The sequence below is a fragment of the Camellia sinensis genome, chromosome 1 (genome assembly GCF_055761805.1).
Source record: "Camellia sinensis isolate YWXY chromosome 1, ASM5576180v1, whole genome shotgun sequence".
NCBI lineage: Eukaryota > Viridiplantae > Streptophyta > Magnoliopsida > Ericales > Theaceae > Camellia > Camellia sinensis.
In genome coordinates this window covers 26,421,502-26,480,710 of record NC_138961.1, presented here as the reverse complement: position 1 = coordinate 26,480,710, position 59,209 = coordinate 26,421,502, and the positions used below count along the sequence as shown (strand labels likewise).

General features: G+C 34.8%; 3 protein-coding genes across 5 annotated transcripts; all 3 read right to left on the bottom strand.

The window, feature by feature from the left end:
* Positions 1 to 8,928: 8,928 nt before the first annotated feature.
* On the bottom strand, positions 8,929 to 20,193 carry MKP1 (mitogen-activated protein kinase phosphatase 1). 3 transcript variants are annotated; one of them, XR_014333011.1, is made up of 5 exons: positions 20,029 to 20,170; positions 16,876 to 19,690; positions 12,213 to 12,619; positions 10,553 to 10,738; positions 8,929 to 9,203 (listed from the first exon to the last, which is right to left on the bottom strand). XR_014333011.1 is itself a non-coding variant. In XM_082874670.1 (3 exons), exons 2-3 carry the CDS (start codon positions 19,531 to 19,533, stop codon positions 9,117 to 9,119), a joined length of 2,745 nt encoding a protein of 914 aa, XP_082730796.1. In that variant the 5' UTR covers positions 19,534 to 19,690; positions 20,029 to 20,170; the 3' UTR covers positions 8,929 to 9,116. The 3 variants fall into 3 exon arrangements, 1 of the variants encoding a protein (XP_082730796.1); XR_014333002.1 differs by lacking the exon at positions 12,213 to 12,619 and having other exon boundaries at positions 20,029 to 20,193; XM_082874670.1 differs by lacking the exons at positions 10,553 to 10,738; positions 12,213 to 12,619.
* A 6,892-nt stretch (positions 20,194 to 27,085) lies between these two features.
* Positions 27,086 to 43,621, bottom strand: HEXO1 (beta-hexosaminidase 1). Its single transcript, XM_028217017.2, has 15 exons — positions 43,067 to 43,621; positions 42,907 to 42,990; positions 41,681 to 41,716; positions 40,362 to 40,473; positions 40,191 to 40,261; positions 39,921 to 40,051; positions 38,034 to 38,050; positions 37,657 to 37,705; positions 35,771 to 35,871; positions 34,275 to 34,334; positions 32,697 to 32,730; positions 32,147 to 32,245; positions 31,692 to 31,751; positions 31,304 to 31,554; positions 27,086 to 27,480 (listed from the first exon to the last, which is right to left on the bottom strand). The coding sequence occupies exons 1-15, from the start codon at positions 43,451 to 43,453 to the stop codon at positions 27,305 to 27,307; spliced, it is 1,668 nt and encodes a 555-aa protein (XP_028072818.1). The 5' UTR covers positions 43,454 to 43,621; the 3' UTR covers positions 27,086 to 27,304.
* A 2,379-nt stretch (positions 43,622 to 46,000) lies between these two features.
* On the bottom strand, positions 46,001 to 51,091 carry LOC145823975 (uncharacterized). The gene is made up of 5 exons (XM_082923567.1): positions 50,754 to 51,091; positions 49,918 to 50,108; positions 49,343 to 49,639; positions 48,023 to 48,916; positions 46,001 to 46,089 (listed from the first exon to the last, which is right to left on the bottom strand). The coding sequence occupies exons 1-5, from the start codon at positions 51,089 to 51,091 to the stop codon at positions 46,001 to 46,003; spliced, it is 1,809 nt and encodes a 602-aa protein (XP_082779693.1).
* Positions 51,092 to 59,209: the final 8,118 nt, after the last annotated feature.

The following is a 59,209-nucleotide window of genomic DNA, read 5'->3' as shown; positions in this document are numbered from 1 at the left end:
AGTCCTACACCTATGTGATCTTTAGTATAAATTTTGGTAAAACTTTTAAGATATCTAGCATTTTTTATTACATTATGTCCCTTAAAATTTCTAATTTCATAGCAAATGGATCTTTTTATTAATAAATTATCAAATTAATTAATAATTTTTAATAATCTTAAAATTTTATTTGAATTAATAATTCAGATAATTTTATTATTGTATCAATGAACAATTAAAAATTTCACTTTTTTAATTAATTCTGTTAAATAAAAAATTTCGATAAAAATATATTTATGATTTTTCAAATCACAAGAGGTAATTTGTATTTTAAATAAATTTTAAAAGTTGTCCTTAATTAATTAAAGATATTCATCTGCCCGCCTAAGGCCAATTGGTTGATCTTAAGGCCAAGTTTGGCATATCTAAAATAATTCATCTTTTTATCTTTTTTTATCACATCATCTCTCTATTTTTCTGCACATCTTTTTGTAAAAAGACAAAAAATACACTTATTTAGGTCATTCCAAACAACTCCTAATTACTATAGGCCGCGTTTGGATACAACCTGTGGTGATTTTTTTTATTTTATTTTTTTTTGACTATTTTACTCGGAAATGGAGTGGTTGTGGTACGTTCGGCACATCAGTTACTGTGCAGGTTTATTTCGGAAGTTGCTTTGATAAATTAAATTGTTTATTTTTTAAAATACATTAAGTTAAATATATTTGTAAAAAATTAAATTAATTGAACAATTTATCAAATCATATTTATCATTTATTTTTGTAAATATAAATATATTCTATTTAATATTCGATCAATTTTATTTTTTATAAATATATTATACTTGATATATTTTAAAACATGAACGATTCAAACTATTATAACGGACTCCAAAATGGGTCCATATCGGCCCACAATAGTGAGTGATATGCCCGAGGCACAACAGCTATCCCATTTCCAATTATTTTCTCTATTTTATTTACATATATTTTTCGTAAAATATTTAAAAGTCAATTTTCGAACATGCCTAATTCTACTAGACATGATTTCTCTCAATTTAGGTTTGAGGGGTTTATTAGATTTATTAGGAGTCTTATTTTAATAATTTAAAATTTATTTTAAAAAATTATTTATGTATATAATTTATGAAAAAATTTTACATCAATGTGATAATTATAGTTTTTTCATTTTATTGATTTTATTTTCAAAAAAAAGACAATAATTATGTTTTAAAAAATAAATAATTTATTCATTTGAATATAAATACGATAAAATAAAAATATTATAATTATTAGATCGATCTAATTTTTTACATATATGATATATATGAAAAACCCTATAAATAAATGATTTTAATCATTGAAACGAGAGTCGTAATAAGTTTCATAGGCAACTCACGTTCAAAATTTTAAATTTAAATTTAGAAAAAATTCACATTTTTAATATTATATATGATACCAAGTTGATATGAAGTTTCAATATTATATGTCTCATTAATGGATGCCTAGATACATGTTAGAGTTGGCTTTTTAAAGTTCAATTCTAAATTTAGGTTCATGGAGTTTATCATAGGTGGATAAAAAGAAAATATTACAATAAAATAAAGTGAAACACTATTTATAATTAGAAAAGAATAATTTAATTTTAATTTTAATTTTTTGAGTCATAACTAAAAAAATATATACATATATATTATAATTAAACACAACATAAGACATAACTAAAAAATTTATGCGTCATAATTAAAATAATATTATAATTAAAGAAGAAAATGATATAATTAAAAGTGTATATAACACATTCTTTTTAAAGTGATGTATATTAAAAAATTTCTAAAATAAAACATTATAAAAAAGTTACAACTAACCTTAAAATTTATAACTATGACAAAAAAAAGATGAAATTTGTATGTCTATACATATTTAAGAGTTCCAAATAAATTGAAAAAAATTACAGATACTTTAAAAAATCTCACTTTTTTAGTACAAATAAGTAAAAAAAATCAAGTTAAATATATTTTAAAATACAACCAAACATCATTAATTAGCTATTTTTAACAAATAAGTTAGGAAGTTGCTATTGTAACTCTACTTCGCTTTAGATACACTATTTTCTTTTACCCTTATCATATATATTATTAAAAATAGTGTTTGCTTTCAATTTTTCTCTCTCCTCTATGGCACATCTCTCATGTTTTCATTTTTTATTGAAATGCCACATCAATATATCTTTTTACCAAAATTATTTATAAAATTTAATATTTAAAAGACTTTTATTTAATCTAAATTACTCATAAACAAAACCTAATAGAATTATACATACTTTGCCAATTAATTTTATTATACTTTTTCACCTTTTTTTAAATAAAATATTAAAATTATTTGTTATTTTTATGTCTATCTTATTTATAATATTAATTATATAGAATTTCTTAAATAATTAGTGACATAGGTGGGCCTATAGGGGCTTTTGGCCCACTACTTAGAGCTTAATATATAATTCAAACACTAAAACCCAACATTACTAGAGCCCAACGTTGCACTAAGGACCAATGACATCTAAACACGTGTCAAGAGAAGAACCAGCCACATAAGCAGACAAAGATCTCGTAGAGTTATTACACCACACATTAGCCATTAATGAGGTTCCCTGCAGCATTTAATGCGATAACCCCTTCACGTCGGAACAGAACAGCCTCACCATGAACAAGGCAGGCTAGAACGTAAACTTTCGGCCAACATGACAGGTCGGAGTGTACAATGAAATGATGAACAAAGGATATAAACAGGTTTCTAAGACAAAGAGAAAGTTAAATTATTTATCATCATCCTATCTCTATATTCCGTTGATCTCTCTTCTTTAACTTGCTCGTCAGAGGGTTCGTTGGGAGACTCTCGTTCCCCGTTGGACTCTTATGCAGGTTTCTCAGTGGGCCCAGTGATCGGACGACGGCGTGGGAAGCTTGGATCAGCCCGACCCATTCCTCAGGGACTAGTAGTGTCATCAATTAGAATCACTTTTAATTTTATATCAATTATTTCTAATATCAAGTTATAATTTAATATCATATAAATTTATTATATATATTTATTTAAGTTACATTTTTTATAACATGAAGGGTTAAAATTATCAAATGAATGTTTCTTTTTTTATGTTATAATTTAATATATTATATATATTTATTTAATTTATATTTTTATAGTACGATAGAGCTAAAATTATTAAAATATATACAAATAATTTATTTAAAATTATTATATGTAGTGATTTAAATAAGACTTCTATAAAACAATAGGACTAAGATTGTCAAAATAAATAAAAGAAATACTTTTTACCTTTTAACTTTTTCTTTGACTTTTTTTCTCTCTTTTATGTGACGCATCTTCTTTTTTTTTTCTTTTTTTTTATTAAAATTCCAAATCAATACCCTTATCGACATTCTTTCTAAATTTTAATATTTAAAAACGGTCGTGCTAGGGAGCTCGAAAATGAGCTCCCCGAATCCCCCTAATTTTTTATTTTTTTTATTTCAGAAGCAGAAAATCAGAAGGAATAAGGAGAGGAGAAGGAAGGAGGAAGGAGGAAGGAGGAGGAGGAGGAGAGGAACTGGAGGGGGCCATAATCACAGGGGAGGAGGAGGCGGAGGCGGGGCTGGGCAGAGGCGAGGCTGGGCTGGGCGGCGATCGGGTTGGGTTGGACGACGACGGGGACGACGAGCTGCGACATCCCGGCGACGAGCTCTTCCCTGCGACGGCGACGAGCTGCGACCTGCCTCTCCCTCTCCCTCTCTCTTTCTTTCCCTCTCCCTCTCCCTCTCCCTCTCCCTCTCCCGGTCTCAAAGCTGCATGAAGAAGACGAAGGAAAAATGAGGGAAAAAAAAATGCCCAAAACGACGTCGTTTTGGGCATTAGGGAGATTAGGGGGGAAGAATTTCGAGCTCTCAAACATTATTCATTTAAAAAACTTCCGCTTAATCTAACTACCATGAACAAAACTTAATAGAATTATATATACTAAAAACATTTTACCAATTAATTTTATTCTACTTTTTTTCACTTTTTTTAAAATTAAGTATTAAAAAAATTATTTTTATGAAATTTGTTATATATATAAATTCATGTAAGTTATATATTTATAACAAAATAGAGCTAAATTTATTAAAATACACATAAATAATTTATTTAAAATTAATATATATATATATATATATCGATTTAAGAAACTCTTTTATAGAACAATACAACTACAATTATTAAAATAAATAATTAGAATCATTATTTAAATTTTAAATTATTGTTCCTTTTTTTTTTCAAATTAACGATTATTTTAAATATTTTATATATTGAAAAATATAAATAATGTAACTAAATTTTATTTTAAAAAATATTTTAAAATAAAGGAACACTTTTTCATAAATTCCTTTTCACCTACTTATATTTTATTTAGTTCACATTATTTTCTTATGTTCCAATAAGTCATACAGGTGACATACTTACTAAAATACCCCTAATAATATTCACATTGACAGTGTGAATGTTCCGTGATGTGAATATTCACACCATCAATGTGAATGTTCACATCGTCAATGTGAATATTCACACCATCAATATGAATGTTAACATGTCAACATGAATATTCACATTGTAAAATATGAAGTTCACATCACCAAATTGCTAGTCGTTCAAAAAATATTTATAAGAGTGGAAATGTCCATAAAATATCTTAAATATGATAATTAAGATATGGTAGATAATATCCAAATAATAGGACTTATTAGAAAATAAGAATATCTTATAGACAAATTAGGATACAAACACTTAAAAAAAGATTTTATAATAAATTTCCCTAAAATAAATATATTTAGCCCTTACATCACATTGGTTAACTATTAGTTATATATAACTAGTAATTACCCATGCGATACACGGAATTTTACAAAGTGAACATAATAAAATAAAAAAAAAATTATGCTACTTAGTGGTATTTTCTAATATGAATAAAGTATTTTTATTTAATTTGTGTGTATGAACCTTACTATACATCTTTCAAAAATTTTAATATGAAATTTTTTAGAAAACTATCATAAATTATGTAAATCATCACATAACAAATAGATAATAAGAGTTAGTTAAGACAACCAAAAGTGGAGTAACAAAAGCATACTAAAATTATAATTAATCAAAATGACTAACATGGAAAATTTTAGAAAACTATCATAAATTATGTAAATCATCACATAACAAATAGATAATAAGAGTTAGTTAAGATAACCAAAAGTGGAGTAACAAAAGCATACTAAAATTATAATTAATCAAAATGACAAACATTAAATAAAAGAATGCTATTTTTTCTTTTTCTTTTTTCAATCAATAAGAGATATTATATTAATTATCCCAATCAGTATTGTTATCCAAAAAACAATCTAAGAGGGGAGTGAATTAGGTTTCTATAAATTAAAATTAATAATATCCCAATAAAATTAACTACTAGTACAACAAATTATTAACAAGCACAATGATGAACTTAGCAGTAAATGATCAAGCAAAATAACAATAAAGTATAACTAACATACAGAGTAAATCAAATTATTAGCATATGAATATTAGATAAATATAGCAGTAGTAGGAAAGTAAAGAGATTACAGAAGAGGAGACAAAAAGATTTATAGTGGTTTGGCTTCAACCATGCTTACATACACTCCTCATGCTTCACTTGAGATTTTTCACTATCTTCTAACTTCACAGGGTGCTAGAAACCTTTCATAGATAGAGCAATCCTCTAAGATTTTACACAGACTTTATAAGTCAAGAACACCGAGTGTACTACACTCTTACAAGATTGAAAAGAATGTGTTTTTCCTTTCACAGAAAGTTACAATAATTATCTTTCAAAGATAGATATAAAAATGAAACTCTGATTTTTCTGTAAACCTAACACAGGAAAGATGAGCTTAATGCTATAAGGCTCAGTATATAATTTCTGAGAGAGGATGTAAACAAATATTGAAGAACACTTCTCAGAGAATTTTTCAGAGAATAGATGTGTGTGATTATTAGATCAAAAAATATTTTCTGGTTTTTTTTTTTTGTAACTTGTTTACATTAGAGGCTTTGGTATATATAATGAAACTTATAGCCGTTTATAGCCATTGTATTCATTTGAATTGATAGTCGTTTATAGCCGTTGTATTCGTTTGAATTTATAGTCGTTGTACTCCATCATTATTAATTTGAATATCTTCCACTCCATCATTACAAATTTGAATATCTTCCACTTGAACCTTTTGAACCTTTTGGCCTGCTGCTGTGCTGGACTTTTTCAACCTTTGTTTTGGGCTGTTTGAACTCTTGATTTAATCAAATATTAAATACATTCTAACAACATTTAGGATAAAGGTTTATGTGAGAAATAATTGGACAAAATAAATTTTGATTCTATTTTTCTCTTTCAAATAAATCATCAAAATAAATTTTGATTATGTTTTTCTTTTTCAAATAAATTAAAATATAATTAAATAAATCATCAACATAAATTTTGGATTCTATTTTTCTCTTTCAAATAATTTAAAATATAATTAAATAAATTATCAAAATAAATAAGTCTTTCAAAAAAATCTAACATTTTAAATATGAGATCGCTTGCATTTGCTCAAGCTTTGAATTTGCATAAAAAGATATTTAAAAAAAGAAGAAATTTGTGGTTTAGGTCTCAAAAGAAATGACTTCTTGAAAATTAATTTAATCATAAGTTATTTCAATATGACAATCAAAAACCAAATATAATTGATGATTAAAAAAGAAAAAGAAACAAAAACATAAATAGAATTTACAGAAAAATAAGATAATAATATTCATTTACATAAACTCCATTTCCTACAAAAGCAAAAACTCATGTAAGTACACATTTCAAATGTAAAGCTAATATAATTTATAAAAAAAAAAAATCACTTGTTACTTGAAATTTAATGCAAAATTTTTTAGGCATCGTGAAATTGAGTCGAAAAGGGCTCAATATTAATTGTGATTTTTTTTTTCTTTTCAATCTCATGTTCATGGTTCATTTTTCAAACACTTATTTTTATATTGAAAAGATTAAGCTTAGAGAAAAGATATACTTTGAATTATAGCATATTTAATATTTATATAGATAGTTAATTGATGATTTTTAAAGATAAATAAAGTTCAACTTGAAGATAAACTTTGAAAAGATTAAGTTAAAATATATGAAAATCTACAACAATCAAGTTCAAATAAAAGATAAACTCCAAGAAATAGGAAGTTCTAAAGAAAATAAAAATTTAAGTTCAAATTTAAAGATAAAATAAGATAAACATGAGAAAATATAATAAATTAAATAAAATTTCAACTTGGAAATCTTGATCTTATCTATAGGCTATGAAATTATTTTATTTTTTAAAAGCAAACATGAATAGATAAATGCTAACATTTATATATATATATATATATATAATAGGTGAAAATAAGAGTGGTGAGAATTGTGAGTTCTTTTTTTTTTATTTTTTAAATTTACGCGATACAGTGATTTTTTTTTCTTTTCAATCTCATGTTCATGGTTCATTTTTCAAGCACTTATTTTTATATTGAAAAGATTAAGCTTAGACAAAAGATCAGAACTGCTAGAGACCCCCAGCTGGGGGCACCCCAGCACCCCCAGCTCATTTTCATTGGCCAATTTCCTTTTCTTTTTCTTTTTTTTTCTTTCCTTCCAATCACCCAGTGCCACGTGGCACTGGGAGTCGGTTTTGCTGGGGGTCTACCGCATTTTTCGACAAAAGATATACTTTGAATTATATCATATTTAAAATTTATATGGATAATTAATTGATAATTTTTAAAGATAAATAAAGTTCAACTTAAAGATAAACTTTGAAAAGATTAAGTTGAAAAATATGAAAATCTACAACAATCAAGTTCAAATCAAAGATAAACTCCAAGATATAGGAAGTTCTAAAGAAAATAAAAATTTAAGTTCAAATTTAAAGATAAAATAATATAAACATGAGAAAATAGAATAAATTAAATAAAATTTCAATTTTGAAATCTTGATCTTATCTATAGGCTATGAAATTATTTTATTTTTTAAAAGCAAACGTGAATAGATAAATGCTAACATTTTTATTTTATTTTATATATATGTATATATATAATAAGTGAGAATAAGAGTTGTGAGAGTTGTGAATTTTTTTTTTCATTATTATTTAAGTTTACGTGATACAATGATGTGAAGTTCTATATACATATTTATATCCACAACTATCATGAAAAATATTATTTGATTAAAAAAATTTTTTTTTTAGATAACACAATTGGGTGATGAACTGAAAATACTTAAATAGTGAGAATTGGAGTAAAGAAAGGTGCCACGTATTAATTTTATTTTTCTAAAATTATGAGAGTTTAAAATTCAAATTTTGGAATTTTTTAACCTAACAATTACATTTGGTTAGATATATAGTATGGATTACATTAATACTCCTTCACATAAAATACATTCCCTAAAAAAATTAAAATTTCAAAAATATTAATATAACTACATATAATAAAGATAAAAAATAAAATAGAATAAGAATAGCATTACTTATCAATATTGTTACAACACATGCTCACTTTCACATTTGTTAAAAGTGATCAAAACTTTGGAAGAGTAATGGGGACTCTTTGTTCGCAGCTTAAAAGTTCTAATTTTTAACTTTTAGCTGTGGCTAAACTGATAAATAATGATTATGTAACTTTTTTCAAGTAAATAAGTTATACAAGTTGCTTATGAGCCCACTTCGTCGCAATTTATTACAAGCTCAAAATTAATAATTAAAATTTTAAAATTAAAAAATCATATTTTTTTATAATTTCTTCTTTTTTTTTTTCAAGTTAGTTAAATTACTCTTACCTCATAGTCATAAACATAAACTGCACCAAATAACACAAATTTTCAAAAAATTTAAACCAGACTCATAAGGTGCATCAAATAGGCCATAGAAATGTCACCAAACATGACCTAAAAATGCTAAAGAAAAAACACAAGTTACGTGAAGAAAAGTACTTTCAAACTATTTGCCTGAAATGGGTTCTGAAGTCAGTTTCTAAAGCCATAGCAGAGATATACAAAGAGCAGGTTCAGTCAGTAGGGACAATTGCATTGTGGTTATGAGGGAGGAGGGTGTTCACACACAACTGTACAACCAATGTGAGAATCAAAGCCTCCTGCAAAAAAAATAAGCCAGAAAGATCAAAACTTGACACCCAAAAAAATAAAAAAACTTGTTCATAAAGCAAACAAAAACAGTGATTCAATCATCTTCTCCAAGCTAAATTCCATGTTCTTGTTTTTTCACAAGTCATAGCATAAAATTTCAACCCAAAAAAAATAAAAAATAAATAAAATTAAGATGGGCAAATTACAGTGACCTATTAGGTTTAGAGAAAATGCATCAATACCACAATTTTGGCATAATTACACCGACTTATCCCTTTTAATAAAGCTAAAGGGACCAAAAAGAAATGCAAATAGTATGAAGACACAGACTAAACAAGGTAAGATATATATTTTAGCGTGACATCATTTTTCCGTCCATATTGACTAACGAATTACTAATAAAAAAAAGAAAGCCAAGTGTTACGTGAATTAAAACACTAAAGAAACCCAATGTAATTATGCTAAATTTATGGGCCTATATTTTCTCCAAACCTTATGGGAAGTCCGTGTAATTTACCCAATTAAGAACTATCACCACCACAAACATCAGTAACCCCATTTGCTTAAGATGAGAAAATGATATACATATATATATATATATATATAAAAACAGAGGACAATCAACAACATAAATTCTCAGTAATTTCACCAGTATTTCAAAGTTGGATGCAAAGGTCGTCCTCAATGCCAAGTTCTACTACTCAAGATTAAACTGTAACACCTGCTAAAAGCTACTTATGGTCTCAGGTGAAAAGTCCCCAAAACAAAATCCTTGATTTCTTTGGTAAATCAGAAAAAAGACCTTGATAGCATCTCGTAGAACGAACATGACTCCTAATCCCAGAAATACAAATGGGATTCCAAAAGATATATATAGGAGAAGCAACTTCAATGAGCAGATACTGGATGTAAAGTCAGCAGAAACTTTGGAATCACATTAAACCCTCAATTTGGAAAATTCTGAATATATAATCTAAAATATGCCAAAACAGCATCAAACCAACTGACCCAATATAGACACTACTAGGTTTGGTTGAGTTGAGATTAGCTGTTTCACAGTAAATTGATCGGTTAAGTATTCCAGACAAATTCAGCCAAAATCAGCAGTTTACAGATGCCATGCTTCCTTAGAAGTGGCAAAACAGTATTCACTCACGAACGGATTAGCCAATATATACAAGGACGCAGACATGCACACACTCTTCTTCACAAAGTTTAGAGATTGTTGTTGCAAAACAGGACAAAAATTTGGTGATTAATTATCCTGCAATTCATCATATAGGCAAATATCCGTCCCTATCACAGGATGTAGCAGTGAGTTCCAAAAAAGGCATATGGATAGAAGAAAGTTCATTACCTTCATAGTTTTGTCGGGCAAGGTTCATTGATATGCCAAACAAAATTGCAGGCAAAACTATGCATGCTGAATAAATGGCGCAAGAAATGAGCTACTGAGATTGCAGAATCTCTCCTCAATTCCTCTAGCTTATAAATAACTCAACAATGCAAGGAATTCCACAGGTTCTTCATCTTCCTTAACAATCTGTTTCACATCCATCAGACTTGTATGGTCAGAATCCTATCACTAATAAAAGAATGCACCAATAGATGAATGTGTCACGCTTACATTCAAAAAGAGAATAAAGAAAGAAACAGGGCAGAAGCACATTTACAAGAGCTACATAACTCAAAACCTGCAGTAGCCAATCATAAGCATGCTATTTAATTTAATAAAAATAATGGTCCATCAGAAATAACCATGTTTGCTGGAAAGGAACCAAACGCCAGATGTGAGATAGGATAAAGAAAAAGATTACACTCCCAATAATGTTGCGAAGTAAGGAGTAAGGAGAGACACTTGGGTAGAATGATAGAGAGGAACAGGTATGAAACTACACAAAAATGCATGGCAAATAAGATTTCACAAGGTACTACAAAATTATGGTAACAAATATTTCCTAAAGTATTTTCCTGTGTTCTAGAATGTCCTCACATTTCCCGAGTCATTATAGCCCCTTGTTAAGGGAACCATACTCCTACGGCACCACCAACAGATCACTTACCGTGACCAGTGTTTTTAAAGGCTCAAGGCGCACTAAGGCGCTGAAGGTCTCTCGGGGCCTAGGCGCAAGGCACAAGGCAAGGCGCAGGCTTTATTGAAGTAAGGCGCACAGTCTTCGTAAAAAATAGAAAGATTAATATAGACTAATCATTCATAGTACATTCATTCCTATGATACATTCAATTTATGTAATGTATGTTATGTGATGAATTAATTAATTTAATTAATGTATGTAATGTATGAATCAATTTTCTGTTTTTTTTAATTAATGATGAATTAATTAATTAATGTACATTACATTCCATTACATTACATTCATTCCTATGTTACATTCAATTTTCTATTAATGTATGAATTAATTAATGTATGCAATGTAATGTATGAATTAATTAATGTTATGAATCAATTTCAGTATAATCATAATGAATGTAAAGTATATATTCTTTTATTTATGTATGTATGTATGAATTAATTAATTTATGTAATAATCATAATGAATGCAATAATCATTAATTAATTCTTTTAATTTATTTATGTAATAATCATAAATTCTTCTCTTACATATTACAAATAATTTTTTTTTTCAATAGTATATTACAAATAATTTTTTTTTCCCCTAATTTTTGTAATTTTTTTTTGTAAATTCTTACATTTTTACAAATAATTGAAAAAAAAAGAAAAGAAAAAAGAAAAATGTAATAGTATATTACATTTTTACAAATAATTACTCTTACATTTTTTTTGCAGACTCAACTCAAATAATTGAAAAAAAAAGAAAAGAAAAAAAAAAAAAAAAAGAAGAAGCAAAACAAATCACTGATGAAGGAAAGAGAGGAAGAGTCGAAGGCAAAAAACAGAGCTGAACAAGTCGAAGCAAAAAAAAAAAAAAAATGAAAGTCGAAGTCCAGTGTCGATCGAAGACGAAGAAGAAGGAGAACGGGAGAGAGAGTCGAACCTGCGAAGCCGAAGTCAAAGCCCAGTGTCGCAGACGTAGTCGCAGACGAAGTCCAGCTCCAGCAGCCCAGTCGCAGTCGATTGCGAGGCGAAAAAGGAAGAGACGACTTCGATTAGGGTTATCTGAGTCCTATTTGGCTCATATGCTACATGAGTCGTAATCCTCTGTGATTACGAGCCATTCGAAAGGTTCATCTGAGTCGTTAGATCAGATCTACATCTTAAACACTCAGTTGCGCCTAGGCGAGGGCCTTGCGCCTCTCTCGCCTTGCTCAAGTCGCTGCTAAGGCGCTCGCCTTGCTCAAGTCGCCTCGCCTGGTACCTGTACAGTCGCAGATGATGCGCCTCGACTCGCCCTGCGCCTAGGCGCGCCTTTGATAACACTGACCGTGACTATAGCCGTCACATCTTCAACATAAACAAATAATTGAGAGAGAGAGAGAGAGAGAGAGAGAGAGAGAGAGAGAGATTAAACAGAAAAAATGAGTCAGTGACATTCATGGAAAAGAAGAGCCCATTTTTAAGATTAAAGAGTAGATTTGTGTCTTTCTTGTATGGTTGGGGGTGGTCAATCTATCCTATAACCAATTTTTGACTTTGTAGAAGCCTTCAAATAGGTTTTTGATGTATAGTTGGGATAGAGTTTCTTTGTCTTGCTAGGGATGGCAATTTGACCCCAGCCCGACGGGGACCCGACCCCCCGAACCTAATTAAAACGGGTTTTCCCCGAAAATAATCCCCATAGGGCCGGGGATGGTATTAAAACTTAAATCCCCGTTAATTTTCGGGCCGGGGATGGTGATAAGTTTCCTGGCCCCGCCCCCGCCCCCGCCCCGCCCCGCCCAGCCCAGCCCAGAAATCCCCGAACAGTTCCCCATGTGTATATATTTATGTTTAGGCTTTATTGCTTAAAGATATAATATAATATAGATATTTATTGCTTTACGGATAAATGTATAATATAATATATATATTTATTGCTTTATAGATAAATGTTATCTGAACTGTCTCTCTCTCTCTCTCGTTCTACTCTCTGTGTCTGATCTAAGCCGCGATGGAGAGATCAGCGACGGAGAGCATTTCTGAGCACCACCGTGATGAATACACACACACACACACATATATATATATATATATTTTGATCGGCGAATCCGCGATGAATACATATATATATTCTGATCTGAGGTTGAGGTTGATGTTGATGATGAGATGAAACAGATGCTATGTTGGCTTTTTTTTTTTCTTTTTTTGAGGAGGCCGGGAAATTTTCAGGGTCGGGGAAACCCGATCCCCGTTGGGGGGGGGGGAAGGGGACCGTGATAGGTTTTCCGTCAGGGATCGGGCCCGGGGACAGGAGAATTTTTACCATCGGGGATCGGGAACGGGGAGTGTGATCCCCGGCCCGGCCCCGGCCCGTTGCCATTCCTAGTCTTGCACCCCCCCGTGCCTCATTAATATAATTTTCTTCATTTTACCCCAAAAAAAATTGTTTAGCATCCTTATGAGAAATCATGATAAGCATATATTTCCAGAACATTAAAAATAAATTAATAACATTAGTAATCATTTCAGTTTTCTTCATTTCTTTTACAATAATCATCCCATGGCGTCCTAAAGTGCCACCTGCAGAGAGATACTTCAATTTATTCGTATCCCATGGTGTAATACCATAGGAAGAACATGGAACAGGACAGTGGAAAAGCCAAAAGGGAGACCACCAGTTCATCTGATGGAATGGGAAGTTTTCCCTTTTAGAGAAAGCACTATGAAGTAAATGGAAGAGTCCAGCCAACAAGATTTATCAAATGGTAATGAAGCTTGCCATTTGGTCTGTTTGGCTATGCTGGTATACAGCTTATGCTGGAAATCTCAATCAATCCCACTCTCAATAGAACTTGCCTCTTGAACAGTGAGAAGCTCATGTAGAACTAAGAGAATAATTGGTTTAGTAGTGGAATCAATCAATAGCTTGCTCAAACAGGGATATGGAAAGAAGCCTAAAGTTTGCCAACAGACAGCTATTTGATTCCCATAAAAGTCTGCATCAAATCACTCTCTAACTAATGGATGTAAATGAACAGCATGACCTTCCAGTAAAATGGGATCACTTGACCTATGTACACGCCAACATAAACTTCTGACACATGGTCAGCTTCAGTTCTAGTCAAGATCAGTAGCAGTTCTTTTCCTGGCTCAATTCATCATTCATTTAAGTCTTCTACCCTGCATGCTTCCCTAATAGCGGTAAGGAAACTGGAATGGTTTAAACATCTACAGTCTGTAGCGACACCAATAATAAAACAATCAGATAACTGGATTTTGTCCCCCATAGTATACAAAAACTGCATTATCTTTCACACAACTCCATATGTATACATGGTTATGTAACTAACACATTGAAAGCAACCATCTAAGCTGATTAAGCAAGAGAAAAACAAAATAAATTAAAAGGAAAAGGAGGTTAATTGAGTCCTGCACTCCCAAATGAGTGTCTCAAGAGTGACAGGCCTTATGAGCAGATGTGCCCATGCGAGAGAGTCCTCTGAGTTTCACCTTGCACTCTAATCTAGGTGAATGGTGTTTTCCACAAGTGTGACACAAACATAGAAAAATGCAACACCTTCATTTTCTAGCAACAACCTAAGACTATGGTACTCATATCTTAAATATACATTAAAAAAATCATATTTTAATTATAGGTTTTACTAGCAAGTGTCCCTAGGGTACCAGTAAAAGACAAAAAAAATTGAAGAGCACAAGACATTTTTCATTAAATCAATGCACTTTTTTTTTAATCAATACAGTTTTTAAGATTTGTACATATTTTCAAGAGACTTTGTATACACTTTCCAACATTAAACAATGCTCATGGGGCACTTGCTAGCATTTGCCTTCAATTATAGTTTCAAAATTATTAAGTCATAATTTGAATTTGGTTAGAAGTCTTTTCTAGGGTTGAAATCCAGCTCAATAAAATCTTAACAATTCATTGTGGAATTTGAGTCTTACATAGTCGCCAAATGATAGGGCAATTTCTAGAAGGTTTACAAGTGACATCTAAGTTCTGCCACGTAAATCAAGAACAAAGTTGAGTGAAATGATTTCTCTTGAATAATGAATAGGGAAATCCTCTATAGGTTTGGGTGCAGATCTCAAACAAAGCCTCATTGACTAAGGTCCTCTTCTCCATGATTTCTCCTCCTTCCTATATTTTCTTCTTTTATGAAACTATTTATTATAGCATTGTTCACTCTCCTTTCACACACAACATAATTTTCTTATAAGATTATGTTGAGTTGTGTTCACACACAGCATAATCTTCCCTAATTAATCCTTGTAGATCAATCTTCGAATCTAAACACATAGGAAGTCCCACATCAACACAAATCTTCATAATTTGTAGTAACAAGAACGTCATATGGTCGAAAAAGTTAATTAAAATTTAAAGGGTTTATTCACTTTCTACCCCCCCCCCCCCCCCCCCAAAATTATCGCCAAATTGTCTACTTAGTTCCTGAACTATCGATTGAGTCTACTAAGCCTCTAAAGTATATAAATCAAAGTCTATTTAGTCCCTAAATTATCAATTGAGTATATTAAGTTCCTAAAGTATTTAATTCAAACATATTTAGTCCCGGGAAGAATTACAAAAATAAAATATAAGCCCATAAATATTATAAATTAGTAAAAGAACCTATCTAGTTTAGATTTTATTTCAGAAAAACCTCAAAATTTTATTTTGTTTTTGAAAAGTGAATGTCAATTCTCTCGTTGAATTTCCTTTATAAAGGTAAGGGTATTTATCTATAATATTTTCTTACTTATCTTTTACAATAACTACTTCCTTACCTTTATCTAGTATTATATGCCGGATTTTGTTTATTATTTCTAATTGGTTGTCTTTAAGTTTTTTGCTAAATCCTTTTTATAAATTAATTAATGTATTATTTTATTCTATTATTATTTAAATTATTTAATTCTACTTATTCAGTATATCTAATACTTATATAATTTTATTGGCAAGACTAAAAAACTAGACTCTAATACTAATTTAAACACACAGCGAAATAAAACACCTTTAAAGACAAAATCGACTATAATTTATATATTTTAGGGATTTAGTAGACTCAATCGATAGTTCAGGAACTAAATAGACTATAATTTATATACTATAGGGACTTAGTAGACTCAATCGATAGTACATGACTAAGTAGACAATTTAATGATAGTTTAGGTAGAAAGTGTAATAAACCAAAATATAAAAACAAATGTCAGTCAGTTGACTGTGAACCAATTGTTTTCATCTAATTCAGCTCAATTTTCTGCAAGAAAAGAAAAGTGATAATTTGTGCCATCTTTCCCATACAATAAGTGAGAGCGTTAAACTTTTGTTTATGTTCCAAGCATGGAGAGTCATTTTCATGTTTTGTATAACTTCAACTAATCACAATACAGCTAATCAATCCCAAATACAAGTAACAAGTACGCTGGGTTTAATCCCCAAATATAACTCTCTCTGTAGTTAGCCTTTGATATTATTGCACATGAAGCAACAGTAAGTCAACAATTAAAATGCAGTCCACAATGAGCTTGTAGGTAATCCAGAGAAGTGAGAAAAAGGAAAAGAAAAAAAATCAAATGGAAACTCCAAAGAAGATACATACCTTTATGTCAGTGTCCTCTGGCAGAGCCATTTGTGAAAGAACATCAGAACCAACTTGATTCCAGTCAATCTCTTCTAGATCACCTAACTCTCCACTGCTACCTAGTTGATTCTTGCTTTTACCATGATTGAAAGACTTTCCTACCCAAAAATACAGAATTATATCCTTACATTTGCCTAAACCTGAACTTGGAGTAACAAAAATGTATACAGCTTCGGAGTCCAAATCACCAGCACCAAATGTCACAACCTTTTCCAAGCTGGGCCAGCGACATATATCTGGTCGTGTTGGGTAACGGCATGCTGAACCACTAGCCGGCAATCCAGTCAAGCCAGACAACCTCTTTCCCAAAGGATGAATTCTGCATGGTTCATCAGAAGTTTTCATGAAAGCAGCTTCGTTATCACATGAATCAGCACTAGCTTCTCTACATGAAGATCCTTGTAACTCATATGCTTGACTTGAATCTTTTTCTCCCTTTGGCTCAAAAAGATTTTTTGTTTTATGTGGTTCACATATAGAGTTATTGATCTTTCTACTAATACAATCATGTATACTAGAGAGAAAACTACTTGAGACATCTTTTCCCCTTGAACTGTCAGTACGCATTGGCTGCTCATGTATACGAGAGAGAAAACTTGGGGAGACATCCTTTCCCCCTGAACTGTCAGTCCGCACTGGCAGTGTGAGACACTTTGACAAGCTACCTCTGCGCTCCGCAATAGAAAGTGGAGATCTTTTAGACAATGACAACACTGATTGAGAACGAGGCCCTGAGGTAAAATTAACATCAATAAATTCTGAAGTCTTAGTTATGGAGTGAGGAGAAATTTTGGATGAGGAAGGTGACAAATTAGAAAAACTAGAATGGGTCGAAGATAGTGGATGAGAACATGACACCGTCGAGGGAGACACTGCAGGGGAATCTGAAAAGTACTTCAAACTGATGCCTGAATCAGAAGAGATGGAGTCTGGAGAAAGATAAGGAGAAGAAGAAGAAGATGAAGATGCAGATGAAGATGAGGAAGAAGAAAAAGAAGAAGACGATACTGATGAGGGGGATGTTGACGACGACACATTTGCAGAAGAATTTAATGATTTGGTCACAGAATTATCTACACCTACTATCAACATGGAATCTGGGTAGACCCTGGAAAGAGCCAATTTTGATGCTGAAACAAAGTCCTTCATATTGCCAAAAGCAAACTTACGCCTCAGCACACTCCAAGTGCTTTCTCTTGCAGGAAGATGGGTTTCATGTTCAGTCTCAGATGACGAGAATGGAGGCACAAAGCCTCCCTTGATTGCTTTCTGGAAAATCTCGAAGTCCATGTCATAGGTATCCACTTTTCTATCACCTGGGCCAATTTTAGTTGAAAATTCAACCACATCCACCCCGTTACTAGATTTATCCATCAAAGGTAGGAGATTTGAGAAAGCGTCCCAAAAATATGGTGGCTCCTCCCCTTCCTTAATCATTATTATTGGCCCCTGCACTTTTTCATACCGAACAATTTGGCAAACAGCTCCCCTGGCATCCCTTTCCATGATGGCTTCACATTTCTTACCAATCCAAACATAGATAGCAGAAGGTATATGAATGATAAATGCACCTCTAGAATCCAGAACAGATGGAGACGGATCATTTAACATTTTTGGGACAAGATGCAAAGGATCATATGACGAGTGTGGGGCAATCCTATACAACCTCAACAACGAACTGGGGCTAAGAGGAAAAGCATGCACCCTTTTCTGGCACTGTAACAACTGACAAGCAAAACCCATATTCGGATCAGCAATGCCCCGAGCTGCTTTCACATACCGAAATGCATCATCAAAACTTTGCCCCTCTCTCCACATAAGATAAGCAATCACCAATGAAGTGGACCGAGAGACCCCTTGACAACAATGAACAAAAACTCTTCCAGCTTGCTCCCTGACATCTTCAAAGTAATCAAAAACATCATACAATATGCTAGTAATATCTTCTGAGGGATTATCCTGCAACCACAGAGTTCTGTACACAAAATCGGCTCTAAAATACTCGGGGCAAACAAAACCAACGCAATTAAGAATATGGGTAATCCCATTCTGTTTGAGTATATCCTTATCTTTAGCAACAGCATCCCCGCCTAGATATATGTGTTCTGCCACCTTGGAACACTTTTTATCAAAGAATGCAATCTTTTCCCTCTTAACAAGCCCACCATTCTTGTCTGGGTCTCTTTGAATTGTCGACAAATCAAGTTTCAATCTCTCCCCACTCTTGTTCAAATCTCTACCACCAGGAGTAATAGGAACCGGCCATTCTCCAACATCATCAGACCCTGCCTTTGGCCACTCATCTAAGCTGCGGCGAGAAATTGCCAGGGGTTGTAACGGTGGCAAACATGACCGAGCCTTACAATTCTGTTGGGATCTAGGGGTTAAAGGGACAGGCAACCGCCTACCCTGCACACAGTTATTCCCATTTGGATCTAAACCATCTTTATCATTATCAGTGTTCAAAGGCGGTAGTGTGGACCGGGAAGAGGACCACGATGCTGACCGCCAATAAGTTTTACGGGCATCAGACACCTGGCAGGGCTCCCGAGAGCCCCCCCCACCACCTCCTCCTCCCCCTCCACAACTGGAGGCGGCATCATCCTTACCCAACATACCCACTTCAAATCCCCAAATGTATCACCCACCAAACTAAATCGGAAAACCCTAATTTTTTTTTTCTGTGCTTGGTTTGAAGGGAAAAAAATAAAATAAAAAAATGTGGTTAAACAGAAACAACAAAAGTACCTGATTTCAACTCCATAGATTTCACCTGCAAATCCAATTCAAGAACAAATCAACCAAGTGAAGCAAAAAATAAATATAAAATTCAATATATTAAGAGTAAATCAAAGGGTATGCGTATGAGATTTATGAAACCTAGGATCTCAGAGTAGAGTAAAGCTAGATTGACTAAATTTCAGTAGAGGAGAGGAAATACCATACAGTTTTTTTTTTGGTATTTTTTTAGGGTTTTGTGGGTGATTCGTGAGTGTGAGTGTGAGTGTGACTGTGTGAGTGTGAGCTTGTGTGTGTATATTTGTGACTGTGTACAGAGACAGAGAGACAGAGAGAGAGAGAGAGAGAGAGATGTTAGATTCGAGACTTAACATGAAAAGCTATGCGAACGCAGCCGAGAGAGAGAGAGAGAGAGAGAGAGAGACAGGGAGTGAGAGGAGTGCAGATCCTATAGAGTGAATCCCTAATGTAAGCCCGAGCGCAGAGGGGAACAGTGTATCACACAGTCTTCTTCAAATTTTGTTTTTAACATTTTAGAAAAAATTATACTTTCTACCCTTAGTATTAAATATTCTCATTTTGACCCATTACTATTAAGGTCAAGTTTGACATACCTCAAATAATTCATCTTTTTATCTCTTTATTTTTTTATCTTTTTTTCATCACATCGCCTCTCTACTTTTCTGCACATCTTTTTGTAAAACGACAAAAAGTACACTTATTTAGGTCATCCCAAACAACTCCTAAATGTAGGCTGGGACTTGCCTCCAGTCTAGATGGTGGACTGAGATGGTGGACTGAAGGGTCCAATTCAGCCCATTAGGCCTATTTTTGAATTTTTTTTAATAATTTGAATCGTTCACATTTTAAAATTTATTGAGTACATTATTCCTGTAAAAAATCACGTCGATTAGATAACAGATACTTTATATTCGAATCATTTTTTTTATGAATCGTTAATTTTTTGAGCGTTTATTTTTTTCTAAACAAAAGTGATCCGAATATATAGTATCCGTTATCCAACCTATATGATTTTTTATAAGAATAATATACTCAATAAATCTTAAAATATGTACAGTTTTAATTATGAAAAAGGAATTCAAAAGTGAACCCAATAGACCGAATTAGATCAGACTGTTCCGAACCTAGACTGAAGACCGTCCGGACCATTCAATTTGTTTTTGTAAGATTGAACATTTGGGAATTGGGATTTGTGGAAATGCATCCATCTATTTTGGCAATTGATTTAAAAGTTAAAAGGTTGGTGTTTTAGTTTTTTTTTTTTGTCACATCTGTTCTTTATTGTTTTATATATTTTTTCAAAAAACTGATAAAGAATTGACTTTTAACCAACTTTTTAGAATAAACTGACTTTTAGTAATTTTTTTTTTTAACATTTAAATCTAAGTTTTAAATTTTTTTAATCTATCTAGATTAGATGATTTTTAAAACTTTTAAATAAAATCATCTAGTCTAAGTGAATTTTATAAATAAAAAATAAAAAAATTTTGAATGAAAATAAAATAAAATAAAATAAATCAAACTTATAAACTATAGAGTGATGCACCAATAAATCCTAAATTGTGGACTTATGCACTATTTGGTCCTGAAAGATTTCTTATAGACGGGAAGGTCCTATTATACACAATATTACCAATAAGGGCTTTCGTAATGTGGTATGGGGTTACAAAGTAATGGACAACAATGGTATTTTACAGAGGGGGAAATTACGAAATTGGGTAAAATTCATTTCATTCCTTGTTGGTGTTGAAGTTGGGGAAATGGAAAGATTCTTGTGTGAAAATCCATATTTAAATTATTCTTGAAAGAAAATAAATAAATAAATTAAATTATTAGTTTTTTTAAATTAACCCAATTCTATCGCTAACAAAGACCCTATTAAGAATAAAAATGTTGTGGATGTTCAATAATTATTGTTAAAAAAATAAATAAATAAATAAATAAATAAATAAATAAAATAAATAAATAAAATAAAATATATATATGTGTATACAAACAGACAAACCGTGGGCAAACAACCCACAGTTCCTACCAAACCCACCATCTCTTAGAATTTAGGAAACCATAAAATTTAGGGAAAACTTATTCTTAGAACTTGGAGAAAGATAATGGCAGAGAGAGAGAGAGAAAGTGAGAGAGAGAGAGAGAGAGCGAGCTAGCCTCGGAGGTCTATGTAATGCACATAATAGTCATGCATAGAAGGGTAGGTTTCAGTGTTTGCATGCATGTATTCCTTTTGACGGGTGAGGAAGAAATAGGGAAGAAGAATTCAGCAGAAGGAGAAGAAGACAAGAAGGTTTAGGAAACAAATTCTTCTATCATTTCATCACCCATTTCAATCCTACTACTAGGTAAGAAGACCCTCTCAATCCTCTCATTTTTTTTACATAATTGAAATTTTCAGATTGTATACATATGATACATTGTCTAAACTGTGTTGAGGATAATCTGTTTTGAATCTGCCAGCATGTTACCCAAATTTTTAGATAATTTTATACTCAAAATTTCGAAATGATTTCTTCTACAAAGTTGTTGATAATGATGTCTAGTTTATCTAGAAAATTTTGGTAACAATTTTTGAGCTTTCTACGAATTTATACAAAATTTTAACTAAATCTGAAACTGTGATGAAAATAGTCTATTTTGAATCTGCCAGAATGTCACTTGAATTTTTAGACAATTTTATACTCAAAATTTCGACATGATTTTTTCTACAAAGTTGTTGATAATGATGTCTAGTTCGTCCAGGAATTTTGGTAACAATTTTTGAGCTTTCTACGAATTTATACAAATTTCTAACTAAATCTGAAACTGTGAGACAGATTTTACCATATATTTGAAAATTTATTTAAAATTCTATACTAAGCCAAATCTGATAATTTCTAACTAAAATATGAAATTCGAGAAGTCTAGTTTCATGATAAATTTTTAGATTATGGGTTTGATCTATAAATTTAAGCATGGAATTAATGTAAGGAAATGTGACAAATCTGTGTCATAAACACCCTTGGAATTTGTTTAGAATTATTTATAAGTTATTTTTGGAAAATACTTACTGAAAAGTAACCATAACATATTTATTGAGTATCATGTAGATTGATATGAATTTTAGAGTTGTATAAGTAATGTATTTATAATTTTATTTGCAAGATATATACTCTGAAAGTTTTTCTGGACATGATAAAATCACCACTTTAATATTATGCTAGTCTAATTTTGTAAATCAAAAATTTGTGCATGTGTGTATTTATGGTTTAATTCTTGTATCTAAGTTATTATTTCATACCATGTTTTAAATAAATTGTTTATTTAAATTCTGTACTTTTATTTAGTATTGTGTGACACATGCAATATTTTATGATTAGGAATTTTAATGAGTTGGTATAACATTACTTGTGATTAAAAATTTGGAATTATTTGTGATTAATATCAAAATTAACTGAAATGATTAACGGCATATACAAAGTTAACAATTGACGGTTAATACCAGTTGTTCGGGGTGAGTCTTGGTTTAAAGACTATACGGAATTAAGGGTTGACGGTTAACACCGGTTGTTCAGGGTGAGCCCTGGTTTTGAGAATTCTCACGTAAATTGTGTTGCGAAACTTTAAGATGGCACGGAACTTATTTGAATCCTTTTTCGGTATTCGGTTTTGGAATAAGGGTGGATGTGCAGGTGGCACACAGGGAGGTTACTTACCCCTGGCAGACCGTTTCCTTGGGGCAGACCACGGATGCCACTACTTGGGTATATAACTCCGGACGTGGGCATTCCTGGTAGTTACGGTTAGTAACACTTAAATATCTGACTAAGGGAGGGTTTCAAATTAACCATTGCCATGCTTAGTGGTTGGTAAGTTAAATCTCTTTGGTGAGATTTCGAGTATCACCTAATTTATAAAAAAATTACTGAAATTATTCTAATGGTTGTAAATTCTGTGTATAATTATATTGTTATTTCATGTTTAGAATATTATTATTTTTCTCTTAAAAAGAATGGTAGGTTGGTTACGTTTTCTTACTGTGTTGCAAAACTCATGGCATATATTTTGTTGCCTTGGCGTTTCATGCCAGATTATGTCGAAGAAGGAACTGAGGCTGAAATTGGAGCTGCTACCAATATCGAACCTTGGCTGACTTAGAGTCAAGATTTTATCAAAATAAAATCCTGTTATCCCTTGTATTAGGATTTAACTATGTTGTGACGTTGTGTGTGAACTTGTAGTTTTATTTTGTCGTTGGACTTTGACTATGTAAGAACTTAAAAGTTCCTAATTAGTAGTTAAAACTTTATCTAGCAAGTTATCGTTATTTAAATCTTATGACGTTTCAAAAAAAAATATGGGGCGTCACATCTGGGGATCAACGTTTACTCTGTGAACGTCGGATTTTCCGTAATGGCAGTTTTAGTGTAATGTTTATACCCAAAAAATGAAGGGTGGAAACCCTAGATGTGTAAAGTCCTAAAACGTTAGTTCAATCATCGATTCGGTGGTTGTTTATACGATTTGCTAAGTATAAAGTGTGAATCAAACGGTGCTTGGTGAACGGCATTTGCAATACCCTGTTTTAGTGCGAAAACATTGCGGCAAGGTGTGTAGAAGTGAGGCATCATGACATGATCAAAAATCTATCAGGTATATATTTTGTTATGTTGTTTGATTTTCCAGATTCCAATGTTGTGTGCTATCGTGTTCCGATGTGCGTATGATGACTGTTCTGTTTGTGCGTAATGGTTGGTCACGATGGTGTATTGTTACTGTGATTCTAGGAATGAGGTGATGTTTGGGTAGTTTATTGGGTAATGTTGTTTGAGGTGGACAGAATGCGTACACTGAATGGGTAGAAAGAGTAGTTGTCATCTTATGGGTGTGGGAGTATGTGATTTGGTTGTTGATGTTTTCTCCTATTTTGATTACTTTATTATTGTGGCTAATGTTATGTTAATGTTGAGTGCTGGGGGGTGTGGGTAATGTTACACCCGTAGACGTTATGATACCAACACACAAAATGAATAAGCCACAAAATAGGAAAACAATATCACACCAAGGGTATTAATATAACCTAACAACCAACTAATAAACCTTACCAAAAAAAATAAGACTAATTGGTGCATTAAAAAAAACAAAGGATTAAATGGTACAGCTTTCTCTAACATAGGATTTATGGGTAAATTTTCCTAAACTATAGACCCAAAATAATTAATGAATCATGTGAAATCTAAAGTGGTGTCGTCATTTTATATATATCTAACACATGATGCAATAATGTTTTTAACGGGAAGATATTAGTAATTAGTTATGTTTATAAAAATAAACTTAAAATTCATTGCAGAATAATTTAAGGCTAAATTACATTGACACCTCTTGAGGTTCGGTCCAATTACTATCCATCCCTTGACGTTTTGGAAATTACATTTTTACCCTTGTGGTTAATAGTCTCATTTCACAAACTCCTTACTTATATAAAAGGTAACAACTCCTGATAAAAAAAATAGAGGAAAATTCATTAAAAAAAAAGTAAACAAAAAAGGGAAAAAAAGAAAAAGTAAAAAAAAAGAGTACATGAGTTCAATATTTTCATTCCGTCTAGATAATTACAATGACAGGGAGTTAGTGCAATTTCCCAAATGCCAGAAGGTGAAATGTATTAAACCCATATCTCAGGGGGTGTAAGTGTAATTTACCCATAATTTATTTAGCTTTGCAAGGCTGATCCCGGTTGCACCTAGGAATAGGGAGGGGCACTCCAAGCGATCACTAATAATAGGGAAACAAAGCCGAAACGGTTCAAGTTTGATTTTAAAAAATTTAAAATTTGTTTAAAAATTGTTAAATTTTTAAACCAATTTCAAATGAATGTTTGTCAAGAAGAGGTTGAATGGTTTGATATTGTTACATAAATTGAGATTTATCAAAGGAGAATTATATTCTAGTAGGACAAAAAAAAAATTACATAAACATGAAGGGATGCAAGTCACATATGTACCCCTACAACATTTCACTTGTACCTCATTACAGAATCACTTGCACCTCACAAGTTTTTGTAATTTTTTTTTTTCTCATTTCCACAGTGTTGGAATTTCCCCTTTATCGAATCTAGTAGAACAAGTAATTGACTGTTTAAGCACAATTTGAAAACTTTAACAAAATCAAAATGACCCCACTACGTAGCTCAAAAACACGGAGCTCGAATGGCTCAAAACAAAGCCAAAGATCCACAGCCGAACATCAAGCTTCGGCCTCTCCGTCTATGGCGGTGGGTTGGGTTATGGTTCAACCAAAGATCAAGTTTTAGCTTCTCTCTTTCTCTCGCCTATATGTTTCTCTCTTGCCTCTCTCTTCCTCCTTTTCTCTTTCTCTCGTCTCTCTGTTTCTTTCTCATCTCCCTCTTTCTTTCAAACCAGTTCAAGGAAGAAGGAAAAAAGAAAAAAAAACTGTAGAGAGTGCCAAAACAACGTCATTTTGGCACTTGGAGCATTCAAGCCGCTCAACTTTCGAGCTTCCACGTATTTCTCAAATCAAGAATGAATTAAAGATTAATTTATTTACTTAATAAAAATGAACTCAAACGAATTTTTAATGAGTCAAACATAAATTAAACTCGAGTTTTTAGTTTCTTCATCACCACTACTCATAGGTATTCTTTTTAACTAGGAAGTTAGTAAATGACACAAAATAAGATATTTATAAGAGGAACATAGGAGGAGACGTGTGGATTAGTTTAATCACATATTTATAATCATAAAGTTTTTAAGTCGTTATGAAGACTCCTATACCAATAAGATTCTCAGTCAGCAAACCTTGGAAGTCAATAGCATTGATATTGAAGTCATTCAAGCTTAGAACATATTCAAATAAAAAAAAAAAGTTCAGTCTATGACTATTTCAACAAATGCTTCCTTTTAGAAGTTGGGCAAGAACTGAATTTAGGAATTAGGAATTAGCATCATCTATATAAAAGTACACATTCAAAACAACCTTCCAAGCTTTGTCACACAATTTTGGATTTAAAAAGTGCCATAAAATTACTAATTGAATGAATAAACATGTCACAACCAGTAAATAAATACTAATAAGACATGAAAACCAATCTATATTACTCATTTAAAAATTTAGATATAAAATTGCACCAGCATAGTGTGCACCCACTGACAATCAAATACAAGAAAACAACAAACCTTCTTTTGAAAGAAGTTTTCTAGAATTTTTTTTTTTTTTTGTAAAGAAAATGCTTTTCGCTGAAACAAAGGGAGCAAAAAAGAAGCAGGCCCCCATGGGGAATACTGTGAAGGATGCATTTATTTTACAAGCAACGTATAAAAAGAAGCAATTTCCCTCAAGACACAAATCCAAGAAAGAAAAGTTACTGAAGAATAGGAACTGTTATAGGAAAAAGAACATGGGGTGGCTAAAAAGCATATCAATTGAAACAAAAGTAACAGTTATACTCCATGTCACAACAACAACGACAATGTCGTCTCCAAATTACAGAAAGCAGATCAGATGCAACTCCCAATCCCAAAGATATCAAAACCATGACAACAGGGATGTTGGAGTGAAGCAACAAAGAAATTAACCTGCTGGAAAAGCTGTACTTTCTACAGAATAAAAAGTCTAACAGGAATTATTGCGCATAGCATGACCCCGGGCCACTTGGAGGACTTCGAGCATACTTATTTGTAGCTGGAGCAGCTGGAACCCCGCGCCTCGTCAAGAGACATCTGAAGTATTGGAACCTAGGTAATACAGTAATGGTAATATTTCCTGCAGGTAAGTCCTCTCTCTTGCTCCACAAACGCTCTACAGGAGGAAAACGAAGTCAAGTGTATTTAGCAAGAAAAAGGGAAAAGAAAAGGCCTCAAAAAAGAAGAAAAAGAAAAATAGTAAGAACCAAAAATTTAGAAATAAATTTACATATCCACTATTATCTAAACCAAACATGCTAGAATATTGTATCACGACATGAAAAATACTAACACAAGATCAAAACACAAATAGGACTTGTGAATCCCCTAAAAGGGTGATGGTAGCACTCCTAATTGGTAAACTTCAATCAAGGCAACTCAACAAGCTTTTACTGTCACTACTTAGACTGCTTGGATCTTAGATTTGTGAAGATATTTTTGGAGGAAAAAGAAATGAGAAGTGTTAGAATTTACCACTCACCTACTACCTCCACTATCTTTCTCCACACCTACCACCTCCACTATCACACACTCCACTACCATCCACCTCCACTATCACACACTCCACTACCATCTTCTCCTCTATATATAGGAATTGTAATATACAGAATATTATCAATCTTGTAACACATCAACATATATCAATCAATAATACATATATTTTTACATGGTATCAGAGCAATAGTTAAAGATCTTGGTGTTCTTCGCCTTCCGGCGGGCGGCAACCTTGCCTTGACCGCCCGCCGGATCTCAACCAATTCAAACCTCCCAGAATGCTTTGCTGCTTCTTGCTTTTGACTGCTTTAGAGATTCTCTCCAGTGAGATGGAGCCTGTGATTCAACCTTCCTTCACGAACATCCTTTGGAGCTCACTATATTCAGCCAAAAAAAAAATCATTTGAATCTCCATATGAATCAGAGGAAAGGCCTCTGTAATGGGTGTTTGCTACCCATCACAGGTAAGAGCTATGGTTGTGTTAGTTGCCCTTTCTTCATCCACATATCATGTGCCCAATTGCCTCAAGGTCTGAATCAGAGGTGGGCTTTGATCCGGTGAAGACACCTTTGATCTTGTCCATCCACGAGGAGTTGTCGAGATGTGCGGTGGAGAAGATCCAGCGGTGCTGTGACGGTGTGCGGTGCTTTGACGCACATGAACACACCCAGAAATACACCAGCTGCATGTGCTCTCTCTCTCTCTCTCTTCACTTTTGGAAGACGAACAAGACGACGCGAAAGCACGTTACGATCGTTCTATGTTATACCACGACGCCGCAGATGCTGTGGCGGAGTTTTCAGCACCTGGAGTTGCTGAAATTGAAGGGGAAGCCGAGAGAGGCGATGTTTAATCTGATTCCGGAGGATTGGGGAGGGTATGTGACTCCCTGGGTGGAAGAGATTTCGAGGTCGTTTAGTTGCTTGAAGGCTCTTCACTTTCGCCGGATGATTGTGATGGACTCGGATCTTGAGCTCCTTGCTCATTCTCGTGGTCGAGCTTTACAATCGCTCAAGCTTGACAGATGCTCTGGATTTTCCACTGATGGTCTTCTTCGACATGAAGAAATTGTCGCTCTCTTGTCTCGGTGAAAATTAGTGAGTGTGAATTACTGGATCTTATTGGTTTCTTTAGTGCTGCAGCTGCATTAGAAGAGTTTTGTGGGCGATCTTTTGGCTCTTTCTCTCTCCTCCTTTGTTGTGTGAGACTGATGATGGGTAGCACAGCAGAGATGCTCCACTACGATGGTGGTGTCTATTTTTTTTAAAAAAAACATAATCATCTCATCCCACTCAAACCCATCAGGAAAGCGGCCCAGCTGTTGCACACTTCCACAAACAAATATAATATATTATATAAATATTATGTTAAAAATTATATAATATAATATATTATATTTTGATAGCCAAAACCGGCCCACGGTATTAAAAAAACCCCCTTACACTCCAAACCCGCGGGAAAATCAAACTTGAATCTTCCTTTACAATGCACTACACCCTCTCTCTCCACTTTATCACATGGGCTTGTCCCCTCTCTCTCCTCCGTTTGATTTCAAAATTAATTATTTTTATTTATTTTCTCTACATCATTTTTAATCTTTTTCAAATACCCAACTTTCTTTATTTTCTATCTATATATCTATCTCTTTTTATTATACTATATTACCCAAACACAACACTCTCTCGTTTTGATTTCCCATATATTCTTATTATTTCTTTCTTTTTTATTTTTATTTTTTCTTTCACTTTATTAAAAAAAAAAAAAAAAAAAAAAAAAAAAAAAAAAAAGAAGACGAACTGCCCTTAGCACGCTTATCTCTGCTCGCGCATCCTTATACATGCGTTGGAGCAGAGCCAGCTGGGAATTTAAATGCTGCACCTCATTTGTCCTACTCTGCAGCCGGTTCGACAAATTTGTGACCGCCGTCATGGTTTCCACGCATTTTTTGGGTTGCTAAGTGTTTCGGAAGGGTTGGTGACAGAATGGCAACAAAGTGTTCCACAGTTTCTCTCTCCGCAGAGGCAGAGTTTTTTTCAGCGAAGGGTTGGTTTCAGAGGTTTCAGAATGGTATGCCTCAGCCTCAGCCTTCGTCTTGGATAAATAGCCGAGGCAGCCACGCGTATCGCGCGCCTCTTGCCGCCCGACAAACTGGCACGCCTTTTCATGGCACATCTTTTGACAAAGTGGACACGCCTTTTGATGGCACGCCTTTTGATGAATTGGGCACACCTTTTGATGGCACGCCTTTTGACAAAATTGGGCACACCTTTTGAGGGTGCCACTTTTACAAGGGTCCGACAAGACTCTGTAAACTGTCCCGACATTGATTCCGGTTAGCTCCTTTATGGGTCCGACAAGACTCTGTAAACTGTCCCGACATAGATTCCGGTTAGTTTCTACAAGGGTCCGACAAGACTCTGTAAACTGTCCCGACATTGATTCCGGTTAGTTTCTACAAGGGTCCAGCAAGACTCCGTAAACTGTCACAACATTGTCTTCTACAACGGTCCGACATGACCCCATAAACTGTCTTCTACAACGGTCCGACATGACCCCATAAACTGTCTTCTACATCGGTCTGACACCACCATACAGTGTCCTCTACCACGTTATGGCACCACCTTTCAGTGTCTTCATCAACGGTCTGACACGACCATACAGTGTCTCCTATCTTTTTTTTATTTTTATGTATTTTCTTGTTTTGTTCCTCTCTTCAAACTCAAGTTGGTTAGTTTCTATCCTCCTTGAGTTTGCGGGGGGCTGTTAGAATTTACCACTCACCTACTACCTCCACTATCTTTCTCCACACCTACCACCTCCACTATCACACACTCCACTACCATCCACCTCCACTATCACACACTCCACTACCATCTTCTCCTCTATATATAGGAATTGTAATATACAGAATATTATCAATCTTGTAACACATCAACATATATCAATCAATAATACATATATTTTTACAAGAAGGGAGCGTGAATGAACTAGAAGCTGATTTTTTCACCTTTTCCTTTCCCCACACAAAGCCATCCTAGGCCCTATTTGGCACTGCAGTACATGTAGTTCGAAAGCCCTTTTCCCGTGGAAGTCCTCTAGGGGGCATGTCTGGCTGCATTTTTCAAGCACTTACGCGTAGAGTTTTGTTCACCTAAAAGCACTTTCCAGTAAAGTAATAACTACAGTGTTTTAACAAAAAAGAGGATGTAAAAGTGCTTCTCAATTGCAGCAACCATACAGTACCAAACCACTCTTTACACCACCTCTTCTCTACAATGCCCTTAAATCAAAAGCACTTCATTGAAAGCCACCACACCACCAAATGGGGCCTAAGAAGCACCTTAAAACCACAACATTTGCTCTACCAGATGCTAGTTCATAACTAGGCAATTGAATTCCAACTACGACGATTAGGTCTTTGGTGGAGTATTAATTGGCATACCTGCAGCTGCTGCAGCCCTAGGCCATATTGTTTGTTGAACATTTGAAGCATCAGCTGTCTCAGCCCACATGCAAACTTCTCCCCCAATAACAAGTTGTTGGCCAGATACATCATTTATTCCTTCCAGTGGCTCAGCAGTATAGACACCCTCCCACGGGACATCTAAGTGGTCAAGATACCAAAAATCTTGATTGCTGAAAATGCATCTAAAACCTTTTGCAACAGCCTTTGGACAAACACCGCCACCCAACCTACAGATAGATAACATTGTTTACAAGTTGGACCATGTTTTTTTATATGCACTTCATGAGTTATAAGTTGGACCATAACACCTCTGGATTGATATACAATTGTAAAACTGCACGCATAAATCCAATCTGACACTCACCAATTATGAACTACAGTCTGCTGGTTGAGTTTTGATGCAAATGCATCAAATGTTTCTTGCCTGCGATAAGAAAAATCCTTACTGTCACATCTTCCCATCTGTATTTCAGAACATTATCATAATAAAAGTTACATACAAGAGAAATATGTCACAAGAAATCACCTCTTTAATCATCAATCCTTTGATGAACTTATTAATACTTGTAGCGGTAATGAAGAGTTTCTGATAAATGCATATAATATAGAATACAGAAAACCTTTTGATTCGTGATTTCATGATGAGTTACCCTAATATTATTTTATTGGCCTGCAAAATATTCCTAAATCCTAATAAAATCGTTATGGGAACAACTGAGAAGGAACTCTCCTGAAAACTCATCTTGCAGAAATTGTCAAGGCATGATCTACTTCAGATATCCTAGTCACAAATTTTTGTAGTATAAACTCATGACATACCAATTGACAGGGTTCCAGTTCTTGGATATGGCTATTTCTTGAACTCTGAGTACGAAATATTGATATGCATCTTTAGCCGTCATGTTGTGATCTTGAAGCCTGCATATGGAACCATATGTAGCAAACATGAATCTTAGAAATCTTTATACCAATCTCAGGCTTGGAGAGGTCATAATTTATAAACACGAGGCTCAGTTAGAAGAACATAAACCACATCATGTTCTCTCTCTCTCAAAATATTCTGTTTCCTAGCCCATTATGTTCAATAAGTACAAATTCACTATAGGAATTGGAAGTCACTGACAACCATAAGGACAATTGTGACACAATCTTGGGTAGAACTCAACCCCAAGAGCTAGCTTATGAATTGAGGTTGCCCTTAACATCCCCTTTGTACTTAAGTGATGTGGGACTTTGCTCCATACCCTCCCTCACACCTAGGTCGTAAGGCTTGGGACACGCACCCTATCCATCCCTACAGTACATCCAGCTCTGATACCACATGGGACTTCGCGTCACAAAAATAAACTTTAAAAGGTGAGGAACATACCATTGCTGCACATGTGGAGTAGAGGTCCAACAATCTGCAACATTTCAATGTAACAAAAAGATTAGAAGTCATAGAAGCATAAAACTCATTGTCCAAGACTAAAACCATCTCTCTGATAAAAAGTTAAATGTGCATAACACACGCGCACACAAACACAGCAGACACACACACACAGAGGCAGAGAGAGATTATGTGAAACGAAATTGTAACAGGGGAGACAACTTCATGGAAGTTAGTAAAAAAAGAACATGAAAACACAATGCCTTTGGCGTTACATGTGTTTCTTTAGCCTAAAACACAATAGTAATGAATTTAATAGAGATCATAAATGACCTTTGATTTACATTTGTGCAACTTTAAAGATAGAAGCAAACTTCTCTTTGTTTTTGAACACCACTTCTTTTCAATAATAAAGAGAATTATTAAACACAACTCAGTGTTTTCATGGGGATTCTTATCATTATGTCTCCTTATCATTAAAATAGCTTCAAAATCATTGAAACCACGTAAATATAATGGTTGTGGGAGTGAATATTAGCTATAGCATCTGCCTATAGAATTGAACTAGTTATGAAATTTACTAGTTGAGGTCTCCTATTCTTGTAAGTTGAAGACAACAGAAACAACAGTTCCAATACATAAAATTTCATGGCCATGAAACAATCAATAACAAATTTGATAATCAGTTTTAGAAATAAAACAAACAATCAATAAAATTTCATGGCCATGAAGTACATCATAATTCAATGAATTTAAAATCACATTAATTTTATGAAAAAAGATGAATCATTACATTACAACAAAAATAACTAAAATTTTAGTTTATGGCTTTCTCTCTTTCACAATTTTTGGATGTAAATCCACGAAGCACTTATTCTTTGCTTTAATTGCTACCCTTTAAAATGTCAGTTTGAACAAGAAAAAACATTTATGTATCATGTAATTGTCCCAAAAATCTGAATGAATTTAGAATTATCCCACTTGCAAATTAAACAATTAGATGGGTTTTTTTTGTAATAACCTAACAACTAAATAATGGGTGTGTTTTGTGGGGATTATACAAGCAATTTATAGCTTATTTTAATTTAGGAGTTTGTGTCAGACTATTTGGTACATCTTCTGATTATAACTTATTAAGCAGAAATAGCTTAAATAAGCTGAAAAAATTGACTTTCTAGAAGCTTGGTGAGGGATGTTTTTAGTTTCTACCTTCTAATTATCAGCTTTTAGCTTAAAATAATCTCCACCAAACACCCCCAATATATATATATATATATATATATTACTTTATGAGTTAAATTTGGTCATTTCTTTTAAAATATAGAATTTGCTATCGAAAGTCAAAATATTCAAAATATGTTCCATTCATCACCCACACCAATCTAAATTAACTCATTTACAAATTCAAAGATTTTGAATGTTAATTCAAATTGGAAAAATTCATGCAATAAGGCAATTTGCAATACCACATGGGCTCTCACTCAAATTCTGTTTCATTGAGTAGGTGAAATTTTAGTCCAACAAGAAAAGACCAACAAAGGAAGGGATTTCCCCAATAAGAAACCACTTACTACTAACCTGTGTGAACCTCATCACCACCCAAGTGGAAGAGCTCAAATGGAAAGATTTTCCTCATATCTGCAGAATAAAAAAACTAAAAAATGAGAATCACCAAAATTTCTCCAGAAGGAGAGAAAATCTTGCATACCTCCTAAAAGGGTAAACCACAGAACATAATCTGTTTGGTATCATTTTCATTTCCAATGTTTTCATTTTTCGTATTTTCGGAAACAAAAATAATGAAAAGTTTGAGAATATCCATTATTTTCCAGAACTTTTTCTTTTTTTGTGTGTAAAAATAGTTTTGGAAAATTCAGAAAACATCTTTAAATTGTTTCCTAAAAAATGGGATGCTTTCGGAAAACTTCTCCGAAACAAGTTTTCGGTTCAATTTTCGTTAAATATGTTTTCAAGAAATGACACATAGTGTTCAAAATGATACCAAACACATCTTGCAACTTAGTCTTAAGGTAAAACAGATAATATATTGGAAGATAATGATTCCATTGACTACAAAATATAGATTTCAAGCAACTGTTGGAATTTGGAGGTTAATGCAACCAGCAAAAAAGAAAATTAATCATGCTAAGAATGACACTACGAGAGTTGGTCAAGGTGGATGAATAAGATGTGCTCACCAAGAAACCGGTAATTGAGCAGCATGACCTTGGACAACTATTTCAGGTTGGTCAGTAATTGTGCATTCGTTGTACAACAATTATTTATATATGGTACAGCCTTAATTTTATTTTATTTTCTTTTTTGGTGATGATGACAAAATGGAGAGCTCATCTTTCCCTCCATGCATTAGGCATGCTTTGTACTGCATTTTCAAAATTTAAAAAAAAAATTTACTTGCACTGCAAGCATCATGAGAAACACATCCACATGAATATCATACGGCAATCCACCTGATATATGAACAATGTGGTGCCCAGCTAGATAAAGAAACTGGCGATGTGTGATGCAATCAAAATTACTAGTTATGTAGTAAATCTTATACAGAAACTTCAAATGAAGCCTGCAAGAAAAATAAATTCAGCAATATTTTTTTGATAAAATGTGTTTTCAGGGAAAACCAAAAATTCGCAAACATAATATTGGTCTATAAACCTTAACAATTATGCTTTTTATAATGGAGAGCCAATAATAGCGCTAATTGCAATCTGCAGAATGCATCTCACACTGAAGTAACCAGCTAGTTTAACTGGTACAGTCTCTTGATAGTTAGACAGGGACATGGGAAAAAAGTCGTCCCTTATCACGGTTAGGTGGGTTCATGGGCAGGGGGGCAGCTACACCTAATTGCACAGCCTGTCATCATTGGACCCAAAGGAAAGAGATGCATCCCATATTGCTCAGGGAAGTTATCAAATACAAAAATGTGCAAAGTAGCAGAATGTTGAATAGGATATACAGATAATATAGTTTAGCATCCATAAAAAAGCAGCAACTGAACACATGCAGAAAGAAACAGCAGCCTTTGCTAAAAAAATGAACAAATGAAACTTTACCTGACAGAATGCCAGAAATAACATCAAAAGTAAAGTTTTTTGCTACATCCAGAGGCTCTCTGCAGGAAGATGAAGGCCAAAGATCAGGATACCCAGCACCCCTGCATTAGAAGCAGATGAGAAGTTTGAAATATGTTAGTTCAAAGGATCTCATTCAGTAGATAAGCTCCTAAATGCTGAAATGGTGTTTAAGCCAGAACAATCTTCACAGCAAACAATGAGCTGGGTTCGCAAGCAGCTCAATTTTCCTAACAGCCATTGTTTTTCAAAGATAACCAGGCTTTTGTTGGGCAATAATGTTTTCTTAAAAAAAATCTGGGTAACAATGCTCAGGGTAAATATTAAAATATGCGGGCATTCAGTATTTTTGAGAATTTGCACCGTGAACCTACAGACTAAAAGGTTCCACTCAACATAAGAAAAATGACGAAGGTTCTATAAATATGCAATCCGCATTGCCACTGTCATCATGTCTGTTTTATGTTTGATTATCCTTTATGCATAATCAAATTTCCTAGGGTCACCCAGGCAGAGCATGAAGAATTCTTGTTATAAGCATGAAGACATGTCTATGCACATGTCTGAATCTGTAGTCGAGCAGAAATCAATACACTAATATCATTCTCATCTATAATACACACATACATAGATTGAGAAAAAGCGCATATAGAGATAGTAGTGTGTGTGTGGTACTAGGCAGTGTTTTAAAAAGCCCTAGGCGCATCGAGGCGCCAAGGTCACCTGGAGCCTAAGCCCCGAGGCGCGAGGCAAGGCGCGCGCCTCACCAAAGCAAGGCGCAAGTTATAGAAGTTAAGCAAAATATTAATAAAGCACAATTTTCAACATAAACAAATATTTAATATGTATATTATTAATTTTTTTAATAAGAAGAAAAAAATAATTAATTTTTTAATATATATATATATATATTATTTTATTTATTTATTATATTTTTTAAATAATGTGTTTTAATTAATTTTTTTATTTTATTATATATATATGTGTTTATTTTTAAATAATTAATGTATTTTATTTTACATATTATCTATAAGTATATTATATTATATATTATATAATAGGTATTGTATAATATTATATATATAAATCAATTATATTTTATATATTATAAGTATATTGTATATTATATATTATATAATAGGTATTATATAATATTATATATATATATATATATGAATTAAGAAGATAAAGGGAGAGACAAAAGAGAGAGAGAGATAGATCGCCATCGCGAGAGAGAGAGAGTGATCGTGAACGAGAGAGAGAGAGAGAGAGAGAGAGAGAGAGATCGCGATCGCGAGAGAGAAGGCGAGAGAGAGAGAGAGCGATCGTGGTGAGACAGAAGCGAGAAGAAGACAACGAAAGAAGGGAAGAGAAGAGGAGAGAAGAGAAGACGAAGACGAAGAAGAAGGCAAGAAGCGAAGAGAGGAGAAGAAGCAGAGAAGAGAAGAAGAGGAGAAGAGAGCAGAACCTATTGGAGTGGAAGAAAGCCGAGGCGCACAAGGCGCTGGCCTTGCGCTTCGTAATAAGGCGCTCGTCTCATCGCCTAGGCAGCGCTTCCCCTGTGTCGCCTCGCCTCACCATGACTGAGACGCAAAGCTGCGCCTTGCCTCGCCTTGAGCTTAGGCGCGCGCCTAAGCGCACTTTTTAAAACACTGGTACTAGGATACATTCCCCTTTGCAAGGATGTGTTGCCACAAAAGCATAGAACAGAAAAGGGACTCAAAGATTTGACCTCACTATATGAAACACAAATCGACATGCAAATGCAAAATTTCTTTTCCAATATTCAAAATTTTCCTGTAAAGAAATTATTCAGTGTACAGATTAACAAGGAACAGAAAGACATCTTGATGTCTAATAGTTTTTACCATGATTCTGCATGACCTGGTACGTCTACCTCTGCCATAACATTGATACCTGCCAAAAAGTTATCAATGTTTCATCAAGAAAAAGGACACACAAATTAAACCCTAAGAGTAAACAAACACTCATTTTTTTTTCCCGGGATAAGTTAATGTTTAAATAAACACTGATACTCAGTAAAGCCTAAACAAGTCAACCTGGGAGGAAGAATTTGATTGTTTTAAACATAAATTGCAAAAGAAACACTCCTAGAGTACAAAGTTTATTAGAAGGATAAGGGGGAAACTGTAGGATTAGTAATCCTAATAAATCCACACACATACGCAGACATTTTAAAAAAATACTTATTGAAAGGTTAACAAACTTCAAAGAAAACATGTACCTCTCATCTTGGCGAAGCTTCATAATTGAAAAGCAAGGAGACATGGAATGAAGCAAAATGTTAGCATATTACATAACCACAAGTGCATGAAAGCTGGAATATGAAATCTTTAGGAGTATAAACGTGGAGTAAATTGCTGGTTTGCATTCTGCACAGTCGGCATGGTTGTAGACTTGTAGTGCATCATGAATTTTTTATGAGCATCTTGGGCAACGTTGAATTGTATATATAGTCTTGTAAGTTATTTAAAAATAACGTGACATGTATAGAGTTGTTCTATGGACAAGATAAAAAAAGATTATTGAATTTTCATATTGATTGTCAATCATGCTGTATATATTTGTATTTTTTCTATAATATGATCTACTCTAGTCAATTTTCTGGAGAAAAATATGGGTTCCTGTAAGTTCTTCTCAACTTGTGGATCATCAATGTTACTTGCTTACTTTGTTCTGGTCTTTGCTTTCTCTATTAATATTGCTGTTTGATTTATTGGAATTCAGTAACTTAGGATTTCACAAAGCTTGACATCTTGCCTTGATAGAATATGTATATACTTGATCTGTGCTTTTTGCAATGCTAGGCAATTTTGCCTATGATCTGGTATTGCTTTAATCTATCTATTTCTCTATCTCTCTCTCCCTCCTTCCTTCCTATGGGTGAGTAGGTTTTGTTATTTACTTATGTTTTTTTTTTTTTGTCTTTTGTGCATGCTTATGTGTGATTGTGCCTTCTTATTTTATGCTATAAGTACGCTCTTTAGTTTTTTTGATTTGGAACTCTGGTAAAAACATCATTCCTTGAGGATAGGAGGTGCAGGTTGTATGGTTGAGGATTGTATGATTTTGTCATTCTTTTGAGAATGTTATAGTTCTAATATTTGAGCTTGCTATTTTGAATCAAATCCTCCCCCTTTAGTTTCTTTAACGTCCTTATTCTTGGACTTAGTGACATGAAAAATAATTGCTATAACCAGAAAATGATCTACATGTTGTTGCTTTCTCCTGACTTACTGGTCTAATTTGTGTTTTGTATCTTTTTCTCTGTTCTTTGTTGTCAACTAAAGCAATATGGCATTTACTGAAGATCATTCTCTAAAGTATTATCTGGATGCATTGTTATGATGTAGACAAAATAGACATGAAAATATTACACCATCTACTCTCTCTCTCTCTATCTCTCTAAAGTATTCAGTGCCATAAATGGCTAAGACTATCCATTTGTGTGGATTTTGCGTAGAACCCACACAAATGGAGTGTTGCAGCACAAACGATACTGAATACTTTTTGTTCTCTCTCTCTCTCTCTGAGTCCCTATACCCACCTTTGTTATGATGAGGCCATGACAAGATCAGCAGAGTAAAAATATTGGTTCTCTATCTTTAGCTTTTAACAGTCCCTTCAATAAGAATAGAGTACAACAGTTATATCATCCTACATTGTGTCATCAGTCAATAAAATGCTAAAATGGAATTATGTTTCACTAGTCCAACTATGTAGTCCTCACTGCCGTAATATAAGATTTCTTACACTCAGCTTATCAGACGAGTTTCGTCCCCGTCAACTCCACCCCTCTCCCCAAATTTATGTGCTTCTAATCCATAGCAAAGCTTTCTTATCAGCTCGTGGAGATGTTCATCAGGATTTGCTTTTTCTACTCAACATGGTATTTCTTTTATATTCCATCGGCTTCTCAAAAGCAGAACTATCTAGTCCCTACCTCTTTAAGAGCACTCACCAAAGGTGTTGCAAGTCTAACATGTAATTAGATGCAAATTGCAATGCATAAATACTTTCTGGCATTCTACAAGTGATCGCACACAGAAAAGGTTTTACAAGCATTTAAAGCCCAGGTATCTGATGGTATAATAAAATACAGAAATCTTACTTGACAATTTCTTGAGCATCTTCAATGGTGTAGCGCTCCCACTTCGTATATGCCCCACTCCATAAATTTGGATATGAAGGTATTTCTAGTGGAAATGACTGTTCATCTATGATGTGCCAATGAAGAACGTTCTACTGAATGCAATTCTCAGTATCAGAATTACATGCAGGTTTTAAGAAGAAGATGTTGGGATAAAATTAGACTAGTATTCACACTAAATTCCAATTTGAAATGCAAGCAGGAGAAGAAATGATGAGCAACATATCTTACCAGCTTAGCATATGACATGGATTCAATTATTTTCTTAATTACATCGATAGGTAAAAAGTGCCTTGAAGTATCTGCAAGATTATGTGCAACAAAATCTTGAGCATTCCAAGAAGGGATTACAACAAAATCTTCCAATTTACATTCCTTGTCAACGAAAGAACTTCATCTTACCAAGCAGAAGTCCACGATATGCAAATCTTGGTCTGTCCCGTATGTACCATGGTGCCTTGTATACTTGTACAGTTTTTGTTACATAATCATAAGCACATAATTGGCTGAATGTCTGGAGAGAGTAAAAATAAAAAATTTACATATAAAAAATGTTAGGGACAAACTTGGCATCACCCCTTAAGCTACCTGGCATAGCACGTTATTGCAAGAGGACAACGGTGCATGGGACACTTGAATTATTTAAATCAGGGAACCCATTGTTAGTGAGAGTAAAAACTAGTGGGTCAATTATCACTAAAGCCAGACAAATACATAACCAAACAAACACACACATGGAAACACACGGACGTATGCAAATCATGCAATCCCTGCTATACGACCTAACCCTACGTGACTTGGGTGACGTCCCACTAACCTTAACAATTAATTAACCTTACATTAGCACAGACCCAGGAATAATTATACACATAATATGTAGATAAATAAAATAAATTACAACATATATGATCCCATTAGCTTACTGTTGAGGAGGTGGAGGCCTTCTGGCCGCCCACGCAACTATCTGTTCGTTAATCAGAGTCTGTAATTCTGCTATATGCCGATTACACTCTGATATACGCTCAAATATATACGGTTGGATATAATAATCTACAGGTGTATTAAGATAATAATTTTTCTGTTGTTGCCAAAACTGCAGAAAAGATAATAACTGTTCTAAAGTATTAACAGAGGGCATACATACTTACAATCATGGAGAGTGCACACAAAAGCTTGATATTATTAATGGAGGAAGTACCACTATTTTACAAGAGGGGGTTGGAAGGATTACAAGAGAGAGAGTAGAAATTGTAAACATAAAATTTCGGTCTGTCTCAACAAGGGTGAGACCATCCCTATTTATAATACAAAGAAGATAAGAGAGAATTAAACAAGTGGGCAGGTGTCTGTTATGGACTGCACCGATGGATACACCTTATACTTATCCTTATCTTTAGCTTTGTCGGAACACTTGAATTATTTAAATCAGGGAACCCATTGTTAGTGAGAGTAAAAACTAGTGGGTCAATTATCACTAAAGCCAGACAAATACATAACCAAACAAACACACACATGGAAACACACGGACGTATGCAAACACTCATATACCAGACAAACACACAACCAAATTCACAAGTCAATTACTAGTTATCCCACAAAACCCATTTGGTATAAGAGACTGGGGAACTTTGCAATCTATTTATGACATACTTGATGTCTATGTCTATAATTTGTACCTATTGCACCATGCCATTTGATGGCCATAAATAAATTATACATACCTCTAACCCACGCAAAGCTCCAAAAACAGAATTTGCCTGCAGTAAACAGAATATAAAGCAATACTTAGAAAAAAACATCTAAAAAGAAAATCATATTTGTACACATCTTTAGATATGTCAATTGAAGTAGATAAATAACCACATGATACAAATTTACAATCAATAGAAAAATATCATATATTGGAACAAATAGGACTTAACTACAAAATTATTCCAGAGATTACTGAATTGAGTTCATAATGCATGTCATGAGTTGAAGTCTTAAGAATGGCCACGTCATATTTTATTCTTAATCACTGAACTGATCAGCTAACTTTAGATAAATAAAGTAAGGAAGTCAATCTGTGGACACTAAGAATTCTTATAGCTCGCTGACGGAGTAGCATTTAGCCACAAGGCACGACAAGCAGCAGTCCTCCATAACAAAAACTGTCAGAAGTTCCATTTCGCAGACTCCCCATCTTAAGGGAATCTGCCAGGAATTAGGTCACAACCCCTAGGCAGGCTTCCCCTTGGATGTATGTATGCATTGCATACACACTTGCAACCTGAAGTCTGATGCCAAACCCAGGTTGGAAGCAGGTTCTAAAGGCCCCCCTATGGGGTTATGGTTCATGATACCAACTTTGGGATGCAGAGTCTGTCAGCTCAGTGGCTAGAATAGGGAACCAGATATCTCTGGCTTCTACAACCCATGGACCTCTTCACCTAACAATTGATAAAAATAAAAGAGTAATGGATTTTTAAAATAAAAAACAGAAAGCAAAAAATATGGAATATTGGGAAAATTTGGAAATCCAAATTCAAGATAATTCATATTTATAATTTTTTTATTATTATTAATTCTGAAAATTCAGTTCGGCTGAAATTCAGCAAAATTTAGATTAAAATAAGAATTTTAAATCTCAGATTTTTAAACTTTGGCCATAAATTCAAAATTTTAGAAAAATTTGGATTTGGACAACTTCACCAAGTTGGATGAAAATCTGTGTTTTTAAAACCATAGCATGCATGGTCACCAAATGCACATTCTTTTACTTCTTCCTCAACTGAAGATCACACTGATGAAAATTCTGGGTAAACTAGTTCTAAAGAAGAAAAGTATTAGCAACACAAGGAACTCATAACAAACAATGAACAAAGACATATCAAATTCATTCTCACTCCATCTACTCTTGTTCAACACATCCCATCAGTTTACAATTCAAGCTCGTATCTCAGTTTACCTCAATCGTAGCGTCCCCAATAATCGAACGGTCATCGCTTTTCGCGACTAACAAAGAATAGCTCTCATCCGTACCAAGTTGAATCTGTTTAACACCCAAAAACAATCTCAAAACCACAAAACCAAAAGGAATGCAATTCAATTTCAAAAACAATAATCACCTCTTCATCATCGGAATGAACAATAATCTTAAGCTTACTGATATCGTACGCCGAGTTTCCCCTCAATTTCAACTTCGAAAACCACGAGCTCTGTTTGAATATGATCGCTCTGTACCTCTCAAACGCTTCGCTGACAATGGCGGAGCCACCGCCTTCGCCGCCGACGGAGAGCGAGAGATCGGGATCAACGGCTAGGGTTTCGTTGCCGGAAGTGAACTCTGAGGGAAGAGGCCATAGGTATACGAGAGAGTCATCGAGTTCGGTGATGGAATTGAGCCCTAGAGTTCGAGCATCGACTGGGGCAGATATAGATATGATAAATACAGTGTATATACAGATGACTGAGGAGAGTGAACAAGGGTTTGGTTTTGTGAAATCGGTTGCCATTTTTTAGGTGGTGTTGATGAACTGAGAGGGAGTGATGAGTTACGTGGTCGTTGTTTGTTTATGTAGTTTGGTGGAGACGATAATTGTGCTGACGAAGGGACAGTAATCTTCTGGGGGCGACCCTAGTGTATGGGAAGTGAAAACAATTCAAACCCCTTTGTTTTCGGTGGTGAAATGGAATAAATTCATAGCGATAGAATTAAATAAAATTATATTTATTTTATAATAGTTATTAATGTAGGAGTTGTTATATTATTTTTATATAAAATAATAAAAAAAATAAAAAAATATTAAATAGTAATATTTTTAAAAAAATACTCAATATATAAAAAATAATAGAATAATAAAAAAATTGTAAATAAAATAAAATAAATAAAATAATGATTTTTACTTAATATAAAATATAAAAAAATAAATATTAATGTTTAAAAAAAATGTCCAAGATATAAAAAATAAAAATAAAAATAAAAATAGTCTGATGGACTAATTTTTAATATCAAGTCTCACGGACCTATAATAGTCCCCTCCCTAAGGGGATTCGTAGTTCGGGGGGAATTACAATTCCCCTATCCATCTCTTAAAACAAACATAATATTAGGGGGTCACATCTCACTATGCCTCCGTTTAAGAAGTAGGTTGGCTTTTTGGCTATTTTAGCCTAGAGCTAAAAAGTTTGGTTTTGGAAGGGCTTTTAGCTTTTTTGAGTATTTTTATTTTTTTATGAGAGAAATAATATAATGATTGTGAGTTAGATATGATGTTTTGTCTTATTGTGTTAAAAAACCTATTTTATTTTTTGTGGCTATTTTAGCTCAAAAAACCTCAAAATCAACTTGCCAAACGGAGGTTATAAATCTCAATCCCCTCCCTATAACCCAAAATAAACCGAGCTCAAGTGTTCTATTGGTAGCGATGATAAGGCTTTTTTCACTGAATTGTATCTAAATAAATATAATTTTTGATTTTTTTTATAAAAAAGTTTAAAAAAATAAAAAGATAAATAAATATATTTTTTTAGTGCACTCTAAACACTTTCTTGGTTTTGATTTATTTTTTGAAATTTGAGTTGTTGTTTTTTAAAGTTTTTTTTTTTAGTAAATTTTTTTAATATTTTAAATAATTTTTTTACCTTTTAAATGCACATAACTTACATGCATCACTTAAAAAATAAAATATTTATAAAAAAAATATTTTAAAATTTTAATAAATAAACAATAATATGAAAACACATTGAATTTTAGTATTTCTCTATATTTTTTTTGTATTTGATGAATTTTTTAAATATATTTCTATAAATATTATATATATTTTGAGAAAACAAGCAACCAACTAATATATTAAGGGTGGGTGTCATGTCATGTTGGGTCGTATTTGTGTCATCTCAAGTTCGTATCATAATTACCTTAATACTCATCTGACCCATTTATTATTTCATGCTATCATGCAGAGTCATTTTCGGTCCGTGTTCAATTCATGTCGTGTTAACGTGTTATATCAAAAAATTTCACTATTAACTAAAAGTATCAAATGTATGGGAAAAAAATGATAATTTATTCACAAGTTAGATTTAATAAAACTAATCTCTATTAAATGGAATTATTTATAAAATATTTGATTTCAACTTAATTGTATTTTCTTAATTTATAAAAATTATGTTTTATTATTATATTTTTTATTAGATTAATTCAAGTAATAGACAAAAAAAAAATATATTAAGTTCAATTAAAATCAATATATATATATATATATTAAACTTAAAATCATATTTTACGTACTTTTTAATAAATTAGATGTAATTATGTAGAGATTAAAAAATGTTATAATACTCTTTAGTAAAAATAATATTAAAATGTACAACTGGGTCTTCATTATATGAGTTATCTGTATCAATTTCATATTGCACAGATTTGACACTAACCCGACCTGTTTAATACTCGTGTTATCGAATCGTATCATATACGTGTTCGTGTTAGAAAATGATTAGTCCTAATCTGTTAATTTTGTGTACGATTTAAATCTTGTTATCGTATTGTATCACAAATTCTCACCCTTAATATTAAATAGAAAAGTTATTTATAGACCGAGCAAAATCATGAGCCCGCTTAATCATTGTTCTACAAACCTTAAACACACTAAAAGCATATAGCCTCGATAATGTTTGCCGAGGGCCAAAAGGATTGGACTCTATGACTTAACACGTCTTAAACTTTGAGAGTAAGTACATATGAAAATGTCATCTTTTGTTCTTTCACCCATTGAATAGCTTGTTCGCATGCCTTGGCCTCTGTTGCAAAAGTTGATGGTAATACATTGTACAGGATTTCTGTGCTATTGGATCATTCCTCTGAATGCGTGTTTAGAAAGAGAATTAGGTTAAAATAGTTTATTGAAAGATAAAACAAAGTAAAATATTTAATAAGATAAAATGTTATATTTAATTTATAATTATTTCACTTTTTCTTTCATAATCACTAATATCGGTGGGCCTACAAAAAGGGTTTGGCCCCCGACTCGGGACCCAGCCCATAGACTAGATATTAAAGCCCATCAATCTTGAGAAATCAATGATGGACCAGGACCAATAACATTCAAACGTTTGTTAAGCAGAGGTCTAGCCACATAGGCAAACAAAGATCCTGTAAAGTTATTGCATCCATATATCTGTCATTAATGAGGCTCTCACAGCATTAAATACGACAACCCCTTCACGTCGGAATATACAGACTCACCATGAACGATGCAAGCTAGAATATAGACTTTCGGCCAACACGACAGTCTGAAGTAAACAAGGAAATGATGAGTAAATGATATAAGGAAGTTTCCAAGACGCATTAAAGGTTAGGTTCTTCGTTCCATTTTTCTCTTTTTACACGGTCAATCTATCCTATTTTAACTCGATCGTCGGAGGGTCCGCTGGGAGATTACCTCTCCCTTTGGACCTTTTTGCAGGAACGTTATGTGGGCTTTAAGACCAGCAAAGCCGTTAGAAGTGTGGATCAGTTCAACCCATCTTCCGTTGGACTTATGGCATCATCAGTTGGCGCCGTCTGTGGGAAATTCCATTCCGGAACAACAGTTATGCTCATTGTCGTCAGAAGGAACCCCGTAATCATCCACCCCCTACGTTAGAGTGGATGGTCACGACTAGATCCATGGTTTTCCAACACAACGCTAGTAACCCCAAAATTGAGCCCTCTAACCCAAATAAACCACCTCCATATTTCGCAGAACTCACCAACGGTATCAACCAACTGACCGAGCAGAACCAAGCCCTGATCAATGTCTTACTCCAGCGTGACCTGTCTATCCCGCCTCCACCACAGACAATAGTTTCCCCGCACCAAGAACAAGCCCACTATCACTATCAATTCCCACCATACATGCCTCGAGGAACATTTCCACCTTTCGCCCCGCGGCCTCAACCGTCGAATCTTGACGGTCGGCACCCTCCCTCATCAGGCTCGCAGCCTCGCCAAGATATGCCACCACCTTTCCATAACCACCCCTTACCACACTATACAGGCGCCCATGAAGGTGCGGCTAGTAGTGTTCAACCCCTGATCCCTGTTTGTGGAGATAATGCTCCTGTCTAAGATGAAGAATTGCAGGCCATGAAACTCCAACTACAAGGGGTCAAGCAGAACATGCTGCACAAGACTTCCTCCACCGTTAACTCTCCTTTTACAGCGTCCATCCAGGATAAAGCTCTCATTCCCAAGTTTAAAATTCCATCGATCGACACCTTCGATGGTACCACCGATCTCGTCGACCATGAAAAAGCATATCAGACACTCATGATCTTACATGCCTTTCCAAAAGAAATCATGTGTCGCATCTTCCCTATCACGTTGAAGGGGTCAGCGCGCCTTTGGTTTAGTCAGCTCCCCCCAGACTCAGTCATTTCATTTCGCCAACTCAGCGAATCTTTCTTAAGCCATTTCATTAGTGCTCAACGACAACGACATCCAGCCACCCAATTGCTAAACATTTGGTAGACTGAAGGGAAGTCGTTATGTAGCTATGTCACCCGCTTCAACATCAACGGATAGAGGTTCCAAGCCAAATTCTCAAGTTCTCTAGCAATTATCTCAATTTGAGCTCAAGCTTCTCTTATCTCTCTCTCACACACGTTTTGGTGTTCAAGCAAGAGGAAATGGAAGTGCAAAGGTGTATAAGAGGTATAGAGGTGGCCTTATATAGGCTTTAATTAAAAATTCATTAATTTGGGCTTAATTAAGCACAATTATTCTAATTTAATTGTTCTGAACTGAATTTTAATTAAACCTACCTTAATGTTTTAAAAATTCCAACTAACACAAAAACCAAGTCAATTTCATGATCGAGTGCCAATAAGGCCTTCAAATTACAGAATAAAACAAAATCAGAGACAAATATTTTTACACAGAACAAATAGAAACACAAATAATGTCGTACACACATGTAAATAAATTCAGAATTTCATCTTAATTCTTCTTAGGCATATTTAATCATGGATTAAAGGCTAATCACAGGTCGGGGTTGTTACAGTCTTCCCCCCTTAAAGAGTTTGGTCCTCCAAACTCGAAGTACCTTCATTTTGGAAGAACGTTGGGTTCAACGGAAACAAATCTGCATATCTCTTCATCATATCTTCTTCTGTTTTCCATGTAGCATAAGTTCCTCCATGATTCTGCCAATCAACCTTCACCAATGGAATATCTTTATTCCTCAATCTCTTGATTCTTCGGTTAACGATTTGAATTGGTCGCTCTTTATATGTATAATCATCATTCAAAAGTACATGTGTCGGCTCAATAACATGGAATGCATCCCTCAAATAGTCCCAAAACATTGAAACATGAAAGGCATTATGCATATTTTCCATGACTGGAGGCAAGGCTACCTGATACGTCACTGGGTTAATTTTCCCAATGATTTCATAAGGCCCAACATATTTTGGTGCTAACTTTCCCTTCACTCCAAACCGTGTCTGACCTTTTATTGGAGTCACTTTGATAAACACATGATCTCCTACTTCATATTCACTATCACGCATTCGGACGTCAGCATAACTCTTTTGACAGCTCTGTGCAGTTTTCAGGCGTTGATGAATCAATTTCACCTTTTTGGTTGTTTCTTGCACAAGTTTCGGCCCTAACAATAGCCTATTACCTACCTCAGCCCAGCAAATTGGATATCGATACTTTTTACCATACAAAGCTTTATAAGGAGCCATACCGATACTCGAATGGTAGCTATTGTTATACATAAATTCGGCCAATGGTAAATAGGTTTCCCAATTGCCTTGAAAGTCTAGGGCACACATCCGTAACAAGTCTTCCAATGTCTGAATGGTCCGTTCATATTGGCCATCTGTCTGTGGGTGATAAGCACTATTTAATCTCAATTCAGTCTCCAAAGCTTGCTGTAGACTCTGCCAAAATCTTAAAGTGAACTTAGGATCTCTATCAGATACGATAAATACTGGTATGCCATGTAATCTCACAATCTCATTAACATATAAGTTAGCCAACTTATCCGCATTATACAACGATTTGACAGGTAAGAAATGTGCAAATTTAGTCAATCGATTAACAATTACCCAGATAGAGTCCATACCTCGGGGAGAGCGAGGTAATCCCACAATGAAGTCCATTGTGACAAGTTTTCATTTCCATTCCGGTATTAGAAGCGGCTATAGCAATCTGGCAGGTCGTTGATGTTCAACTTTAACTTGTTGAAAGTGCAAACATCTAGCTACAAAATCTCCAATACACTTTTTCATTCTCGGCCACCAGAAATTTTGTTTTAAGTCATGATACATCTTTCTGTTTCCCGGATGCATAGCAAATTTTGAATTGTAAGCTTCAATCATGATGCGTTTTCTCAAGTCAAAATAATCTGGCACACAAAGGCGATTCTGAAATTTCAACACATCATTGTCAATCACAAATCCCGGTCTTGGCTTTGAGTTAATCTCGTCAATAATTTTCCTTAAAAATTCATCTTCACGTTGTTTCTCTTTAATTTCTCCAATAATTGCAAGTTGCGCAAAAATGACAGTCAAAATGCCGCCTTGTTCACGTAACACAATTTCAATTTCTTTCTTTTCCAAGTCACACAATAACTCTCTCCGACTGGTGAGCAAACATGACAAATTCCCAATAGATTTTCGGCTCAATGCATCAATAACGGTATTTGTTTTCCCTGGATGATACAAAATTTGCAAATCATAGTCCTTGATCAATTCTAACCATCTCCTCTGTCTCATGTTTAGCTCTTTTTGGGTGAAGAAATATTTTAAGCTTTTATGATCTGTGTATACTTCACAAGTTACTCCATAAGATAATGGCGCCAAATTTTTAAAGCAAATATCACAGCGGTTAATTCAAGGTCATGGGTTGGATAGTTCTTTTCATGAGGGCGAAGTTGTCGAGAAGCATAAGCAATCACTTTTCTATTTTGCATCAACACACACCCCAAACCTTTGTGGGAAACATCACTGTAAATATAAAACCCATCAGTACCATTAGGCAAAGTCAAAATTGGTGCAGTTACTAACCTGGTCTTTGGCTCTTGGAAAACAGTCTCTCTTTGATTAGTCCAATCAAATGGTGTAGCTTTCTGTGTCAATTGAGTGAGTGATAAAACAAGTTTGGAAAAATCTTTTACAAATCTGCGATAATAACTTGCAAGTCCTAGAAAACTTTAAACTTCTGTTACATTCGTTGGTCTAAGCCAGTTCACAATTGCTTCAATTTTCTGTGGGTTAACGGCGATACCATCCTTGTTGATTACATGCCCTAAAAATGTAACACTGTCAAGCCAAAATTCGCATTTGAAATTTTTTGCATATAACTTCTTTTCTCTCAGAATCTGTAAAGCAATTCTCCGGTGATTTTCATGTTCTTCCCTACTTTTAGAATAAATCAATATATCATCGATGAACACAACAATAAACTCATCAAGGAATTGTTTGAACACTCTATTCATTAACTCCATGAATACTACAGGTGCATTAGTTACCCGAAATGACATGACTAAGAATTCATAATATCCGTATCTAGTTCGGAAAGCGGTTTTCTCAATGTCTTCAGCTTTCACCTTTAGTAGGTGATATCCGGATCTAAGGTTTATCTTAGAGAACACATGTGCTCCTTGAAGTTGATCAAACAGGTCATCTATTCGGGATAATGAATACTTGTTCTTGACAATTGCTTTGTTTAATTCACGGTAGTCAATATATAACCTTAAAGGCTCGTCTTTCTTTTTGACAAATAACACTGGAGCACCCCAAGGTGAAGTGCTCGGGCGGATAAACTTCTTGTCTAATAGTTCTTGGAGTTGAGTTTTTAATTGCTTCAGTTCAATAGTAGACATTCTGTATGGGGTTTTAGAAATTGGTTGTGTCCCAGGTACTACATCAATGGTGAACTCAATTTCCCCATCAATTAATTCCCCAGCTAGGTCAGTAGGAAACACATCAGGAAATTCACGGACTATAGGTATCGTTTCCACATTAGCACTATCTGAAGACTCAGTCAACATACAACACAAGTAGCCCCGACAACCTCTTCTTAACAATTTCCTAGCTTTCATAAATGAAATCAAGTATGGCGAAGGAACTACCCCATTTCCAGTAAAAACAAAATCAGGCATACCAGGTATCTAAACACAACAGATTTATTCACACAATCAGTGGTGGTGCAGTATTTAGTCAACCAATCCATACCCAGAATACAATCAAAATGATCAATGCTCAGAGGCAACAAATCAGTATACAATGTCATATTACCAATTATAATATCACATGCCGGATAGGCATAATGTCGCGACCCAAACCCGCCCTTGTGGGTTTAGCACCGTAACCGGCCAGTAATCCGAGATGACCGAAGGCCTGCTTAACAGTAAAACAGTAATACAGAGTACAGGGACTGGCGGAAGCCAAAACAGTAATTAAAAGATGTCCAATGAGCTGTGACAGTCTGTATACAAAAAGGACTTTTCATACATATCCACATAAACAGTATATATACATACATCATATACAATCATTCAGGTTAGGGACCAAGTCCCTACCATAACAGTACAGTACAGGTCTATACAGTCTATACAAAACAGATACAGAAAGAGGGAAGTCTAAAACACCCCGAAGCAGCCTTAGCTTGGCAGCACTTGGAACCTCAAGGTGAGGCACGATGGTTGGCTTGACAAAACAAGAGCTAATCCGACGCTCCTAACTCCGGTCTGGTGCCTGAACACCTACATATATATATAAACAGTAAGTGAAAGCCCAGTGAATAACATATGCATAAAGAGGCTAAGAATGAATGTCCTTTCAGTATTGAAAACGGTCATTTATCAGTACATTAGTCATTCATTTTGTGGCTCATAATTCATGCCATAACAGTCATTCAGAAACTATAATAATCATATGTGGTACATCCAATAGCAAAACAGTACAGTAGGTCTTAACAGACCGAGCAGTCAATGATGGCCATCATATCAGTAAACAGTAGTGGTCCCAAACATGGGAACCGACAGAGATCTCTGTAACAGTAGTAGTAACAGTTCAGTAATAGTAAATTGCTATGGATGCCACGAATACAATTCACAAATAGGACAAACATTCATTTAGTAAACAGTGTCATTTCATAAAGCGGTACAGTCATTTGTTCAGAAAATAATCTCAATTGAACATATCTTTACAACATTGTTACTCACAGAGTTCTGGGCTACAGATAAGCTAGTACGGGTCCTCGGATGCCAACCCTACATAGTTACAGAACGAACACACACTAAGCTACACAGTTGGGAAATAATAACTTAATCCCTAATTTGCCTCGGTGTGGTTCTACATCAATATCCTTATTAAGATGCCTTAAACTAGGCCTAGGAGTGCCTAGGATGGAATGAGGATGCAAAGATGCACTTTAAAATACTTTTCAGAATTTTCAGAAAACAGGGGTCCCGCTCGAGCGTGGCTTTTTACGCTCGAGCGGACTTGCAGACAAAGAATCCGCGCTTGAGCGTCACTTTCCACGCTCGAGCAGACTGCAAAACATGACAAAAATACTGGATGCACAAAATTCACAATCGATGGGCGCTCGATACCTGCTCGAGCGTGAGACACAAGTCCTCGCTCGAGCGTGCATTCCCCCGCTCGAGCGGACTGTAAACACATGCAGAGTACTGGATACACGCATTTCCCGCTCGAGCGTCACTTTACCCGCTCGAGCGGACTGCATGAACACAGGTTGTGCGCTCGAGCGTGGAGTCCCCCGCTCGAGCGTGAGTCCAAATTTTGGAAATTCCAGATTGAACCTTCAAGCTCGAAACTCAACTTAAAAGCATCAAAACTCAACCTGTGGGCCCATTTTCTGGAAAAAACATTTTAAACCCATAATATAACATGTTTTGAAGATCAATTTGTAAAATCAAAGTCCAAGGGTGAGTCAATTAAACACATTTTCCAAATAAACTTCAAGAACAAGACTCAAATGTAACATGCATGAATTAATCAACCTCAAAGCTTCCAAAGCATGATCAAATGAGTTAATTCACTCCCAAACATGATGAATTCATGGACTATAACCCAAATATGGACATGCATGCAATAATTTCCATGAAAACAACTCTAAATTTCAAGATATCCACATACATGCATGATCTAGCTCTCAATTCAACATTGTAAACCAATTCTAGACTCAACTCACTAAACTTCCAAGAATCATCCAATATATGACTTCAATTCACAAATGAAAGGATAAATTCCATACCTAGGTTCCTCAATTACAAGAATGAGAGCTCAATTATGCAAGACTCCTTCAATCTCCTAAGCCTCCAAGCCAATTTGGTTGAAAACAAGTTTTTTCCTTTCTTTCTCTAGTCGGTTAAGCTCAAGGAAATAGTTGAGGAATGTTGTATCAAAAGTGTAATAGGCTTCAAACATGAATTGATAAGTGGCCCACTATTATGGCATTTTGGTGAATAAGTCCAACTCTTGTAAATTAGCATTATTTAATCCAATTTAAACATACCAAATCACATATCAATTAAATATGCCATAAAATCACATAAATGCTAATTAACATAAATCACTAATCAATTTCAGATTCGGCCGCCGATAAGGCCTTCAATTTGTAGTTCAAACATAATACATGAACAGATAATTTAGCAGTCAAACAGATAGACATGCATTTAAACTAATACACTCAATCAATTAACTCAGAATTTCAATCAATTCAATTACTTATCATGATCAGTCTCAGTTTAGCAGTAATCAGTGGTGTTATCAGTAAACAATAGTGAGGGTTCATAGTCTCCCCTCCTTATAAAGAGTTTGGTCCTCCAAACTCGAATTACCTTCATTTTAGAAGAAAACGGGATTCAGTGGGAACAATTCAGGATATCTCTTCATCATATCATCTTCCCTCTCCCAAGTGGCATACACACCACTATGGTTTTGCCAGTCAACTTTCACTAACGGAATCTCTTTATTCCTTAACCTCTTGATCCATCTGTTCACAATCTGAATAGGCCGTTCTTCGTAAGTTTAGTCATCACTTAGTACTACACAGGTAGGTTCAATCACATGGAAGGGATCCCGAAGGTATTTCTTCAACATTGAAATGTGGAGCACGTTATGCATATGCTCCATTTCAGGAGGAAGTGCTACTTGATACGCCACCGGATTAATCTTTTCAATGATCTCATACAGCCCGACATATCTTGGCGCTAAGTTGCCTTTGACTCCAAAACGAGTCTAGCCTTTCATCGGTGTCACTTTAACGAAAACATGATCTCCTACTTCGTACTCTCTGTCTCGCCTTCGGACATCCGCATAACTTTTCTGTCGGCTTTGTGCGGTTTTCAATCTTTGTTGAATCAGTTTCACATTTTCAGTAGTTTCCTATACAATCTCGGGCCCAAGCAAAGGCCCATCTCCAACTTCTGCCCAGCAAATCGGAGATCGACATTTTCTGCCATATAAAGCCTCGAAAGGCGCCATACCAATGCTTGAATGAAAGCTGCTATTGTAGGTGAATTTAGCCAACGGTAGATGACTTTCCCAGTTTCCCTGGAAGTCAAGAATACACATTCTCAGTAAATCCTCCAGGGTCTGGATGGTTCTTTCTGACTGACCATCTGTTTGAGGATGGATGCACTACTCAGTCTCAGTTCAGTACTCAATGTAATTTGCAGACTTTGTCAAAATCTTGAGGTAAACTTCGAGTCCCTATCAGAAAGAATGGACACAGGCACTCCATGCAATCTAACAATTTCATCAATGTAGAGTATAGCCAATTTGTCTGCATTATAAATTGTTTTTATAGGTAAGCAATGAGCAGATTTAGTCAATCTATCAACAATAACCCAAATTGAATCCATACCTTTACTGGAGCGAGGTAAACCAACAATGAAATCCATAGTGATATGTTCTCATTTCCACTCCGGTATCGGTAGGGGTTGCAGTAAGCTTGCGGGTCGTTGATGTTCGGCTTTAACTTGTTGGCAATGAAGACATTTCGATACAAAATCAACAATCTCTTTCTTCATTCCCGGCCACCAGAAATTCAGTTTCAAATCTTGGTACATTTTCGTATTTCCTAGATAGATAGACAGTTTTGAATTGTGGCCTTCTTGCAGAATTCTTCTTTTCAGTTCAGAATCACTCGGCACACACAATCTTCCCTGAAATTTCAACACATTATTCTCAAATTTGAAATCCGACCTCAGTTTAGATTCCCCGTTCTTCGATGATCTTCCTCAAGAAGTCATCTTGTTGTTGTTTCTCTTTAATCTCTTCAATCAGTGCCGGTTGAGCAGAAATAGCGGCTAATGTTCCACCTTTATCACGCAAAACAATCTCAATTTCAAGTCTTTCAAGGTCACATAGCAATTCTTTCTGCCCGGTGAGTAAACAGGCCAAATTTCCAATCGATTTTCGACTCAATGCATCGGCAACGGTGTTAGCTTTCCCCGGATGGTACAAAATTTGCAAATCATAATCTTTTATCAGTTCTAACCATCTCCGCTGCCTCATGTTCAGTTCTTTCTGTGTGAAGAAATACTTTAAACTCTTGTGGTCTGTGTATACCTCACATGTAGCCCCATAAAGGTAGTGACGCCAGATTTTCAGTGCAAACACTACTGCAGCAAGTTCCAAATCATGGGTTGGGTAGTTCTTCTCATGTGGTCTCAGTTGTCGAGAAGCATACGCAATCACTTTCCCATTCTGCATTAAAACACACCCCAAACCCTTATGAGAAGCATCACTAAATACAGTATAACCATCTGTACCTGAGGGTAAGGTGAGAATCGGTGCAGTCACTAGTTGAGTTTTCAACTCTTGAAAAGCTGATTCCCTCTGATCGGTCCAATCAAATGATATCCCCTTCTGAGTCAGCTGTGTCAGTGGTAGGGCAATTTTGGAGAAATCTTTGACAAACCTTCTGTAATACCCGGCTAAGCCTAGAAAACTCCGGACTTCGGTGACATTTTTCAGTCTAGGCCAACTCACTACTGCTTCAATTTTCTGCGGATCAACTGAAATTCCATCTTTACTGATCACATGTCCCAAAAACATCATACTGTCTAGCCAAAATTCATATTTAGTCAGTTTAGCATACAGTTTCTGTTCTCTTAGGGTCTGTAGGGCAATTCTCAAATGATGTTCATGTTCCTCCGTGCTTTTAGAATAAATTAAAATGTCATCTATGAATATAACAATAAAGTCATCGAGGAATGGTTTAAAAATTCTGTTCATAAGATCCATAAATGCAGCAGGTGCATTGGTAACTCCGAAAGGCATAACTAAGAATTCATAATGTCCATACCTCGTTCGAAATGCAGTCTTTTCAATGTCCCCTGTTTTGATTTTCAACTGGTGGTATCCAGATCTAAGGTCAATTTTGGAGAACACTTGGGCACCCTGTAACTGGTCAAATAAATCATCAATGCGAGGCAATGGATATTTATTTTTCACTGTTACCTTGTTCAATTCACGGTAGTCAATGCAGAGTCTCAGTGAGCTGTCTTTCTTTTTCACAAATAAGACTGGCGCGCCCCACAGTAAAGTACTGGGCCTGATGAACTTCTTATCTAACAGTTCCTGCAGCTGAACTTTCAACTCTTTCAATTCGGTAGGTGCCATTCTGTACGGAGCTTTGGAAACTGGCTGTGTACCCAGAATCACATCAATGGTGAACTCAATCTCCCTATCAATCAAATCCCCTGGCAAATCATCTGGAAAAACATCTGGGAATTCTCTGACTATAGGAATATTGTTCACATTAGTTTTATCATCAGTAGGTACAGTCAATACACAACACAGATATCCTTTACACCCCTTTTTAATCAGTTTAAAAGCTTTCATGGATGAAATCAGATAAGGGGGAGGTACTACTCCAACTCCGTTAAACATAAATTCAAGCAGTCCGAGTGGACGAAAAACAACTTGTTTCGTTACACAGTCTATGGTAGCATGATATTTCGTTAACCAGTCCATTCCCAATATCACATCAAAATGATCTATATTCAATGGTAGTAAATCAATATACAGATGAACATCCCCAACAACAATTTCACAGGCAGGGTACATATAAGCACAAGCCATGGATCCCCCAACAGGTGAAGATACAGCTAACAGATAGTTCATGGGTTCCAATGGTCTATTCAATTTTCGCGAAAAAGCATGCGATACATATGAATATGTAGACCCCGAATCAATCAAAACATATGCATTTTGAGCACAAATTGAGAGTATACCTGACACAACGGTCTCGGTATTTTGTACATCTCCCGGTACGAGTGCGAACACTCGGCCTTGCCTCATAGACTCTTTTCCAATAGCTTTGGGATTGGGTTTTGGTGGAGCAGTTGATGCTGTGGCGCTTGGTGCAGCTTTACTATTGCCCTGAGGAGTGGAAGGGCAATCTTTGACCATGTGGCCCACCTTGCCACACCTGTAACAAGCACCTAAAAGTTTATAACAAATCCCCTTATGATTCTTACCACATTCGGAGTAGGGCGGTATTAAACGGTTTCCTTAACTGGAACTGATTGTTGACCCTGTATTTTGCTTTTTGTTCGATGAATTGTTCCAGCCTTTTTTAAATTTAAAACCCCGTCTTTTACCACGCCACTCGATTTCCAGTGTTTCAGTCTATTTCAGTGCCTCGATGTTCGACTCAACCATGATTGCTCGGTCAAGAACATCCACATACTTCAGCAATTTCAAAACGTTGATTCTGTCAAGAATTTCTACATTAAGGCCGCCTTCAAACTTCCTGGCCTTCTTGTAGTCAGTATCCACCATGTGCGGTGCATATCGGGCAAGTTCAGTAAACTTTGATTCATACTCTGCTACCCACATGGAGCCTTGTTTCAACTGTTCAAATTCAGTCACCTTTCAGTCCCTGACACACTGTGGGAAGTATTTCTCAAAGAAAGCTCCCTTAAACTGAGCCCAAGTCATAACGGTGTCGGTGTTACGGACAAGCATCCACCATCTTCTGGCCTCTTCTTGTAAGGTGAAAGTAGCTAGTAGGACTTTGTGTGCTTCAGAACACGGAAATACTTCGAATAATTTTTCAGTTTCTAGCACCCACGCTTCGGCCTTCAATGGTTCAAGGCCTTCCTGAAATGATGGCGGTTTCATCTTACTGAACTTCTGTGTTAGAGCAATGATGACATCATTCACATTCTGTTCTGGTTGTACCGGAGGAGGTGGGGGTTGTTGGTTCTGTTATTGCAGCCTTAAGGCCTCAGTCAACATTTCCACTGTTCTTTCGAGCCTTGCCATTCTGGCCTCGGATGTTTCAGATTCATCAGCAGTTCTTGTGTTATCCATTTCACTATAGGCAATTATGGCAATTATAAACATAGACAGTTGCATACTTAACATATTAACACATTAGCACGTATATTCATGTCATGGCCACACACACTTATCAATGCTCATGCAATGCCCTATTCACTTTTTAGGACATCCTATAGCTCATTCGGACACGTGTGTGCGGTATAACTCGTGGTTTAGTATCGCTTTAATACTACTCTGTCACGACCCAAACCCGCCGCTATGGGTTTAACACCGTAACCGGCCAGTAATCCGAGATTACCGAAGGCCTGCTTAACAGTAAAACAGTAATACAGAGTGCAGGGGCTGGCGGAAGCCAAAACAGTAATTAAAAGATGTCCAATGAGCTATGACAGTCTGTATGCAAAAAGACTTTTCATACGTATCCACATAAACAGTACATATACATACATCATATACAATCATTCAGGTTAGGGACCAAGTCTCTACCATAACAGTACAGTACAGGTCTATACAGTCTATACAAAACAGATACAGAAAGAGGAAAGTCTAAAACACCCCGAAGCAGCCTTAGCTTGGCAGCATTTGGAACCTCAAGGTGAGGCACGATGGTTGGCTTGACAAAACAAGAGCTAATCCGACGCTCCTAACTCCGGTCCGGTGCCTGAACACCTACATATATATATAAACAGTAAGCGAAAGCCCAGTGAATAACATATGCGTAAAGAGGTTAAGAATGAATGTCCTTTCAATATTGCAAATGGTCATTTATCAGTATATCAGTCATTCAGTTTGTGGTTCATAATTCATGCCATAACAGTCATTCAGAAACTATAATAGTCATATGTGGTACATCCAATAGCAAAACAGTACAGTAGGTCTTAACAGACCGAGTAGTCAATGATGGCCATCATATCAGTAAACAGTAGTGGTCCCAAACATAGGAACTGACAGAG

Coding starts and splice junctions, on each gene's coding strand:
- MKP1 (XM_082874670.1), bottom strand. CDS start 19,533: ATGTTGGGTAAGGATGATGCCGCCTCCAGTTGTGGAGGGGGAGGAGGA. Junction 9,204..16,875: donor CAGAGGACACTGACATAAAG/GTATGTATCTTC, acceptor TTTTTTTTGCAG/GAGGCTTTGATTCTCACATT.
- HEXO1 (XM_028217017.2), bottom strand. CDS start 43,453: ATGGCAACCGATTTCACAAAACCAAACCCTTGTTCACTCTCCTCAGTC. Junction 40,052..40,190: donor CCATGTCATATGCTAAGCTG/GTAAGATATGTT, acceptor TGCATTCAGTAG/AACGTTCTTCATTGGCACAT. Junction 32,246..32,696: donor ACTCCACATGTGCAGCAATG/GTATGTTCCTCA, acceptor TTCCATATGCAG/GCTTCAAGATCACAACATGA.
- LOC145823975 (XM_082923567.1), bottom strand. CDS start 51,091: ATGCCTGATTTTGTTTTTACTGGAAATGGGGTAGTTCCTTCGCCATAC. Junction 49,640..49,917: donor CAGTGATGTTTCCCACAAAG/GTTTGGGGTGTG, acceptor TGTATCATCCAG/GGAAAACAAATACCGTTATT. Junction 46,090..48,022: donor AACGTTCTTCCAAAATGAAG/GTACTTCGAGTT, acceptor ATAACTTTACAG/GATCTTTGTTTGCCTATGTG.